This window comes from Nicotiana tabacum, chromosome 22 (assembly GCF_000715075.1).
Source record: "Nicotiana tabacum cultivar K326 chromosome 22, ASM71507v2, whole genome shotgun sequence".
Taxonomy (NCBI): domain Eukaryota; kingdom Viridiplantae; phylum Streptophyta; class Magnoliopsida; order Solanales; family Solanaceae; genus Nicotiana; species Nicotiana tabacum.
In genome coordinates, this window is record NC_134101.1 from 59,181,114 (window position 1) to 59,253,202 (window position 72,089).

At 38.5% G+C, this 72,089-nt stretch overlaps 2 protein-coding genes across 2 annotated transcripts; one reads left to right on the top strand and one right to left on the bottom strand.

Annotated features, from left to right (window-relative positions):
• The first annotated feature begins 15,572 nt into the window (after positions 1–15,572).
• On the top strand, positions 15,573–33,200 carry LOC107823313 (putative enoyl-CoA hydratase 1, peroxisomal). The gene is made up of 3 exons (XM_075244330.1): positions 15,573–16,114; positions 17,131–17,413; positions 32,896–33,200. Exons 1-3 carry the CDS (start codon positions 15,705–15,707, stop codon positions 32,998–33,000), a joined length of 798 nt encoding a protein of 265 aa, XP_075100431.1. The 5' UTR covers positions 15,573–15,704; the 3' UTR covers positions 33,001–33,200.
• Positions 33,201–40,959: 7,759 nt separating this feature from the next.
• Positions 40,960–41,903, bottom strand: LOC142175881 (uncharacterized). Its single transcript, XM_075242887.1, has 2 exons — positions 41,553–41,903; positions 40,960–41,058 (listed from the first exon to the last, which is right to left on the bottom strand). The coding sequence occupies exons 1-2, from the start codon at positions 41,901–41,903 to the stop codon at positions 40,960–40,962; spliced, it is 450 nt and encodes a 149-aa protein (XP_075098988.1).
• Positions 41,904–72,089: the final 30,186 nt, after the last annotated feature.

Consider the following 72,089-nt stretch of genomic DNA (forward strand, 5'->3'; position numbering starts at 1 on the left):
AAATAAGAATTGCTCTTTTAATTTATTTTTGAATATTTCGAAAATCAAACTCGACCACACCCGCGGGTCATAATACATATTACTAAGCTGTTCGAGACCTTAAGTTATAGAACGGGGAATTAATTCTTAAAACGTCAAGTCGGGTTGTTACACAGGGCCACTACGTGTAACCTAAATTATATTTCATTTTAACTATTACTTAAAGTTCCAATTTTAGTTATTTGTTTACATGTTGAGCTTACAGTTTCAGTCTTCAGCCCATTATCAATTGTCAGATCTTAAACTGCTTACATGCTTTATGTCGATATTTTTTCTTCGTGTTGTGTTTATCCCAGAAGGTCCCGCTCCGCCTTCTTAGGGGGTAGCCTATGAGAGTTGTTGGGTATCCCGTCGTGATACTTAGCCCGTGAGGGCCTATTTTTGTTTTTCATGGATGCAGATATTTTTGATCACGTTCTCGGCCCTACTGGATAGGACTAGCTTTCAACTCAGCTACGCCCTATTTCTCTCCTCGGTGGGGACTCAAATTTAGTATTTATTTACATTGTTTTAACATATGGGGTATGCCCCGAGGAGGTAAATGTTAGGTATTCTTAGATGCTAATGACTTAGTCTAGTAGATATTATACAGTTTCTCTCACGACCCCAATTTTTCCTCCGTAGGATATCGTGATGGCACCTAGTCTCTAAGACTAGGTAACCCTAACAATTTGCGGAATAACTGAATGTAAAACTGAACTCAAATCTCAACATATGAAATACATATAAAAACTGCGATTCAGATAATTACAACTCCCAAAACCCGGCACAAATAAATCACAAGCTTCTAAGAGAAGATATTAAGTGTCTCTATACATTAGGGTCTAAAGAGAGTAGGGAAAACAATATAATAAGGATAGAGGGGGACTCCGAGGTCTGCAAACACTGGCAGACGTACCTTGAAGTCTCCACATACGGCCTAGCTCACTAGTACCTGGTTTGGTAAGCAGTACCTGGATCTATACAAAAAGTGTAGTATGAGTACACCACAACGGTACCCAGTAAGTGTCAAGCCTAACCTCGGTAGAGTAGTGACGAGGTCAGGTCAGGGCCCTACTAGAATAAAAGGAAATGAGGCAGAAAATATAATAATACAATGAAATGACTGAGAAATGAACAACGAGAAATTACAGAGAGGTAACATCACAACAAATAGAGGTAAATAATAGGGGCGCTCCCGAGGTACCGCCTCGTAGTCCCAAACATAAATACACAACAGGGGGATCTTCCGAGGTACCGCCTCGTAGTCCCAAATGTAAATATGCAACAGGGGATCTCCCGAGGTACCGCCTCATAGTCCTAAAAGTAAATATGTAGCAGGGGATCTCCTGAGGTACCGCCTCGTAGTTCCAAAAGTAAATACATGACAGGGGGAGCTCCCGAGGTACCGCCTCGTAGTCCCAAAAGTAAATACATAACTCATAACCTATGGAACAATGAATTTACAACAAGGAATCAGACAGTTAAAGACTGAATATAAAATCAAGGAAACAGATAATTCAACTAAGCATGTTGCACAAATTGCAAGTAAGAGTTAAGACATGTAGACATGTGATACTATGCTAAACTTGATAACTATACATGCTAAGGCAATTCAGTTAAGGAATTTAAAAGAAAACTACTCAGCAAGAACTGAAATTTCCATATTTAGCCCATGTACGCACTCGTCGCCTCGCATACACGGCACTTACATATCACGAATTGTTAAAACACTACCAAAACCTAAGGGAATTTCTCCCACACAAGGTTAGACAAGTCACTTATCTCAAATCTCGCTCAATCAATCGATAAGAATGCCTTTACCTTGACTTTTCGACTCTGATCAGCTCGAATCTAGCCACAACAATTACATACTATAAATATAACTACAAGAAACTAATTTAAATAATGAAACTACGACTTTAGCAAAGAATTAAAAATTTGGCCCAAAAGGTCAACCCGGGCCCACAGCTCAAAATCGGGTAAAAGTCACAAAATTCAACACACACATTCAACCACGAGTCCAACCATACCAAGTTTACCAAAATCTGACGTCAACTCGACCTTCAAATCCTCAATCTTATTTTCAAATCCTTAGACTCAAATCCTCGAATTTCACTTCAAAAACATATAATCTAGTCGAAATACTCAATGATAATTCAATATTATTGACTAACAATGATCACAAGTGACTTACCTCAAGTTTTCTCCTGAATTCTCGCTCAAGCATCGCCTCAACCCGTGTTTGAAAGGTCCAAAAATGATAAAATGTCGGACCCCTTATGTTTTTATAGCCTGACCAGCATTTCCGCTTATGCGGAGTACTTAACCATATCTACGGTCTAGAAAATGCGAGGCCTCCCCGCTTTTGCGGACAAGAGGTCCGCTTCTGCGGTCTCGCTTCTGCGGAACCAGCTTTCCCCCTCACTCCGCATCTGCGGCTCCTGGCTCACACCTGCGGGCTCGTAGATGCGGAAAGCTTCACGCACCTACGTCGCAGCCCCAGGCCAAGCCCCAAATCCGCTTCTGCTCCTTGCCAGCCACACCTGCGAGAATAGTTCCGTAGATGCGATTGCACAAGAACGTAGAAAATTCCAGCTTTGTTCTAAGTCCCATTTCGATCTGTTAACCATCTGAAACTCACCCGAGGCCTCCGGGACCTCAACCAAATATACCAACCAGTCCTAAAATATCATACGAATTTAGATGAATATTAAATCACATCAAACAACGCTAAAAACATGAATCGCACTCCAATTCAAGCTTAATGAACTTTAAAACCTCAAACTTCTACATTCGACACTGAAACCTATCAAATCAAGTCCGATTGACCTCAAATTTTGCACACAAGTCATAATTGACATTACGTACCTACTCCTACTTCCGGAGTCGGAATCTGACCCCGATATCAAAAAGTCCACCCCCGGTCAAACTTCCCAAAAAAAGCATCTGATTTTTAACTTTCGCCAATTGACGCCGAAATAACCTACGGGCCTCCAAATCAACATCCGGATATGCCCATAAGACAAAAATTATCATACGAACCTATTGAAACCTTCAAATCCTGATTCCGATGTCGTTTACTCCAAAGTTAAACCTTAGTCAGTTCTTCTAACTCAACGCTTCCGAAATTAAAATTTTCTATCTGAATCAACTCTGAGCTTCCCAAAATTCAATTCCGACCACCAAAATTCAATTCCGACCACACGTATAAGTCATAATACCTTAAGTGAAGCTACTCAAGGCCCCAAACTGCCGAATGACGTGCTAGATCTCAAAATGACCGGTCAGGTCATTACAGTTTCTGTTCTCAACTTGGTATTTCGTTGAGATTTATAACTTAGTTCTTATATTGAATTTAGTTTATAGCTAATAAATATGCCATGACCACATTTTTGGGTTAATTCAGTTATCATGATTCTTAGCACATCTTAGTATGGGTTCACTCGAAGTGTTGCTTAGATCGGGTGCCAATCACGTCCCACCCCAGTATTCGGAGCGTGACATACATTATAAAAAAAATATTTATTACAGTGATGATTTTATGAAAAGAAGATATTTTACAAAAGAGAAAGAAATGCTCAAGTTAAAAATATTTCATAAGGGAAAAATAAAAGATTCAATACTGTCTTTTACTTCAGGAGAGAGTATTAAGATTGCATAGAAGTCTCAAGATCACAAAAGAGTCCAAATTTGTAACGACCCGACCGGTCATTTTGACTATTGCAATCCCGTTCCTCCATTTACTGCTCAAATTATGAATTACAATTGTTATTTGGCTTGCCGGGGTAATTGGTTTGGGTTTGGTGAGGTTTTGAAATAATTTAGAGCGCTTAGTTCCAAGGTTTAGAATTTAAGTTGAAAAGGTTGACCGGATGCTAACTTATGTGTAACGACCTCGGAGAAATTTTGCTAAGGAAATTAAGGTTTGGTGGTGCCGAGGTAGATCAAATAGTACAGAGATTAGCTCGGACCTTTTGGGTTGAACAATGCACCGAAGTGTAAAGGAAATTTTTGTCGGAAAATGGTCATTTCTGCGACCACTATGCAGTCGCAGAATCACTCTGCGGACCGCATAATGGTCGCAAAGTGGAGCAGGAGGAGGGCAAGATTTGAGAAAAATCCACAGTGCACTATGCGACCGCAGACTTGTTTTGCGGGGCATTATGCGACGGCAGAACAAGTATGCGGACCGCATAATGACCGCAGAACAAGTCAGTAACGCCCAGCTTTGGAGGCCAAATTATGCGGCTGGTATGCGAACCGGATACCTGTTATGCAATCGCATATGCGACCGCATAATTGCGTCAGAGCTTCCATTCTTTCTAATTTTTGACCCGACCCAACTTCGATTTATAGCCCTTGAAGCTCATTTTTGAGCCAAAAATCTGATTTTTAGAGAGAGGTGAGAGTATTTTAGAGAGAGAAAGTGAAGACTTGGTCATTTATCGATCAATTCTTGTTCAAGATTTGAAGATTTCACAAGGATCTTGCTAGGGCTTCAAAGAGGTAAGAATTTCCTTCCCCAATTCTTTAATTTCGGGTTTGAAGTAAAGATGGGTGATTAATAATATGATTCTTGGGTGTAAGAGTATTATGTATACATACCAATAAGGTTGTGGAAAGATTATTAATTCAAATGGGTAAGGGTTGGGTTGAAAATTGTAGAAATCTTCATAGGCTTTAATTGAAGATTTGAGGGTTGAGTTGGTGTCGGATTTTGGTAAAATTTATATGGCTGGACTCGTGGTTGGATGGGCGTTCATATACTGTAACTTTTGTCGGGTTCCGAGACGTGGGCCCTACGGTCGATTTTTGAGTTAATTTTGGATTTTATTTTAATTTTGGATTTTATTGGAAAAATTAGTATTTCCTTATGGAATTAATTACAATAATTTGTATTGACTGAATCGAATTAATTGTGGCTAGATACGAGGCTTTCGGAGACCAATTCTCGTGGCAAGGGCATAGCGGAATAAATAATTACACGGGTTGAGGTAAGTAACAGTTATAAATCTGGTCCTGAGGGTATGAAACCCCAGATTTTGTGTCATGTGATTATTTTGGAGGTGACGCACATGCTAGGTGACGGGCGTGTGGGCGTGCACCGAAGGAATTGTGACTTGGTCCGTCCCGTGAAACTGTAAAGTTAAATAACCTGTTGTTAGCTATAAGTTCTCTTTGTGTTGAAGAAATTTGACTGTAAATTATGTTAAAAATCATGCTTAGGTTATGTGATAGTACTGTTGGGACCCACAGAGGTTACGAACTTGTTGAATTATTTGCTAATTGCTATCTTGTGCTCAGTCTTGATTTTACTAGCGAATCATACCTCAATCTTTCTTGATATTTGTTGATGCACTATGTTATCTTTGTTTGGGCTGATCTGTGTGATTTCTGAGAGCCCGAGAGACTAGATAGGTGAAGGACTGAGTAAGGCCGAGGGCCTGTTAGTGAGGTAAGGATATTATGGCACGTGAGTTGTCCGTGCAGGATATTATAGCACGTGAGTTGTCCGTGCAGATTATAGCGCTTGGGTTATAGGAGCCCTCTGGAGTCTGTACACATCCCCAGTGAGCGCGGGTACCCATTGAGTGTGAGTGCTGAGGGCTGAGAGGCGAGTGGTTGAGTTGTTGTGATGAGCTGAGTGATTGTTGCCTGAGAGGCTGTACTTGCTTTGCATTTGTTGTTGCACTTGGTTGCTATCTGTCATTGTTGTGAAATCTCTGAAAGAATTTATATCCGGATTACTTGAAATTGAACTGTATAAAATTTATTTGACTTAAACTGCCGGATTCGAAAGCAGGTCTATTCTTTGCTGGGATTACTGAAAGTGAACTATAACTGTGTAGCTCGTCATTATCTTCAGTTCCTTAGTTATTTTTGTTACTTGCTGAGTTGGTTGTACTCATACTACACCCTGCACTTCGTGTGCAGATCCAGGTATTTTCGGATATAGCGGGTGTTGATCATTTCGCACAGTTGATTTTCAGGAGATTTTGAGGTAGCTGCCGTGTTCCGCAGACCTTGTCTCTCCTTCTCTATATCCTTGTATACTGTATTTGGTCTCAAACTATTATAGACCGTATTTTCCAGACTTGTACTCGTATTAGATTCTCATGTACTCAGTGACACCAGATTTTGGGAGTGTTGTATCGAAAATTGCTAGATTTTTGGTATTGCATTAAATGTTACATTTTAAATTTAAAGGAAATCGTGGGTTATTGATGTTGTCGGCTTGCCTAGTACTGAGATAGATGCCATCACGACAGGTTAGGATTTTTGAGTCGTGACAAAATTAAAAGTTATCAAACTAATCGAGAAAAGGCAATTAAATATATTCGTATCGTAGATACAATAACATTACTAGAGAAAGTTATTTTTTCTACTCTAAGTTTCTTATTATGATCTTTGATTTGATCATTAAGTTTAGTGTTTATATTTTTCAGATTTTTTCAAAGCCATTCATTGAAGCAACAGATGGCCACAATGATGCAGTCTCCTGCATAGTGAAGAATCCACATCATTGAACGAAGTATTTTGAGGTTTTGTTGAGGGTGGTATAATTATGTTCTAAATGCAATTTTGAGATTCCAGAAAAATAAATAATTTTGCTTTTTTCGATAATATATTTTTGTTAAAAATAAAGATTGAACTTCAAGATTGAATTATGAATTGTGGAATTGGTGGCTTATAAAAGTGAATGTGTTCTATTTAGTTTTTGAAGTTGCTAATTTAAATTTTCTTGCAGATATTCATCTCTGAGATTTGGTTAACAGGGGTCTATGTACGAGAATAGAGTCACGACTCAATGTTGTAGTAGTTGATAAGTGAAATATTTTTAATTAAAAGCGCATTTATGGGAGTGCTCATCGCTTTTTTTAAATAGTGTTTTAGGCGTTATTTTATTTGAAATTTTTATTTGTAAAGAAAATGGTGTTGAACATCTAACTATTTGACCTTTTTAGCTTTTCAAAAGTACGAGATGAATACAGTTGGATCTACACGGAACTGGAAACTATGACATCAACTGACAAGCATTCTCTGCAAGAAAAGGTATATTGATACTTTTACAAGAGATTTTTTAAAATTTAAGATTTTAATATCGAAATTGTCATATGCTTACTTTGCTGAAATTTTGCTAATAATTTTTTGCTGAAAGAACTAGCCCCAAAGAGTTGCGAGATAGGTGGATTTGATCCATGAGTGATACTCTACAATTTATATTTAGAATTATAAATTCATGAGGGTGCAATAGATTAGGGTGCTTAGAAACAAATAATTACGAGGGTGCAATACTCCTAGAGCTTACTTATTAATTGGTTTGACCTGAATGTAAGAGACAAGGTAAAAGTTCATGTCGTTCACGTAGATTAGGATAGTAAAGAAAATATTTGTGTGATTTCTCCCTCGGATTTTGGGATTTTTGTGAAACTGCATTTTATGTATTGAAATAAAAGAGAAGAAGAATTGAATTGGTTATGACACATAATATAAAAATAAAAACTATTAGTAGATACTATAATAAAATAACAAATTTGCTTTTAGTTTGGACAAATTCAATATCACAAATTAGTACTAAATATGATATTATTCTGATTATAGGTAAAAACGCTAGATGCGGAAAACTAATTAAAATATCACGGTAGTTTTGAAAAATGTATAAATAGAGAAACAGAGATAATATGAGGACATTTATACTTTGAATTAATTAAAAAATAAAGTAAGTACATAATACACAAAAATATTATTGATTAATTTAGAAAATTGAAAAATAGAATAATAGAGAAGGTACCAAGATATATATATATATATATATATATATATATATATATATATATATATTCGATTAATAGTGGATAATATAATAAAAAAATATTATTCGATTATGATCTGCTTCCTTTAATTTCATATATATATTTTTATGAGATATATTATATTGAAAATCAAAATGGAAGTTGAATTTTTATTTTTCAAAGTAATGTAATCTAATATGCTTAAATATCAGATATCGCAAGTTGAAATAATTAGTATTTTTTAATACGATTCGCGCATCGCGCGGGTTCTAATACTAGTTATTAATTAAGAATAAGAAAAATCTAGTGAATGTTGTTTGACATAAATTGTTGTCCGTACTTAGTCTTTCTCTATTTTTCTTTTATTTTTATTAAAATAATTAAATTATATAAAACTAATTGATTATAATTCTTTGACAAAGAATAATTCAAACCTAGAACAAGTAATATGTTCTTACGTATGCAATTATTCGATGTAAAGAGGGTTATAGTTTTCTAAATCAACAAGAGATGAAAAGGTCGAGCCAGGAATTTAAGTCTCGGAGGTTCGTGTGCCGTTTCAGCGTAAATTGGCGAAAATTGGAAAGTTGAAAGATTTTCGGAAAGTTTGATCGGGAGTGGATTTTTTGATATCGGGGTTGGATTCCGATTCCAAAAGTTGGAATAGGTCTGTAATGTCAATTGTGACTTGTGTGCAAACATTTGGGGTTAATCGGAGTTGTTTTGGTACGAATCGACGTTAGTTTCGGAATTCGGAAGTTCATAAGTCCTTAGGCTTGAATCGATGCGCGATTCGTAATTCTAGTATTGTTTGATGTGATTTGATGCTTCGAACATGTTCGTATAATATTTTAGGACTTGTTGGTATTCTTGGTTGAGGTTCCGAGGGCCTCGGGTGTGATTCGGACCATGTTCGGCGCATTTCGGATTATTAAAGAATAGTTGAAGTTGCTGGTTTTCTCTGGTCTGGTTTCCTTCAATGCGATCGCGAGGTTTGGTCCACGATCGCGAACGGATTTTTTTGGACTGGTGTTTTTGTCACGACCCAAAATCTCACTTGTCGTGGTGGCGCCTATCTCAATACTAGGCAAGCCGAAAATCTCAATAACCACCACTTCTTTTAAATTTGAAAACAAAATAATTAAATTCAGCGGGAGAAATCTCACAATTTCAAATATAACACTCCCAAAACCCGGTATCACTGAGTACATGAGCATCTAATATGAATACAAATTTAGAAAATATAGTCTATAATAGTCTGAGACCAAATACAGTAAACAAAGAGATAGAGAAAGAGAGACAAGGTCTGCGGAACACGACAGCTACCTCAAAATCTCCCGAAAATCAACCGCGCGAAAGGATCAACACCCGCTATGTCCGGGAACAGCTGGATTTGCACACGAAGTGCTAGGTGTAGTATGAGTACAACCAATTCAGCAAGTAAGATTAATAAATAAGGAACTGAAGATAGTAACGAACTACACAGTTATGGTTCATTTCCAGTAATTCCAGCAAAGAATAAACATGCTATCAAATCTGGCAGTTTAATGTCAAATCAATTTTTATACAGTTCCTGTTCATGTAATCCGTATATAAAAATCTTTCAAAGGTTTCACAACAATGACAAATAGCAACTAAGTGTAACAACAAATAGAAATCAAGTACAACCTCTAAGGACAACAATCACTCACTGGGCTCCCAGCCCTCATCACTTACTCTCAATGGGTACCCGTGCTCACTGGGGGTGTACTGATTCTGGAGGGGCTCCTACAGCCCAAGCGCTATAATCTGCACGGATAACTCACGTGCCATAATATAAATATCTGGATCCGCACGGCCAACTCACGTGATATAGTATAATATAAGGATCCGCACGGCCAACTCACGTGTTGCACGGCCAACTCACGTGCTATATATAATATAAGGGTCTGCACGGCCAACTCACGTGCTATAGTATCAATATCTCACAATCAGGCTCTCGGCCTCACTCAGTCATAAATCTCTCCGGTCTCTCGGGCTCTCAATAATCATGAAATCAGCCCAAACAACAATGATATGATGTATCAATAATAATAATAGAGACTGAGATAAAATGTGCAAGTAAAAACTGAGACTGAGTGCATATAGAATTTAGTAGGCAATTCAACAAGTACGCAACCTCTATGGGTCCCAACAGTACTATTACATAACCTAAGCATGATTTGTAACATGATATACAGTCAAATTTTATCAACACATAGAGAGCATATAGCTAACAACAAATTATTCAACTTTACAGTTTTTTCCAAGACAGACCAAGTCACAATCCCCTCGGTGCACGCCCACACGCTCGTTAACTAGCATGTGCGTCACCTCCAAAATAATCATATGATACCAAAATATAGGGTTCCATACCCTCAGGACCAGATTTAAAACTGTTACTTACCTCAGAGCGTGAAATTCTTTACTCTGCTATGCCTTTGCCTAGCAAATCGGTCTCCGAATGCCTCGAATCTAGTCACAAATAATTTATTTCAGTCAATAAAATTTATTGGAATTAACTCCATAAGAAAATACTAATTTTCCATAAAAATCTGAATTTTAGCTCAAAAATCGCCTGTGGGGCACACATCTCGGAATTCGACAAAAGTTACAAAATCCAAAAGCCCATTCAACCTCCAATCTAACCATACCAATTTTATCAAAATTCGATCCCAACTCGACCATCAAATCTTCAATTTAAACTAAGAGTTTTTTCAAACTTTTTCAACTTAATTCACCAATTAAATGATAAAAATAACCATGGATTCGGGTAATTTAACCAATATTGAGTTAAGAATACTTGCCACGTTGTTTTCCTTAAAGAACTCCCGAAAATCGCCTATTCCCGTGCTTAAATCCATCAAAAATTAAAAATAGGACCCATTTTCAGAACTTAAACTCTCTGCCCAGACATTTCCTCTACGCGATCGCGAACATTCCCACGCGATCGCAAAGAACAATATTTCCATCGCCCAGATTTTACTCTACGCGATCGCGGACTTTCCCACGCGATCGCTAAGCACAACATCACAGACCTATGTGATCGCGAACTAGTCCACGCGACCGCGAAGTACAAAACGCGTGACTTCTACTCCGCTCCACTTACTCTACGCGAACGCGACCTTCTTCACGCGTTCGCTAGTCATAAAATCCCAGAGCTACGCGATCGCGTCCCGCTTCACGTGATCGCGAAGTACAAAATTCCATTGCCTCACATTAACCCTACGCGATCGCAGATGCATTCACGCAATCGCGTAGAACAAAAACCCCCCATTGACCAACTAAGCCTAAGCGATCGCAGATGAATTCACGCTATCGCGTAGAAGAAAAACATCATCAGATATCAGAAAATTCCAGCAGTTGTTCAAGTCCAAATTTTTGATCCGTTAACCATCCAAAACTCACCCGAGTCCCACGGGACTTCAACGAAATATACCAGCAAGTCCTAAAATATCATACAGACTTAGTCGAACCCTCAAATCACCTCAAACAATGCTAAAACCATGAATTACACCCCAATTCAAGCCTAATGAACTTTGAAATTTCTAATTTCTACAAATGACTCCGGAACCTATCAAATCACATCTGATTTACCTCAAATTTTGCGCACAAGTCATAAATGACATAACTGAGGTACTCAAATTTTTAGAATCAGATTTTGACCTCGATATCAAAAAGTCAACCCCCTGGTCAAACTTCCCAAAAATTCAACTTTCGGCATTTCAAGCCTAATTCCACTACGGACCTCCAAATAATATTTCGGACACGCTCCTAAACCCAAAATTACCATACGGAACTCTTGGAATCATCAAAATTCAAATCCGAAGTCGTTTACACATAGATCCATATCCAGTCCACTTTTCTAACTTAAATTTTTAATTATGAGACTAAGTCTCTCATTTCACTCCGAATTCCTTCCGGACCCGAACCCACTAACCCGGTAAGTCATAAAATAACTATAAAGCATAAATTGAGCAGTAAATTGGGGAACGAGATTATAATACTCAAAATGACCGGTCGGGTCGTTACAGTTTTTACTCCACGCGTTTACAAAGAGAGGGACGCGATCGCGGAAGGTTGGTTCCCAATGAATCGCGAACGCATGGTGAAGGTTGCGTTCGCGTAGAGGAATTGGGTGTTGCAGGTTCACGCGCTTTTCTTCATCGTGGTCGCGTGATGTGTTTCACGATCGTGAACCTTGTTGGGGGCAGTGTTACGCGTTCGCATGAGGTGTTCCGCGATCGCGGAGTGTTATTTTGGACAGCAACATTTTTGTGCTTCGTGAACGCGAGGCATTTTCCGCGTTCGCGAAGAAGGAATCACTGGGCATCAGAACTTAAGTTTGAAATCGAGGGTTTATTTCATATTTCATAATTTGGACTTAAAGAGCTCGATTTGAGGTGATATTTCAAGGGATTTTCAGAGGGATTGTTGGGTTAAGAGTTCTTAACTCGATTTTGATTAAATTTCACTAATCTATCATTGATTTTATCATGTAATTAGCGATTTGGTCTGGAAAAATTGGGGAAAAGTGATAAAACTTCTTAGGCTAAAGTTTTGAGTTTTGAAAGGCGAAATGAGGTCGGATTTGAATAATTCTTGTATAGTTGGACTCGATATCGAATTGGTGTTCGAATTTTATAATTTTGGTCAGGTTCCAAGACGTAGTCCGGGGTCGACTTTTTGGAGCGATTTTTCAATTCTTTGCTAAATCATAATTTCATTATTTAAAATAGTTTTCTATAGTTATATTTATATTATGAAATAGTTTTGGCTTGATTCGAGCCGTTCAGAGTTAGAAAATCTATGGAAAGGCCTTCAAATTGATTGATTTAGCGTGAATTAAGGTAAGTGACTTGTCTAACATTATGTGTGAGAAATTGCCTTAGGATTTAGTATTGGTATGATAATTGTGACATGTGGAGGCCGTGTATGCAAGGTGACGAGTGCGTTCACGGGCTAAATATTGAGATTCCGATTTTTAGCTACGTAGTTTCCTTTTCATGCTTTAATTGAGTTACTGCAGCATGTTATAGTCACCATGTTTAGTCTAATTTCACATGTCTAGTAGCCCCTTGTTGATCTTTTTTTATTTGCTGTATTTATTTTGGTTGTTGTTTTCTTAACATGTAAAATCCTTATGTTCCTTCGTGTTGTATTAGTTGCCTTACTTCTATGTTGTTAACTTTCCGTAGGTTCTTTATTGTTTCACTTCCTTTGTCATTATCATTATATTGTTATGTCTTATATCTTATTTTTTCTTATTATCTCCAGTAAGGCCTTGGCCTGACCTCGTCACTACTCTACCGAGGTTAAGCTTGACACTTATTGGGTATCATTGTGGTCTACTCATACTAGGCTTCCGCATATGTGTTTTGTAGATACAAGCACATCGTATCAGTCCCGGTACTAGCGCGCTGAGCTTGCTTTTGGAGACTTCAAGTTACACCTACCCGTGTTCGCAAGCTTCAGAGTTCTCTTCTATCATGTTCTTCCTTATTTTCTTATATTTTTACGGACAATGATGTATAGGATTGTCCAGCACTGTATCTAGAGCTTGCGACTTACATTTTACCAGGTTTTGGGGAGTTGTACGCATTGTGTTTATAGATTCTATTTATGAAATTGTTGGAGTTTTGGGATTCTAAGTTTTATTTAATGTTTCCCATATTGTTAGACTTACCTAATCTTAGAGATTAGGTGCCGCCACGACATTCTACGTAGGGAATTTGGGGATCGTGACACGTTAACGTAAAAATAAAATGTAATATTTGTTAAATGATGAAAGTAAATGTTATCACATTGACACAATAGTTGAATTTAATATCTTTTGAATATGCACAAATGATAATTTGTAATTATATATTTCTTATGATATGAGATACAAATATATTAAATTGGGTCTCACCCGTCTATATGAATATATTTTGTCTTCTATTATTTCATCTTTATTCCTTCAAGTTTGCATTTAACCAATTTAATTCTTACTACTCTAGCTAATTTTGTTTTATTTTGTGATTTCTTTCATCGCCTTTATATTTTTATGGAAAATAATTTATGTATTCTGAGATTGTATAAACTTGAAAATTGTTTTTTACCCATATGATGAATTTGAAAAAGAATGATACTTAATTTAATATTTTCCAAAATATAGAAAAATAATTTACTTTTGAGGATTCAAATCTTTAATATTAGCTCATGCTATTTTCAATATTTAATAATGACTATATTTTTATCCAGAAATGTTTTATTCAAATGATAAATATTCGAACTTTTGCACTTTATAATTGTCGAAGCATTAATGTAACTGACATTTATCAATTATTATTATTATTTTTTCTATTATTAAATATTTTTGTAATTATTTATTTTAATTATATTTTAAATCTATAGTAATATTTATATCTAAGCAAATTATTGATCGAAGAATAAAATTAAGCAGTGGACCAATTTCACATAGATTACTCTAGCATTCACAAGTCAATTACCGAATTGGGATAAAGGATCATGCAAAATTTTTCCTCTTTCTTTAATTTTTTCTTTATTTTTTTTTACGTCACAATTTTTCACCTAAAATTTTGCATAATCAAACAATCTCTTTTGACCCAAAAAAACGTTCGATTAGAGACGATTCATATGCATAAAGATCCCAATTTTATTGGGAATCTTACGTAAATGTCACAAATAAGTCATAACTTACCAACATTCAGCCATTAATCATAAATTTACCAAAACTAGTCAAACACATATAAAATTAAAAATCCAAATAAATAAGGTTTTTCTCTTTAAGAATCGCACGCAAAGAACTCCATCCATATTTTCAAATGTGATCAGCAATATTAGATGCAAGACGGAAAGAAAATTTCATGGATGATGTAGCAAACAAGGTGATGACATACCAAAAAAAATATATATACAAGATTCCAAAAACCTATGCAAAAAATGATCTTTTTCAATGAGTATGGTTGAAATTCATTGAAAACATATAGATTAGCCAATATACAAAATTAAAGGAAGATTGGAGGCAATTTGGACTGATTTGTATCAAAATTCGTAGTTAAAATTGAGTTCGAAAAATTCTTCTACGACACATGTATCAAACATGTATCACACATATAGGTATACAAGGATATACATGTGATACCTATGTGATACAAATATGATACATATGTGATACATAGTGTGATACACATATCATTTTTTCATGTTTATCTTCTACTTCGAATTTTCAATTCAAACCACCTCAAGACTCTACCAAATCATACCAAAATTGAAATTCAAACTTAAGTTGTACCCAATCTATTCTAATAACACTCACTCAAAAGAAAGTAAAAATTTAACCTTTTTTGGCTTCAAATAACTAATTGAATAATATTGGTAACATTCAGCTAATTAGTGGCGGAGCCGCCTTATAGGAATGACACCCATTCGTGAGAAAAATATATTGTGTAGTTAGGTAAAAAAAATAAATTATATGTATATATATATAAATTTTATATATATATATATATATATATATATATATATATATATATATATATATATATATATATATATATATATATATATTGTATTGACTCCCCTTAATTTTCTGATATGTTTACTTTTATATATTTTGATACCCCTTAATAAAAATTCTGGCTCCGCCACTGTCTAAAAGTTTTATATAAAAGTCGGTTCCTTTTAGTAAAATCACAATAACATATTGTACTAATTAGTGTGTCTTTCCGATGAACAGGACGAACACTTCAATGACATTATTCCATCAAGTGCACCGCAAATCTTCCCTTTCTTCATATACGGATGTACCCTAGGACGAGTTACTAATTATACAATTCGCACATACACTTTTAGAGTACAATCAAGAATATGGAGAAATCATCACAGGAAAATCTGATACTGGTGAATCGGGAATCCGACGGGGTTGCATGGGTCACATTAAACCGACCCAAGTCCCTAAATTCCCTGACTAAGTCAATGATGGTTGATCTTGCTCGAATTTTCAAGTCCTTGGACGCGGATGATTCGGTTCGGGTCATTATACTCACCGGATCGGGTCGATCGTTCTGCTCGGGCGTTGACCTGACGGCAGCGGAGGACGTGTTTAAGGGTGACGTGAAGGATGTGGAGACTGATCCGGTGGCGCAAATGGAACGCTGTAGGAAGCCCATCATTGGGGCTATTGGGGGATTTGCTGTGACTGCTGGTTTTGAGATTTCTCTTGCTTGTGATTTGTTGGTTGCCTCTAATGATGCTAAATTCTTGGACACTCATGCAAGGTTTGTCTTATTTTTCGGAATTTTTCTTTTGCTTTTGCTATATTGATAGTAGTAGGGAAAAAAGAATGGTTTTTTTCTTCTAAATTTACTTATTTGGGCGGTTCTGTTTATGATGTTACTCTGTTGATGAAGAAACATATGATCAATGTTAGGATATATTTGGATAATGGAACTGTCGAAGCTGGATGGTGGTGATTTTTAAGAAGTGAGCTTTATTACCTTAAGTCATGCTATATTGGAGAAATTGAGACTGGATTTAGCTTGATTCTTAATTAGTAAGTTATGACTAGGCTGAATGAATTATCCCCCATACTGAGCATCTCAATTCTCAGGTTTCAATTCAACTAGTTGAGCCTTCCCATAAAAATTTTGGAAAATAAACTAATTGGCTTTTGATTCATAGCTTGATCAGTTTCTTAAGAAGCTTAGATTACACCACATAGGAGTTGGTTTTCCTGCAAAATTGTGCTTACAATTGTATCTTAACTAGTACTTCTGTATTGACAGTTAGCACCATACCACAAACTATTTAGCTTTACTACTTTTCGTTCTTGAACTTGATTTTTAAAGTATTGACTGTGCTTCAGTTTCATAGTTGATTTTAAGTTTTACTTACATAGTAGTTTAAGTTTTAAGCTTATTGTTTATGTGATCTAAAATGAAATCTCTACATTTGAACGATCATTAGTCACCTGTGGACTTTAGCCCCATGTAAGCCGCTATTAAAATGAGACAAAGTCCTTAGCTGTATAAATTCTAAGCTGAAAATTCTATTGAATACAGAGAGTTCCCGTCAGCGTCTGAGTCACAAGTTAATTGAGGCTATCAACCCCTTGAAAAACCTGATATACCTAAAGTTATAAGTGTTCATGGTATTTTCAGTTGTTCTACTTGAGTTTTAAGCTACTTAAACACTTGAACCCAATCTATATACAAGTTCTGTGATATTAATGTTAAACTTCATATGTGTTTCTAGATGATTTTCTGACAAGAGTGTCGTTGCTTTTGTGATGCAGGTTTGGGATATTTCCTTCTTGGGGTCTATCTCAGAAACTCTCTCGTGTTATTGGACCCAGCCGAGCTCGTGAAGCATCTTTAACTGCAATGCCTCTCAGCGCAGAACAAGCTGAGAGATGGGGTTTGGTAAATTATGTTGTAGACAGAAGTGAACTTTTGAAGAAAGCTAGGCAAATAGCAGAAGCCATCATCAAGAACAACCACGACCTGGTTTTGAAGTACAAGGCAGTAATCAATGATGGGTTCAAACAAGACTTGACCCGAGCCCTTGCTCTTGAGAAGGTAACAAGATCTCCTGTTTTTGTTATGGTTTACAAGCTAATTGTACATCTTGTTTGAAGCAGTGTCCATCATGTCTAATTTTAACTTATTGCCTATTATCTGAATCTAAATCTTTTAAGTATTATATTATTTGGTTACCCGGTTACATGTTGTGTTGGTTTTTGTCACGACCCAAAATTCACTAAAGGTCGTGATGGCGCCTAACATCGCCGTCAGGCAAGCCAACAATGAATGTTTAACTTAATTACTCATTTTAGTATTTTTGAAATCATAATTTTCATCAATTAAATAATAAGAAATAGAATTTACAGGGTTACTGATAATGTTTTCACAACTACAATAAAGGACAACCCATAAGCACCCCAAAATCCGGTGTCACAAGTGCATGAGCATCAACTAGGAAATGAAATAAAATACAACATCTGTCTGAGATACAAATTAGACATGAGAATACAAATAACTCTGATGGAGGCTCTGCAGGCTGCGGATCGTAACATGAAATGCAGCTCATGGTAAGTCCCCGCAATAGCCGCGCCTCTACGTCCAAAAGATCACCAGACATATATGTACCTGCTTAAAAATGTGCAGCAAGTGTAGCATGAGTACGTAAATCAACGCGTACCCAGTAAGTATCTAGCCTAACCCCAGAGAAGTAGTGACGAGGGGTCGACATCGACACTTACTAGTGGTCCAATAAGACAAATATAGTAAGGAGTAAACAGATATGGGGCGGAGTAAATAAACGAAGTTAAACAAGTGTAAATACGTGATACTGTCCTCCTCTCTACAATAGACTCAAGCTCTCAATTAGCAATTACCTCCTCAACTGAAGCATATATATATATAATGGACCTCACCAGATTGGTCGTTATAATTCAAATCAGGAAGACTCATGAATACGACAAGAGTGAGTTGCTCTAGTGGTGAGCACCCTCCACTTCCAACCAAGAGGTTGTGAGTTCGAGTCACCCCAAGAGCAAGGTGGGGAGTTCTTGGAGGGAGGGAGCCGAGGGTCTATCGGAAACAGCCTTTCTACCCCAGGGTAGGGGTAAGGTCTGCGTACACACTACCCTCCTAGACCCCACTAATGAAATTATACTGGGTTGTTGTTGTTGTTGTAAGACTCATGAATACACCGACTTCTTGTCAAATATTACACGATTTCCATTAGAGTATTTTATAGAAATGTCGAGGCGTACGGCCCAATCCCATCATAATCTGTGCACTGCCGAGGGTCGAACGACACGAACCATAGATACATATGTCATACTGCCGAGGCGAACGACCCGCTCCCATGAGAGTGTGGTACATAATCCCGTCGAGGCGAACGGCCCGATCCCATTAGAATAAGAAGCTTTGACGGGTCCTTGATCCCACTCACGAAGGAACATGTGAGTTATAAGGAGCTTTGAGGAAACTTTTCGATGAGAACGCATAACGCAGGAGAAATTCGCAAGAGGAGTACAATTATTCCGCGGCTAATCATGAAACTCGTCAAATCTCTACAATAGCAAGTCTATCACTTTACGTCTGTCTAGTTACAAGTAGTAATGCGAAGTAAAAGAATTTAATAAGCAAGTGATAACCCAAATAGTACAGTTATAGCATGGCGTGAACCTGAGTCTACCCGGACAATAATATGAATGTAGCTACGTACGGACTCTCGTCATCTCGTGCGTACGTAGCCCCCCGCAACAAGTAGCACATATCAATTACAACACCTCGGGGGTAGTTTCCCCCCTCACAGAGTTAGACATGAGACTTACCTCGCTTCGAAGTTCCATAACCGGCTCCAACGCCGCTCTAACACCTCAAACCGGTGCCTGTCGCTCCAAAACTAATCAATCAATGTGCAAATCCATAAATATATACTCTAATACTCATGATAAATCAAATTATAACTATTTTCAACTCCGTTCGAAAAATCGATAAAGCCGACCCTCGGGCCCATGTGCCCGAATTCCGAAAATTTTCGAAGATAAACATTACCCATAACATTACTAACTCAAATATATAATTTATTCCGAATTCCATGTCCTATTTCGTGGTCAAAATTCAAAATTACAAATTTCTAGGTTTTCTTCAAAATCTCACAATTTTCACCAATTTTCATGTTTAAATCCATATATAAACCAAGTATTTAACTTGTAATAGGTGGAAATCACTTACCTTGTGATGGGTGACGAAGAAGCTCCTCCAAAATCGCCCCTAGCTCGGCTCCCATAGAAGATTGAGATAAAATGAGCCAAAACCCGTTTTGGCAAACTTATACACTACCCATGCGACCCTTCTTCGCGTTCGCGAAGGCCAAATGCCACTGCCTCAAAATTCCTCTTTGCGTTCGCGTCACCTATGCCGCGTTCGCTAAGCCTCAGACCCCTGCCCCTTCGCGTTCGCGGTCCAAGAGCTGCGTTCGCGAAGGCCAACCTGCTCCAGGCCCAGCTCCCCCTTTCCTTCTACGCGTTCGCGATAGCCCCTTCGCGTAGGTTCCTCAGGCCCTTCTCTGCGTTCGCTACCCCTGTGTCGCATTCACGATGAACAAAAATCATCCGCACAAAAACCCTTCTTCGCGAACGCGGGACTCCCTTCGCGTTCGCAAAGGACAAAACCAGAACCAGCAACAGCAATAGCTAAAACAGCCAGAATTGGTCCGAAACCACTCCGAATCACACCCGAGGCCCCCGGGACCCCGTCCAATCACACCAACCAGCCCCATAACATAACACAAACTTGCTCAAGGCCTCAAATCACTTCAAACAACGTTGTTAGTTTACAGATATGTATAGTGTAGTCTTGTCCCACATTGGAAGAGGAGTACTATCTCCTTGTAGTGTATAGCTATAAATATGGACCTCTTTTATTGTATTTATCATTCAATATCAATAACATATTTTCTCCTGTGCCTTCTCACATGGTATCAAAACATTAGTGAGAAACCTGTCGATGTGCATCATTCCAACGACTTCCGGGAAGAAAGACCTCTTCGCCGTGCAATTTTCCGGCGACTTAGAAGGCTGTCCGTAAGCAAATCACTTTCTGTTGGTGTTGTGCAAAAACAAACACCACCACAAGACTCCTTGGCTCCGGCGACCAAACCCCAGTCAACCCCACCGGAAAACACACGTCCACGCGCCGGCGCGTGAGCACTGTTCCGGCTTGATTTTGAAAAAGTTCCAGTTGAACAGTAGAATCGCCTGGTAATTCCGATTCTACCCTCACTGGTTTTGTTTCATTCCGACCACTTTGAGTTTTTCAGCAGCTACAGTAGATTCCGGCGAGCTACAGTGTTTTCAGCGTGAATAGTGTTTCCGGCGCAGAACAATGTTCAGTTTTCCTGCTGTAAACAGTGTTTTTCAAGCTACTTCTTCAGTTTTCTCACAGGAGTTACTTATTTCCACTATTTCAAGTTAACCCTACTACTACAAATTGTAGCGACATGGGAACTGATGCTTTGAATAGTCGGATGGTTTCTTTAGCAGATTATATCGAGTTCCTTTACAAAGTATGTAAGCAGACATCTCGTAGCGACATGGGAACCGATGTTTTGAATAGTCGGATGGTTTCTTTAGCATATTATATTGAGTTCCTTCAGTACAAAGCATGTAAGCAGACATCTTCTGATATAGCTTCTGTTGTTCAAACATGTAATAATGTGACTTGTTTCTCACAATCTTCATCCTCTGAGTCTTGGGTCATTGATTCAAGTGCATCAGATCATATTTCTGGTAACAAATCTCTTTTCACTACTATTTCGTATTCTCAATCTCTTCCAAAAGTCACAATGGCCAATGGGTCTCAAACCATGGTAACAACAATAGGTCAAGCAAGTCCAATTCCTTCCTTACCTTTAGATTCAGTCCTTTATGTTCCCAATAGTCCTTTTAATCTCATAGCTGTTAGTCGCTTAGCCAAATCATTTAAATGTGCTGTTTTATTTCTTGATGACCATGTTTTTATACAGGAACGCAGTACGGGGCGGATCATTGATACCGGGCGTGAATCAAACAGACTTTATTACCTTATCCTTGCTAAATCACATGGACTCACATCTTGTCTTCCTTCTACAACTTGTCCTATTACTGATTCACCAGATTTATTACATAAACGGTTGGGACATCCCAGTTTGTCAAAACTTCAGAAAATGGTATCTGGTTTATCTCATTTGTCAGCTCTAGAGTGTGAGTCATGTCAGCTCGGTAAGCATACTCGCTCCCATTTCACTCGGCGTCTTGCGTTTACTTTAGTCCATTCAGATGCTTGGGGTCCTAGTCGGGTCATTTCCACCTTGGGATTCCGCTATATTGTCAGTTTCATTGATGATTATTCCATGTGCACTTGGATATTTTTGATAAAAAATCGATCTGAGCTGTTTTCTATTTTCCAGACCTTCCACGCTGAAATTCAAAATCAATTTGGGGTTTCTATTCGCACATTTCGTAGTGATAATGCCCGAGAGTATTTGACTTCCCATTTCAACATTTTATGAAATCTCATGGGATTATTCATCAAACATGTTGTCCGTACACATCTAAACAAAATGGGGTAGCTGAAGGAAAGAATAGACATCTTATTGAAACTGCTCGTACCCTACTCATACAATCTCATGCTCCGTTGCGTTTTTGGGGGGATACAGTTATTACATCTTGCTATCTTATTAATCGTATGCCATCTTCAGCTATCCAGAACCAAGTTCCATTCTCTGTCATGTTTCACCACTTACCTTTGTTTTCCCTTCCACCTCATATCTTTGGAAGCACTTGTTTTGTCCATAACCTTACTCCAGGAACAAATAAGTTAGCTCCTCGTGCTCTTAAGTGCGTATTTCTGAGTTTCTCGAGAACACAAAAGGGGTATCGATGCTACTCTCCTGACCTCCAGTGGTACCTTATGTCCGCTGATGTTACCTTCTTTGAAACCCAATCATACTTCACAGGTTCAGGTTATCACTTAGATATTTCTGAGGTACTACCAGTTTCATCTTTTGGAGATTCAGTCACTCCAGCTCCACCACCTACAGCTCCTGTTGTAGCTCCACCACCTATAGCTCCAATTCCATCACCTACAGCTCCAGTTGTAGCTCCACCAACTATAGCTCCAGTTCCTCCACATAATCCAGTTCAACTTCTACAGCTCCACCACTCTTGACTTATCATCGTTGTCCACATCCAGCATTAGGCCCGGGTAATTCACGCCCTGTATCAGATTCTGCACCTACTGCGGACTTGTCTCCTCTTAGTCAACCAATTGCACTCCGCAAAGGTGTTCGATCCACACTTAATCTTAATCCCCAATATGTCGGTTTAAGTTATCATCGCCTGTCGTCATCTCATTATGCTTTTATATCTTCTTTGTCCACTGTTTCTATCCCTAAGTCTACAGGTGAGACACTATCTCATCCAGGATGGCGACATGCTATGATTGATGAGATGTCTGCTTTACATGCGAGTGGCACTTGGGAGCTTGTTCCTCTTCCTGTAGGTAAGTCTGTTGTTGGTTGTCGTTGGGTTTATGCAGTCAAAGTCGGTCCGGATGGCCAGGTTGATCGGCTTAAGGCACGTCTTGTTGCAAAAGGATATACTCAGATTTTTGGGCTTGATTATAGTGATACTTTCTTTCCCGTGGCTAAAGTAGCATCTGTTCGTCTCTTTTTGTCCATGACTGATGTACGTCATTGGCCTCTTTATCAGTTAGACATTAAGAATGCTTTTCTCTACGGAGATCTTGAGGAAGAAGTTTATATGGAGCAACCATCTGGTTTTGTTGCTCAGGGAGAGTTTAATGGTTGTGTTTGCAGATTGCGCAGGTCACTATATGGTTTGAAACAGTCCCCTCGAGCTTGGTTTGGTAAGTTCACCACAATTATTCAGGAGTTCGGCATGACTCGTAGTGAGGCTGATCACTCTGTGTTTTATCGGCATTTTGCTCCTAATCTGTGTATTTATCTAGTGGTTTATGTTGATGATATTGTTATTACTGGCAATGATAAGAATGGTATTACTAATCTGAAGCAACATCTCTTTTAGCACTTCCAGACTAAGGATCTGGGCAGATTGAAGTATTTTCTAGGTATTGAGGTCGCTCAGTCTAGCTCAGGTATTGTTATTTCACAGCGGAAGTATGCCTTAGACATTCTTGAGGAGACTGGAATGATGGGTTGCAGACCTATTGACTCTCCTATGGATCCGAATACTAAGCTTCTGCCTGGACAGGGGGAGCCTCTTAGAGACCCTACGAGATATAGGAGGTTGGTTGGCAAATTGAATTACCTCACAGTGACTAGACCTGACATTTCTTTTCCGGTGAGTGTTCTAAGTCAGTTTATGGATTCTCCCTATGATAGTCACTGGGATGCAGTTGTTCGTATTCTTCGGTATATAAAGTCAGCTCCAGGCAAAGGATTACTATTCGAAGATCGATGCCACGAGCAGATTGTTGAGTATACAGATGCTGATTGGGCAGGATCACTTTTTGATAGACGTTCTACGTTTGGATATTGTGTTCTAGCAGGAGCTAATTTGGTCTCGTGGAAGAGCAAGAAACAGAATATAGTTGCTCGATCTAGCGCCGAAGCCGAATATCGGGCCATGGCTATGGCGACGTGTGAGTTAGTTTGGGTCAAACAGTTGCTCAAGGAGTTAAAGTTCGGAGAAATCAGCAAGATGGAACTAGTGTGTGATAACCAAACTGCTCTTTATATTGTGTCAAATCCGGTGTTCCATGAGAGGACTAAACATATTGAGATCGACTGTCACTTTGTCAGAGAAAAAATATTTTCTGGTTCTTGTATTAGCTACATGTGTAACAAGTTCGGTACATATGATGTGTATGCACCGGCTTGAGGGGAGTGTTAGTTTACAGATATGTATAGTGTAGTCTTGTCCCACATTGGAAGAGGAGTAATATCTCCTTGTAGTGTATAGCTATAAATATGGACCTCTTGTATTTTTTTTATCATTCAATATTAATAACATATTTTTTCCCGTGCCTTCTCACAAACGTCAAATCTACAAGTTGCGCATCGATTCAAGCTTAATGAACCACTGAACTCTTAACTTCCACATTCGATGCCAAAACCTATCAAATCACGTCCGATTGACCTCAAATTTTGCACACAAGTCACATTTGACATTACGGGCCTACTCCAACTTCCGGAATCAGAATCCGACCCCGATATCAAAAAGTCCACTCCCGGTCAAACTTCCAAAAAAACCTCAACTTCCAACTTCCGCCAAATGACCCCAAAATGACCTACAGACCTCCTAATCCACACCCGGACACGCTCCCAAGGTCAGAATCACCATACTGAGCTATTCCCAGGCTCAGAATTCCAAACAAACATCGATTACATTAAAATACACTTCAACCCAAATTTATGAAATTTTTCCAAAATGCCAACTTTCCAAAATAGGCGCCAAAACGCTCCCGGGTAATCCAAAACCCGATCCGGACATACGCCCGGGTCCAAAATCATCATACGAACCTATTGGAACCTTCAAATCCCGATTCCGGGGTTGTTTACTCAAAAGTCAAACCTTAGTCAATTCCGATCACGTGTACAAGTCATAATACATAAAGTGAAGTTACGCAAGGCTTCAAACCGCCGAACGACGCACTAGAGCTCAAAATGACCGGTCGGGTCGTTATATTCTCTACCACTTAAACATACGTTCGTCCTCGAACGTGCTAAGAACTGCTCCGGAATTGTCCAAAATCACTTTTTAACACCTCGTGCACCTACCCGTGCCACCATAACCGATTAGAGCACATTAGCTCGAGCCAGACTGAAGATCCTTCCTGCTACCTTAGCTAGCAAACTTTAGAGCCAAATTCCAACATCCGGAGTTTCTCCACGATACCATATTCTGACACACGAACACCGTATAAATCACCAGACACTGAACCCAGCGTGACCATGCTCCTCCGCTGAAATTACACCATGCACCACATAACTCATTTGCCCAAGGCAATCTTCCCCAAGCACAACGGCTGAAATTTCCACTGACCCGAAGCCCGTAGTATACCTCATAACATATATAAGCCCTGCTTCAACTCTCGCAATATTGCCACGACGGAAGAGATTTGTAGAAACTCATAACCATCTACCGAATCACAAATCATAGAGTTCCTAACGAAGATGCATTACTTCATTCTGAACTGAACAACGATATTTGCTCTTTAATATACCTTATATTAATCCGGTCGCACTGATCACATGTCCAATAATCTCGTCTCACCCAGTACAAGCTGCTCAGGTAATAAGCCACCTCAGACACTGCCAAAACTCTCATATGATGCCACAATGTGCCAACAAGCTACAAACTCGAATGTGATACATAAGGAAAATGAACTTCGGAAAGAACTACTCAACCCACGTAACTAATTAAACAACCGAAAAGATGTTATGAACCTTACTCAGAAAATGAGAAACAAAACACACAAGAATAAATATAGGGAACTGTACTCAACATTACACTGTTGCGGCGTGCAACCCGATCCACACATGATACCGTTGCGGCGTGCAACCCGATCCAACCATGATACCCGTGGCGGCGTGCCACCCGATCCAAACATAATAATCTATAAGGAAATACCTATCGAGCCATAATGCTCATACCTACGAAATACCCAAATGTCGACCACAAACATGCCAAGTGTATAATATCATCCCTGGGGAGACAGGTAGCGCTAAGGTGCAATAAATGACCGGCATCTCGAGAGCCATCATGTTCTCACAACACCACAAACTACATGGGATCTCGATACGAGTGCGACTAATCATACCGTCTCACAACCCACATGGCACAATAGAGATTGCACGGAATAGCTGATGACAAAAATAACATCCAAGGTCCGAAGACCCCTCCGTAAGCAATGCTATGCTGACATGAACACATCCGGCCTGATATAGAGCGCACATTCACATCTAGATCCATCCACGAACCTCAAGGCGATTCTGATCGTACCGCACTGGGCTAAGAACCTTCCAAGGATCCACAACAACCCTACTCATGACACATAAGAACAGCCGTCCAATCCGGAACAAACTTCCACAGTTCACAACCAAATGAATAGAGCGCCTCCCAGGCCTAAGCTCTCACATTAGCGATAGTACCATAATCTCCATACTTGGTTTCAATCTTCAATCAATCAAGTGACTACATGTCATACTTATACAATCTTCCCGTGGGATACGCTCTCACGACCTCCCGCACCAGGTAACAAAGTCTGCATATCCATACCACCGGCCATACAATGCTGTAAAGCGAATCGAGAATCCGCAAATCAGTACACAAAGCCTCTTACACAGGACACCGATCTCAGGTGACACTAAAGACAATACCAGCTTACTCTAAACATCTGAATTCTTTCCTGCTTATCCGAGCTCGTAATATTCTTGTCTACACCGAACCGCAACCTTGATCCTCAACTTCCAATTCTCATGCCGCTCACTGCACCTAACATGTCAATACGCGAGAGTACAAGAATTCCATCATAACTCCTGAACCACTAATAGAATAAACACTCCATCATATAGAAACCTTTCACTTAACTCATTTCAGGAGAACCATTGCAACACACGACTAAATTCCCATAACCGTTCCCATAACCGCAGAACACGCGACTAGATTCCCATAACCGTTCCCATAACCGCAGAAAATACAATCCCCAAGTAGTAGTCTAAACCACCATAACTCTTCCAGGATCCATCTACACATAACATGCCATTATAATCGAATACCTCCAAATAAATCAAATTACGGCGGCCGTCAAGCCTCGCACGTACCGCCACAAATCACCTGCATAACTTAACACGCTAAAGAAACTGATCATTGCCACCATCATGCCGATTCAACCATTGCTAATCGAACCAACTTCTTCTAATTTACTCTGGACTTGCCTTAGAAATAATAATAGCTCCATTCAAAATATAACGAACCCAATCCGCACTCATCCTGAGTGACCCTATTTTACGAGACCACGATGCCTTAAAACCCACGAACTAACTCATACCCTCCTTGTGCGCACATTCGCATCTTCAACTGGTACACCCATTCTGATAATTCCTCTACGAATCCGAAGTTATTTTCTCCCATTCCTCCAATGCTACACCGCAGACCGATGATAACATAGAACACTCCAAGCCCCTTTCATAATCCACTGCAGAAGCTCGATACTTAACCATACCACAGACCCGAAATCCGTAGGCACCACACTTTAATTTTTGAACCCACTAGGACCGTTGTTGAGAGTCACCCACTCTGACTTGTCCCCGAATATAATCAAACTCCAAGGACCTGCTAGCACATGAACACCCTCTCAAAGAAGCAACCGGCTGAATTCGTTTCCTTGTACATCACATCCACACAAAGCATAGACTTTGAGTCTTCCCAAAACCTGAACATGAACCGATAAGGCCAAGTATATCACACATTCCTCAAATCCTTTGCTCAAATCATCACTGATGTTTTCTTTCCTTAGTCGTAATAACCCACCAATACACCGATAACCAGAAACCGCACAAGTAGACAACCACGCAATCCAATCATAGACGGTGGAGCTCTCCCACTCAGCTTGAAGCTACAATTACATAACCGTGGGACCCACCGAGATTCCTTCCCCATTGACATCAGCTGAAAGTCCAACAATACATTCCAAACTCGAAGTCATGTTGCATCTGTGGACCTAGTCACTGTCCATCATGAATTCCCAAATGGCTCCAAACTTTCCTCAAGGCGTGTGGCTATCCTACCACAGAACCCATATGCTACTCTGCCACTCTCCCACTTTGGTTAAACCCTCTCCTTTAAGCAACTCCTTGACTTCTGCTTTTCATACTTGACCTTCTAGCAATTCAACCACCGCAAAACACCTCCCACATGTCCTTCCTCGTCCTTCGCTGCCCAATTGTTGCCTCAAATCCGAATCCATCTCTGTAACACTTGAGCTAATAAATTGCCACAAACTCCAAGCCTCCTAGAAGATCATCCTTCTCGAGCCATCAACATTAGAAATACCCATTTGATTCCGAAATCGCTACACTCCGCCATCTCGGACAATCGCTTCTCCAACACCATTTCACACTACCCTGCCCCGAAGGCAAATTGAGAAGACCATAACTCCGGCGAACCTTAACGCGACGATGACACCACATCACAATTGAGAATTCTACCACGCTCGAAAATATCAAGTCTCGTTACTCCATTATCCCAAACTTGAACATTTATAGTCCGATTGACTTTCCTCCGTTGGAAATAAAATGCTGAACCTCCGAATCATGCACTGAGAAAAACCTCCTTTCAAGTCATTCACTGCCCCGACACATAGACAAACACCCTACCTTTACACGAACACAGTGCGATAACAACGTCTGAACATCATAGCAACCTGCGCGTAGCCTTGAAACCATCGAAAATACAGTTACTGAGCTGAAATAATAGAACCTCCTTCCACAAGAAGACAATAATAACCTGCTCGAATGTGCAGGGAGAAACACCTTGCTCCCCGTCTGTAGTACCACTGCAACTCCTCGATGCCCAAATGACACGAGCGCTGAACATCGTATGAGAATGAGTAGGAAGGATATAAAGGCATAAGCCTCAAAGGAATCAAATCGCAGGATGAGGAATCAAGAAGATAAGTGCTCCTAAAAGCCCTGTAGGCTCTCGAAGATAAGTACAGACGTTTCCGTACCGATCCGCGAGCCTCTACTAGACTTTCTCATGACTCGTGAGACCTAAGTGAACCTAATGCTCTGATACCAAGCTGTCACGACCCAAAATCCACTAGAGGCCGCGATGGCGCCTAACATTGCCGTCAGGCAAGCCAACAGTGAATGTTTAATTTAATTACTCATTTTAGTATTTTTGAAATCATAATTTTCATCAATTAAATAATAAGAAATAGAATTTACAGGGTTACTGAGAATGTTTTCACAACTACAATAAAGGACAACCCATAAGCACCCCCAAAACCCGGTGTCACAAGTGCATGAGCATCAACTAGGAAATAAAATAAAATACAACATCTGTCTGAGATACAAATAACTCTGATGGAGACTCTGCAGGCTGCAGATCGTATCATAACATGAAATGCTGCTCACGGTAAGTCCCCGCAATAGTTGCGTCTCTACGCCAATAGATCTCCAGACATATATATACATGCACAAAAATGTGCAGTAAGTGTAGCATGAGGACGTAAATCAACGCGTACCCAGTAAGTATCTAACCTAACCCCAGAAAAATAGTGACGAGGGGTCGACATCGACACTTACTAGTGGTCCAATAAGACAGATACAGTAAGGAGTAAACAGATATGGGGCGGAGTAAATAAACGAATTTAAACAAGTGTAAATACGTGATACTGTCCTCTCTACAATAGACTCAAGCTCTCAATTAGCAATTACCTCCTCAACCGGAGCATATATATATACAATGGACCTCACCAGATATGTCGTCATAATTCAAATCAGGAAGACTCGTGAATACACTGACTTCTTGTCAAATATTACGCACGATTTCCATGAGAGTATTTTATATAAATGTCGAAGCGTATGGCCCGATCCCATCATAATCTGTGCACTGCCGATGGTCGTATGGCATGAACCATAGATACATTTGTCATACTGCCGAGGCGAACGATCCGCTCTCATGAGAGTGGTATATAATCCTGCCGAGGCGAACTGCCCGATCCCATTAGAATAAGAAGCTTTGACGGGTCCTTGACCCCACTCACGAAGGAACATGTGAGTTATAAGGAGCTTTGAGGAAACCTTTCGATGAGAACGCATAACGCGGGAGAAATTCGGAAGAGGAGTAATTATTCCGCGGGTAATCATGAAACTCGTCAAATCTTTACAATAGCAAGTCTGTCACACTAGCAATTATTCCGTATAGTCTCAAGTAGTAATGCGAAGTAAAAGAATTTAATAAGCAAGTGATAACCCAAATAGTACAGTTATAGCATGGCGTGAGCTTGAGTCTACTCGGATAATAACATGAATGTAGCTACGTACGAACTCTCGTCACCTCGTGCGTACGTAGTCCCCCGCAACAAGTAGCACATATCAATTACAACACCTAGGGGATAGCCTCACAGAGTTGGACATGAGACTTACCTCGCTCCGAAGTTCCATAACCGGCTCCAATACCGTTCTAACACCTCAAACTGGTGCCCGTCGCTCCAAAACTAGTCAATCAATGTGCAAATCCATAAATATATACTCTTAACACATTATAAATCAAATTATAACAATTTTCAACTCCGTTCGAAAAATCGATAAAGCCGACCCTCAGGCTCACGTGCCCGGATTCCGAAAATTTTCGAAGATAAACATTACCCATAACATTACTAACTCAAATATGTAATTTATTCCAAATTCCATGTCCTATTTCGTGGTCAAAATCCAAAATTACAAATTTCTAGGTTTTTTTCAAAATCTCACAATTTTCACCAATTTTCATGTTTAAATCCATGTATAAACCAAGTATTTAACTTGTAATAGGTGAGAATCACTTACCTTGTGATGGGTGACGAAGAAGCTCCTCCAAAATTGCCCCTAGCTCGGCTCCCATGGAAGATTGAGATAAAATGAGCAAAAAATCGTTTTGGCAAACTTATACATTGCCCAGGCGACCCGTCTTCGCGTTCGCGTGAAACGCCTCGCGTTCGCGAAGGCCAAATGCCACTGCCTCAAAATTCCTCTTCGCGTTCGCGTCACCTACGCAACGTTCGCGAAGCCTCAGACCCCTGCCCCTTCGCGTTCGCGGTCCAAGAGCTGCGTTCGCGAAGGCCAACCTGCTCCAGGTTCGCGATCGCCCCTTCGCGTTTGCGTAGGTTCCTCAGGCCCTTCTCCGCGTTCGCGACCCCTGTGTCGCGTTCGCGATGAACAAAAATTAACCGCCCAAAAACCCTTCTTTGCTAACGCGGGACTCCCTTCGCGTTCGCGAAGGACAACCAAAACCAGCAACAGCAGCAGCCAAAACAACCAGAATTGGTCCGAAACCACTCCGAATCACACCCGAGGCTCTCGGGACCCCGTCCAATCACACCAACGAGTCCCATAACATAACACAAACTTGCTCGAGGCCTCAAATCATATCAAACAACGTCAAATCTACAAGTCGTGCATCGATTCAAGCTTAATGAACCATTGAACTCCTAACTTCCACATTCGATGCCAAAACCTATCAAATCACGTTCGATTGACCTCAAATTTTGCACATAAGTCACATTTGACATTACAGACCTACTCCAACTTTCGGAATCGGAATCCGACCCCGATATCAAAAAGTCCACTCCTGGTCAAACTTCCAATAGAACCTCAACTGCTAACTTTCGCCAAATGACCCCAGAATGACCTACAGACCTCTAAATCCCCATCCGGACGCGCTCCTTAGACCAGAATTACCATACGGAGCTATTCTCATGCTCAGAATTCCAAACGGACATCGATAACATTAAAATACACTTCAACTCAAATTTATGAAATTCTTCCAAAATGTCAACTTTCCACAATAGGCGCCGAAACGCTCCCGGGTCGTCCAAAACCCTATCCGGACATACGCATGAGTCCAAAATAATCATACGAACCTGTTGGAACCTTTAAATTCCGATTCCGAGGTCGTTTACTCAAAAGTCAAACCTTAATCAATTCCGATCACGTGTACAAGACATAATACCTGAAGTGAAGTTACTCAAGGGCTCAAACCGCCTAACGACGTGCTAAAGCTCAAAACGAATGGTCGAGTCGTTACAAATACCAATTAGAAAGAAAGGGAAGTACTCTGGAAAAACAGTCTATCGCTCCTTCCTAGTACCCATAGCCCCATCCACCCTCCAGTTCTCTCACCGGAAAAAAAAATGACCTCGCGAAATACCAGATAAGAACCCATCCAACAGCCCTTGAAGGAAAAAGATAGCTGAGATTGAAATAGGGGGAAAGGGAGAACCAATTCAGGTGGTTGCACCTTTTTAAAGTTAATCCTAAATCATGCATGAAGAATCTGATATTTGTCTAACATCAAGATCGATGGTTGATTATTAGTCTCTGGTGTAACTATTCCCTACGGTGTTCATACTCTCAAATGTACTAATTCACCTTACATTGTGAAGTTGGCGGTTGCTTCTGTATTACAAGTCCATACAATATCTTGTCGCACTGCTCTCTCTCTCTCTCTCTCTCTGCTTCTTTTTCTTGGTCGTGTTGCTTGTCTTGTGAAATCTTCTAGCTGCAGAGAACTGTTGACGAGATAAAATAAAAAAGGGAAAAATGGATGTCTGAGTATCCAAGTTACTCTCCAACTTAAGTGATCCACTTAATCTTGTTAGTTCACCTCTTCTGGATGCGTTGAGGTTGTTATCGTCAGAGTGCCGTGTCAAAAATTAGAAACTAATGAATACTTGTACAAAATCTTGCAATTACCATGTAGTTGCACTACCTGCAACTTAATATACTGATGTGTGTGCTTTATTGTCATTTCCAGGAGAGGGCACACGAGTATTACGATGGAATGTCCAAGGATCACTTTAAGAAACTGCAAGAGTTCATTGCTGGTCGGAGTTCAAGCAAACCTTCCTCAAAATTATAGATTTTTCATGTTGTTCTGCTTTTGAAATAAACTAGTCTACGCGCACGTTTATTGAGAAATTTCAAGTAAAAGTAAATATTACTTTGTTTGTCTCATTTTACATGGCACTGTATTGATCAAACGCTAAGAAAGATGTTATTCTATTTTCAGTAGAGTGACGATCTTGTCAACAAGGCACAACCATGGTCAACCATTTTACACACTCCGTCTTCTTTGTGACATGACATTGTTAAGGTTTTGTATTACGCCCTATAATTTCTTCCACGGTTTACTGATTTTGATAATTTTTTGCTCACTTTAGTCTTAAATAGGATAAGCGGTCGTTGTAAATATAATCCGGTCTAAAAGTCTGGAATCGAATATCCGGTCTAAAAGTCCGGAATCGAATCCTACATAGAACTAAGATTTAGCAATAACTGTTCACTATCAAGAATGTGATTCTTATTTTAAACTAATTAACTAGCAACTATTAAAAGCAGTAAAAAATATTAATTAGGAAGAGACAAGATTAAGAAGGCCTAGAGTTATGAATTTTTCAATTGTCAGAATCTTTCTCGCTATGTTTCCTACAATTTCGCCTTAAGTATTCTCTACTGATCGTGAGCATTTCAGGTGTGGTAATTTTCTCTCGAGCAACTAAAATAATTTACTAGACATATTTTCCCAAACTACGCTAGCTGATACTATCTTACCGCTCATTATGACGTCAAGGCTTTGTTATTCCTAAACTCACCTTTAAACCAGTCGTATTGATTCCTCACATACGTTAGGAGTAACGTTTAACAACCACCTAAATGTATCCTTTTCCAAGTAATACATAATAAATAGGAACAATCACTCGATGGCCATTCAATCAACTAATATAAGCACGTAGTTAACCAAATAGAGAAATCCAAAGGCTAAGTTACATAAAAACGTAACAAAAATTTATCCTACAAAAGATTCCATCAAAACCTTAGATAAGAAATTAGTTATTCATAATAGTACGTAAAACTACAATACTAAAATTCATAACCATGGAAAATAGGAAGAAAGAGGGAAAATGTGAAGTTGAATCCTTCTCCTTGTTCCAAGCGTGTTCTTGCCTCTCGAAAGTCTTCATCTTCCTCCAAAGTAGCGTCTCCCCTCAAAAGGACATTTTAGGATGTATTTATATCCATTAGGGTTTGTATGTGCGGGTTTAACACTTCTACTTCGAATTGGAAACGCTGGGGGTGCGTCTGGATGCGCGACCCAGACCGCTCTCAGTTGTTGTATTCTTCTGCTCCGGTCCCGGTCTTGTATGTCCGAAACTTTTTTCTTTAACTATTTTTTCACCAATTTTGCTCCTATTTGATCCTTTTTTCGCGCAAGTTTATTTCTACACATAAGAAACACGTAATGAGCATATTTTCACTTTAAAAACCATGTGATCTCCCATAACTCACATAAGAAATAATATACAAACATACTAAAAAACATGCACTTTTCATCATTTATTATTCTCCTCAAAATAAGAGGATTTAGCTAGCATTTAGACATAGAATTGATTAAAACTTGAAAAAAGAGTTTTTGAAATTGTGTTGAAAACTAATTTTTGAATATTGAAGTTGTATTTGGACATATATTTTATTTGAAGAAAAGTTGAAGTTTTGTGAGTGGAAGAAAAATTTTCACCCAAAAACTATCATAAATCAGTTTTTGGGAACTTGAAAATTTTTGAATTATTTTTCCCAAAATAATTCAAACAATGTTTCAATTTTTTTTTTGAACAAATGAAGCAAAAATCTATGGCCAAACGGGAGTGAAAAGCCTGAATTGAAATTCCAACAATTTTATTCTTAACTACAATCTTAAGCAGTAGCAATTAGAGAGTAAAGCAGAAGTTGATTGAGGTACTTATATCCATTATTATAAAATTAACATACAATCTTAAGCATTAGCAATTAAGGAGCAAAGCATAAGTTGATTGAGGTACTTATATCCATGATTATAATATTTACGGACAATAGTTGATGGTTTGGATCAACTATGGTACAAATATTCCTCTTGATAATAATATTTGAGAAAATTGTATTTAAAATATGGTTAATTTTTCTTACACTTTATTTGGGATTGAAGAGTTTGTTTTTGCTGTAAGGAAGAGTTTAAGTTTTTTTTTTGTTCTTTGCCTTTGATTTACAAACATTTTTAAACATCTCTAATTATGATTATTGGGACATTTTTAGTCTTTGAATATGTCAAAGACTGTATTAAAATGTATAAGGAATTGATGCCCAAACTAAGACCAAAATATAAATCAATTCATATTCAAACTTTGAATCGATCATTGAAGGAAGTATTATTTTGATACGTTAAGGTTGAGGATGTAGGAAACAATGTTTCCATCTTGTTTTCCCATGCTTATTTTTACTTTTAATTATTTTGGAGGTTTAGAAGAAGCTTAATTAGGAGAATGACAAGTGAAACCGAACTTTTATCTGTAGGGTTACCATTCAATCTTGCGAAAATTACCTAAATTGTCACTCTATAAACTTTCCCAACCAAAAATAGCCCAAAATAAAATATCTACTAGAAAAGGCCCAAATGTCATTTTGGGCCCAAATTGATTCAATTAATGTTGTATCCATTATTTTTGTAATACAGACACCGAGTTTTCACTCTCTCTCTCTCTCTCTCTCTCTCTCTCTCTCTCTCTCTCTCTCTCTCTCTCTCTCTCTCTCTCTCTCTCTCTCTCTCTCTCTCTCTCTCTCTCTCTCTCTCTCTCTCTCTCTCTCTCTCTCTGCAAGTGCAAGCCAAAATTGCTGAAATTGACGACAAAACAAGAAACATTTGCGGTTATTTTCTTCTGATTCCAGGTAATTTGGAGTAGAAAATCTCTTGTTTTGTATATTTTTTCGGATTGCGTGTGCTTTTGGAGAAGTGATTTTTTTTTTAGGCTTTTGCGACTGAATTGTTTAGTTAGAGTTCATCGTATGTATATGTTATAAACGATTTTGTTAGTTTTGGTCGAGTTTTGTATCAATTTCTTCACAAAATTTTGTAACCGTTTGTTCGTATAATATTTTTAAAATTTTTTCTCATTGAACCTAGTTTCAATTGTGAAACAGAGCAATATGACAAGACAAACTCCTTCGATGAGTTCATTACCTTATTCAAAGTCGGTTTCGAATGAGAAATCGAGCAACCTGAGAAGAGAAACTAGGTCGATGAGTTTATCTCCTCATTCAACCTCGGTTTTAGTTGAGAAATCGATTGACGAACGAAATATGGGAAGACAAAATCGTTCTGACAGTGTTAAAGTGTTAGAATCTCGAAAGGATGTTGTTGGGCAATCAGAGAAAAAGAAGAGCAAAAGGGTTAGAGTGGATGGTGTTGAAGGTAAGAGAAAACGTGTCGTGGAGGACGAAGTGAATATGGGTGTCAAACCAAAAAAAAGTAAGATTCAGAAGGCAGAAAAAGTAAAAATTCCTGACAAAGTTTGTAAGGTACATACAATTTCAGTTATATTTTTTCTATTGTTGAATCTTCTTTTAAAATTGGATTTAGTTTGTATTTGTTTGTTTTTAATTCGTGTCATTTATTTGTAGCCTTGGAAGCTTTATATTCTAGTTGGTGAGCCTTTTTCTGTTACTCATTGGACATCATACACTAATGTGGACATCGTATCAGTTTTACAGTCAAAGTTGACTGATGTCCAGCTTCGAATATTTAGAGAAAGCTATTTTGGCTATTTCCTTGATTTACCTCAAGTTGCTATCCAGGCACAACTTATTCGTTCTTTAATGTTTAGGGAGTTGGTTCAAGATAAGTGTGATCAATTTTATGTGAAATTGAATGATGAATGTGTTTTATGTTTTGGTCTTCGAAAATTTGGTGTTGTAAGTGGTTTAAACTGTTGTGGCAATGAACATGTTGAGGGTAACTTCAGTAGACCCAATAGGTTGGTGGATACTTATTTTCCTGATTTTGAAGCGGTGTCAAAGAAGTCGCTTATTGATTGTTTTGAGAAGAAGAAATGACAGTCAGATGAAGACGCAGTTAAGATTGCAACCATTTATTTCATAAACACATTTCTAATGTCCACTCAGGCTCAGAAGACATTTATAAGTAAACATAATTTCCATCTTGTCGAGAGTGGTGAGTATGTGTTCTTTCCCTGGGGTAAGATTGCGTTTCAAACTTTAATGAAGTCGGTGAGGGACATGTTGAGGGGAAAGTCTGAGTTCTATAGGATTGGTGGATTTCTGCACTACAGGTGTGGTTCTATGAATGTTGCACTATAGTTTATCAAAAGTTTGTTGTTCGCATTGGAGATCATATAACACACATATTGAATTGGAAAATGACAGACATGCCAACACGTGAGAACTTCTCTACTGGTTTCTTCAACAACACAAGGAATAAAGTACCATCTTTTATGTATTGATGGGTTATACATATGATACACTGTAATTCATTGTGATACATCAAATATACAATTTTTATATATCTTTGATACATTTAGTACTGAAGCACTTTTTGTTACATTTGCAGAAACATAAGCAGTTACAAAAGACTTCCATAAGCAGTTAAAGTCCTTCATAGAATATGTTTCTGATAAATTCAAGGAAGTCTTTGAGTTGATAAATTTCAAGGTATGTGTTTCTTTTCCACTGTACATTTTTTTTTATTTTTTTTAGTTAACTTACTATATTCTTTTTTTAAAAATAGTTTGGTGCAAGCGGAGACAAATATGGTGCACATCCAGAGGAAGACACCAGTGGTTGTTAAGACAATAATGATTTTGTGAGCAATATGGAGTTTGATGGCAATGAAGATGTTGACATGGATGGTTGTAAGGTGTGTTTAGTTGTGCATTATGCACTTTTCCTTTTTCTTTTCTTTCTTGTTTTTGATAATTTGATTCTTTTAAAAAAAATAGGTCGGTAAAAGTGAAGGCAAAAATGTTTCACATTCTCAAGGAGATACCAGTGTGCATCATTGTAACAACATTGTTCTCGATGCATCAGATCAGTTAGGTGTCAATATCATGGAAGAACCTTCTGGTGTGAAAGTTAACATGTTCATTACTGAAGTAACTTTCACACCAGATGTAGCACATGCTGCCGCTATTGGTAAGACTGCAGATGAGGCGGCAGGGGAGATGGAGGCAGAATATGAGAAAGAAAAGGTTCCTGAATCTCAGACTGGTGCTGTTTGTGTGACTGCAAGTGTTGATGAGACGGCAGGGGAGATAAAGGAACAATCTTAGAAATAGGTTCCTGAATCTCAGATTGTTCTATACCAGCCTGAATTACTTCCTGAAGTTTCGCCGCAAATGGAAAAAAGAAAGATATGTCTTGCAAAGGTCGTGCAGTCTCCGTTCATTACTGTATTTGATTCAGGATCCAGTACTGGTGTTGTTGTAGCGAAAGAAAAAAAAGCAAATTTATGCTGTTAAGCATTCTTTTCAAAGCAAAATCGGAACTGGCATTAACAACTCTTTGTTGAATGTATTTGCTGCGTGGGTCAAAGAAGGGAAGTCCAGAAAGAAGTATGTTTCCAGCTTCTGAGTTTTGTTCAGTTTTATATTTTAATATAGTCATTTGTAGAATTATTTTATATCAAATCACTATATCTCTTTTGTGTATATCTGTTACTAGGAATAAAAATACCCGAACCATGTTAGTGAACTCAATCCTGCTTATGATCTTGGGGTATATCATGTTGAAGACAAAAAGTGGTTTTACACTTTGGCATATAATGGTCAGCCTTTGGATGACTCGGTATGTAAGAAGTTACTTTTACAGTTTTTTTTTTAATTTTAGCCAGTGTACACGTGATCAGGACTCTTAAGTTAGAACAGATTATTAATTGCTATCTTGCCTGGCACAAGAGAAGTAGTGAGCATTCATTTTTCTTTGTTTTCTGTGAATTTGGTTTGAAAAAGCGTAGCCGCTTAAAGCTTACAAGCCTTCAATGATTAATTATTTGTTATGTTTTGTTTTAGCACATTGATGTTTTGTTATATTATTTGAGTAAGAAGAGGAAATATGACAAAAACCTACCTGTAACATTCACCACCACGGATTGGTACTTCGACGAGAAAATTAATGAGTTGTGGCAGGCGTTTATTGATACAAATGGAGATAGTGAAGTGTGCAATCCGAAACATATCATTGCAGAGTATATTCAGGGGTATGTCTTGGATGCCAATGTTCCATGGCACACTGTCGAGAAGGTCTTAATGCCAATTAATGTTGCGGAACAATGACATTGGATAATGGTTGTGATGTCCTTCAAGGATAGGTGTATTTAAGTGTATGACTCTATGCGCGGTGGAGCTGCTCATCAAGCCAAAGTTCATAACACAATGCGCAAGTATTCTGTGTTGCTGCCTCATTTTTTAGTGCACACACATTTCTATTTAAACAAAAAAGATATCAATTGGCGCATTGGTGTCTACAAAAAAAAGGACTTGATTACCCCTTTTGACTAAAACTGGTTGAAGGACTGCCTCAACAAGTCGAAGCGTATGAATTTCTTTCAACACAATCTGTTTTGTTTTTAGATTCTGCAGTTTGATAATTGTTAATATTTTTATTTTCTGTAGTGATTGCGGTGTATTTGCGGCATCATTTGTCGAGTATTTATTGAGGGAAAGACGCCTCCTAAAAATTTCAATGCCGATGCACACCAGCGCAGATTTGGTGCTCTCTTGTGGGATTATGCTAGAAAGAAGATGGAACTGAACGCGCAAAGTGATGATGAGATTATTGGTCGACAGAATAAGTCGCGAAAGTGGAAGAAGTAGTTACCTTTGTCATTATTGTAGGATGAACTCAATAATTTCGTTTTGTATTGTGTTCTGTTATGTTGTCATTGTTGTAAGATGGATCGAATTTGTTTGTGTTTGAATTTTATGAATACTTTTAAGATTTGTACGGCAAATGAGATGTCTGCTCTATTATAAAGGTTTAATGAGTTTTAGTGCAACGTTGGAGTGTTGTAGTTTAGTTTATTTTGGTGTTTCCTCCCTTGATTTTGTGTTGTGAATTCAAGATATGAAAAATATATGGTAGTTTGTGATAAACTGTCTCTTTCTGATACACGCATGATACAGATATGATACCCACATGATACATAGATGATACATTCGTTTTGGATTGCTGCACAGTTAGTTTCTACACAACGAGTTCTGCAGTTTGTTTGGTTTCGAAATATGTATTGATGAAGCCACTTATTTGCAAATTTCTAAAACTATTTGCACAGTTTTCTAGATGCTACGTCGGTTTTGCTTTAGTTAGCTTTGTTATTACACAAATACAGACATGAGTAAGAGCCGATACACAAAGATACATAGGTGATACACAAGAGATACATAGAGGATATAAATATGATACACAACTGATACACAGGTGATACACAAGAGATACAAATATGAAGCATAGCTGATACAACTTTTTTTTTTAATCAAACAAATGTATAATTTAAAAAATACACTTGCAACACGATTTTAAATGATAGATCAAATATTTATTTATATCTAAAATTCAAATGACATTCTGCATTGATACAGTTCTTGATATATTGGATTCTTCTAAATCTCTATGATATCCAGTAAAGTAAAATAACAAGTAATTCTAAGTTTGACATATTTCATCTTCTCTTTGGATTATTTCTACAAGTTTTCCTGTTGTGACCTTGTTCTTCGCACTGTCCACATGAAATCGACCTTTTTCGTTTCCTTTCAGATATTGGCTTGCACCTCCCCTTCCTTGGCCTTCTTATTGATTTAGTCACGTCTAGTGGCAAGACTTTTTCATCTAGAACTTTTACAGGAATTTTTCATGTGCTTTCATCAGGAACCGGATAAATTGAAATTTCAAAGGTCTTCAATAGGTAATTTCTGGTGTAGTACACAGAGCAATACTCAATGTGATCAATGTATTTGTATTTTAATACTGCCCATGCATGTGCATATGGCAGCTCATCCAACTAAAACCTTCCACATTTGTAAGTTCTGTCTTTTAGGAACACCATTCTCTGCTTACCCTTGTCAAGTACTGAATATAAGTAACTCGTCGAAGAGGTCACCTACAAAATTTATCAACTATCATTAGTGGTGACAAAGCATATGCCCTCAAAACACATATACTGAAGAGCCTACAAGATTCAAAACTAACCAATATTTCAGTAGTGGGTAGGCATAGATGCTACAATAAATTGAAAGCATTATATACATGCTGGTGGTCGCCTAAAAGTTGAACAATTTGCTTACAAAATGACTAATTTCTTCCATGCCCTAGAAGAAACAGAGAATGGAGGTAGACCAACCAGCTTTGAAAAGAAACAAAAAACCTGAAGCATCGGGTAACAGAGATAAAAACCTCCATTACTTGAACACGATAATATTTTCTTTGTGCAAACAATGAATATTAGAAAACACTAGCTTTAATCAATTTGGTCTCCCTATGCCGTGCAGGTGGATACTAGTTTAACAGAATCACATAAAGGGTTCAAGATATAACAGATCTGTGAATTCGGCATTACATATTATATGCACAAGTATCTACATATTCTATTCATACCTTCATCCGATATGACAATTCGAGATTGTCCATCAACATTGTATCATATTTTCCCCCAAGATCAGTAAATGACTCTATTGCACTCTTTTGGTTTGTAACGTTCCATCGTCCAATCAATTGCCTTATGTACTCTAGCAATGGCAGTACTGGGAGTTCCCTAGCAGCCTTGAGCACCGCATTGATCGACTCCATAATATTTGAAGTCATTGTCAATGTTCTGTTGGTAGTGCAATGTGCTCTGGACCATCTTTCATACCCAATGTTGATTAAGTAATCTTTGACCCTCTTATCAATTCTCTCTACCTCTGCCATGTGGTAATCAAACTTCTCAACTGTGTATGCTTTGGCCATAGCAAAGAATATGTCTTTGAGCTGCAAATGCTTCTTCTTGTAAGTTGTTTTTACATTATTCCATAGAAGCCATATGCAGACACAATGAGGTACTTGTGGATACAATATTGCCTCTGCATTTTCAATGCCTTCATGCCTGTCCGAGTGTCACGACCCGAAATTTTCCACCGACGGGACCGTGATGGCGCCTAATATTTCATTTGCTAGGCAAGCCAACGTTAGAGAATCATTAAACCAATTCCTTATTTCCATTCAGTAATTAACAATAATTAACTAAGATGAAATATAATAAGTACAGAATATCATAAAACTGTATTAATTACTACCACCCGGATCTGGAGTCACAATTCACGAGCATTCTAGAATTTACTACAAATAATAGTCTGAAAGAAATACAACTATCTGAATGAAAGAAACAGTAGAACAGAAAAGATAGACGGGGACTTCAAGGTTTGTGAATGCCGATAGATCTACCTTGAGTCTCCGGACAGCGGACCAATAACAAAATCTCGATCAACCCGAACCGATATCAAAATCTGCACAGAAAGTGCAGAGTGCAGTATCAGTACAACCGACCCCATGTACTGATAAGTGTCGAGCCTAACCTCGATGAAGTAGTGACGAGGCTAAGGCAAGGCACCTATAAATCAATTTGTACAATTTAACAATGTATATACAAATAACAGAAATGAAGAACTAAATAGGAAATGTCAGGAGGGGAACATACTGAGGGGAATACAAGATAAAGAACTACAACAGAATGATCACCGGAGCATTCAATATACCATGAATCAGCAGGAATAGTGAATATAGCAAGAAAGAATGCACGACATCATCCTTCGTGCTTTTACTCTCAATCTCACCATAAAATTAATAGAAACGGCACGACATCACTCTTCGTGCATTAAGTCTCATATCATGGCACGATATCACCCTTCGTGCATTAACACTCACAATATGGCACGACATCACCCTTCGTGCATTAACACTCATAATATGGCACGGCATCACTCTTCGTGCATTAACACTCACAATATGGAATGACATCACCCTTCGTGCATTAATACTCCCGCTTACCATAACGCAATGCATAAATAATAACAGGGAGATAGAATAACAAGTACAAACCTTACTTCAACTTGGTTCCATAATACCAATCTCAACCTTGAAATAAAAACTCAATTATCACCAGAAAATCCGTAAACATGATAAGAACGATAAATTGAACAACATTAGTATAATACGTAGCAATTAGGCATATGAATGAGACAATACAAGAAAAACAGAGAAACATGGAAAACAGGTAAATTGGCGGCGCATAAGTACTCGTCACCTCACTTATACACCGCTCACATGAATTTCACTTAGCAAGTAATCTAAGGTTCCTAATTCCCTCAAGTCAGGATTAGACACAACACTTACCTCGCTCCGAAGGCCACTTAATTCTCAATCACAGCTTTTCCTTTGGAATTCACCTCCAAACCACTCTTATCTATTCAAAAATGACTCAATAATATCAAATATTGCTTAAGAAATCAATTATATTGTATAAATTAAATTCCCCAAAAGTTTCTACAAAAAAGTTGAAAAATCGACCCCGGGCCCGCTTGGTCAAAACTCGATGTTCGGACCAAAATCTATTTACCCATTCACCCCCGAGTTCGAATATGTAATTCCTTTTGGAATCCGACCTCAAATTGAGGTCTAAATCCTCAAATTTCGAAATTTCTAATTCTACCCAAAAATCCTAATTTCACCATAAAAATTCTAGATTCTAGGTTGAAATCTTGTTATAAGATGTAAAAGATTGAAAGAAAAGAATTAGGAATCACTTATATAATTTTGGGAAACTTTGGTCTTTGGAAAATCACCTCTTACGGTTTAGGGTTCGAAAAATTGAAGAATGAATGAAAAATCTCGTCTAAGCCCAAAGTTATCAGCTGCGGATGTCGCATTTGCGACCTGAGCTTCGCAATTGCGAAGCTCCCAAATGCGAAGGGGTCATCGCAAATGCGAGATCCTTCACATTTCCGCTGCCTTCGCATTTGCGAAGAATATGTCGCATTTGCGACAATTGGCCTATCGCATTTGCGGGCAGAAATTCGCATTTGCGAATATACCTTTCCCCAGACCCCCATCGCAACTGCGAATACAATCTCGCAATTGCGAGAACATGCTGGCCCAGGCCTTCTTCGCAATTGCGATAGATACCTCGCAATTGCCAGGCCTGCTTATTTCGCATTTGCGAAGCGTGATCTCACAATTGCGAGATCAGAGGCCTGCTACAGACACCAGTTACACCAACAATTCTCTAAGTTCTAAAATCACTCCATAGCCTATCCGAAACTCATCCGAGCCCTCGGGGCTCCAAACCAAACATGCACGCAAGTGTAAAAACATCATACGAACTTGCTCGTGCGATCAAATCACAATAATAACACCTAAAACTATGGATTTAGCACCAAAACCCATGAATTCCTCAAGAACATTTCAAAACTACTATCTTCTCAACCGGATGTCCGAATCATGTCAAATCAACTCCGATTTCTACCAAATTTCACACATATGACTTATATATTATATTAAACCTGTAACGGACTCTGGAACCAAAATACGGGCCCGATATCAATGAGATCAAACATTAATCAATTTCTTTAAATCCATAGAATTTCAGTCTTACAATTTTCATCAAAAATTCATTTCTCGAGCTAGGGACATCAGAATTCGATTCCGGGCATACGCCCAAGTCCCATATTTTACCATGGACCTTCCGGGAATGTCGGAACACGGATCCGGGTTCGTTTACTCAAAAAATTGACCAAAGTCAACTAAAATTTATTTTAATTCCCAAAAATTATTACTTCATAAATTTCCACATAAAGGCTTTCCAGATTTACGCCCTGACTGCGCACGCAAATCGAGGTGAGTAAAAATAAGGTTTTTATGGCTAACGGGCCGGAATAAAGTCTTAATTCACAAAATAACCCTTTGGGTCATCACAATCTCCACCTCTAAAACAAACGTTCGTCCTCGAACGGACATAGAAAAGTACCTGAACTGGCCAACAAATGGGGATATCTACTCCGCATGTCCGACTCAGACTCCCAAGTAGCTGCCTTAATAGGCTGACCTCTCCACTGCACTCGAACTGAAGGCTGACTGTTTGACCTCAACTGACAAACCTGCCGGTCTAGAATGGTTACCGGCTCCTCCTCATAAGTCAAATCCTTGTCCAATTGGACAGAGCTGAAATCTAACACGTGGGACGGGTCACCATGATATTTCTGGAGCATAGACACATGGAATACCAGATGAACCGAGGATAACCCTAGAGGCAACGCAAGTCTATAAGCTACCTCCCCACTCTCTCGAGGATCTCGAATGGCCCGATGTAACTAGGGCTCAACTTGCCCTTCTTCCCAAATCTCATAACACCCTTCATGGGTGATAACCGGAGTAATACCCTCTCCCCGACCATGAATGACACATCACGAACTCTACGGTCGGCATAACTCTTTTTCCTGGACTGAGCTGTACGAAGTCGATCCTGTATAATCTTGACCTTGTCCAAGGCCTCTTGAACTAAATCTGTACCCAATAGCCGAGCCCCCACCGGCTCAAACCACCCAATTGGTGACCTGCAACATCTACCATATAAGGCCTCATAGGGAGCCATCTGAATGCTCGACTGGTAGCTGTTATTGTAGGCGAACTCTGCGAGGGGCAAGAACTGATCCCACGATCCTCCGAAATCTATAACACAAGCATGAAGCATATCTTCTAAGATCTGAATGGTATGCACAGACTGCCCATCCGTCTGAGGATGGAATGTTGTGCTCAACTCAACCCGCGTACCCAACTCACGCTGAACTGCCCTCCAGAAGTGCGAGGTAAACTACGTACCTCGATTAGAAAAGATAGACACGGGCACACCGTGAAGACGGATGATCTCCCGAATATAAATCTCTGCTAACCGCTCCGAGGAATAGGTAACTGCCACAGGAATGAAGTGCGCTGACTTAGTCAGCCTATCCACAATGACCCAAACTGCATCGAACTTCTTCTGAGTCCGTGGGAGTCCAACAACAAAATCCATAGCGATATGTCCCACTTCCACTCATGAATTTCTAACCTTTGAAGTAAACCACCAGGTCTCTGATGCTCACACTTCACCTGCTGGAAATTTAGGCACCGAGCTATATAGGCAACTATGTCCTTCTTCATTCACCTCCACCAATAATGCTGCCTCAAGTCCTGGTACATCTTGGCAGCGCCCGGGTGAATAGAATACTGAGAACTGTGAGCCTCCTCAAGGATCAACTCACGAAGTCCATCCACATTAGGCAGACAAATACGACCCTGCATCCTCAAAACTCTGTCATCTACAACAGTAACCTGCTTGGCACCACCGTGCCGCACTATGTCTCTAAGGACAAGTAAATGAGGATCGTCATCCTGCCGATCTCTGATGCGCTCAAATAAAGAAGACCGAGCAACTGTACAAGCTATAACATGGCTGGGCTCGGAAACATCTAACCTCACGAGCTGGTTGGCCAATTCTTGAACATCCAATGCAAGCGGTCTCTCACCAACTGGAATATATGCAAGGCTACCCATACTGACTGACTTTCTACTCAAAGCATCGGCCACCATATTGGCCTTCCCGGGATGATACAATATGGTGATATCATAGTCTTTCAATAGCTCCAACCACCTCCTCTACCTCACATTGAGTTCCTTTTGCTTGAACAAATACTGCATGCTCCGATGATCAGTGAATACCTTACATGGCACGCCGTAAGGATAGTGCTTCCAAATCTTCAGCGCGTGAACAATGGATGCCAGCTCTAGATCATGAACAGGGTAATTCTTCTCCTGAACCTTCAGCTGCCACGAAGCATATGCAATAACCTTTCCACCCTGCATCAATACCGCACCCAGACCAATACGGGATGCGTCACAATATACTGTATAAGATCCTGAACCTGTGGGTAACACCAATACCGATGCTATAGTCAAAGCAGTCTTGAGCTTCTGAAAGCTCGCTTCACACTCGTCTGACCACCTGAACGAGGCACCCTTCTGGGTCAATCTGGTCAATGGGGCTGCTATGGATGAAAACCCCTCCACAAATCGACGGTAATAGCCCGCCAAACCCAAGAAACTACGGATCTCTATAGCTGATGTGGGTCTAGGCCAGTTCTGGACTGCCTCAATCTTCTTAGGATCCACCTGAATACTCTTTGCTGATACAACATGACCCAAGAAAGCAACTGAACTCAACCAAAACTCGCATTTTGAGAACTTAGCATATAACTGGCTGTCTTTCAGAGTCTGAAGAACGATCCGAAGGTGCTGCTCATGCTCCTTTCAACTGTGGGAATAGATCAAGATATCATGAATAAACACAGCCACAAAGGAATCCAAGTAGGGTTTGGACACCCGGTTCATCAAATTCATGAATACTGCTGGAGCATTTGTCAGCCCAAATGACATCACTAGAAACTCATAATGCCCATACCGAGTATGAAAAGTTGTCTTAGGGACATCAGATTCCCTAATCTTCAACTGATGGTAACCAAACCTCAAATCGATCTTTGAAAATACCTTGGCACCCTGAAGCTGATCAAATAAGTCATCAATTCTTGGCAGCGGATATTTGTTCTTAATAGTTGTTCATAATCAATTACCGAATTGCCAATTAACCTAATGTTAATAAAAACTCTCGTTGCAAACCTTCAAAATACTGATAACGAGATGCGAGGCATGAAGACCTCACAATTATTTATCCGAATTAACGAGTAACATTTAACGCCACCTCGGCGAGCACCTACCTCATAGGTTAAAACTCAATAATTACAAAATTCAATATTTTGGCAAATGTGCACAGAGAATTTCATACAAGAATTCTCAAATAAGCCTAATAGGCATGATTCCCTATTAGTACTATAGTACAAATTTAATTTCACAAGGGAGAACTTAAACATAAGAATTTTTCCTTATAAGGATCTCATCCTTATATAACTTTTACCGCAGCTCGTAGCACGGTTTAAACATATTGATTTATATTAAAAATGCGAGGATCTCGTCCTCAGTTCTGGATCATAAGTAATATGCATATCGTGCCAATAGAAAATTTCCATTTTCTCCTTTTACATAATTTCGGTTACAAAAAATCACAACACGCAATGAACCTCACACCGGTAGGGAATATAATTCATAATTTGTAATTAATTATCCGTAAATTACATCAAAACTTACCGAAATGAGTAACAGAAAGCCACATTTGGCCTCACAGCTCTTATTAGAGACCAACATGGAATAATAGGCGTAGTTATCTCCATAGAATCTCTCAATAGGAGTAAACACATAAGTAAATTATAGAATTATGAAGCTTTCTCATACGTGGGGCACAATAGGAGGACTCATCTTGATACTCAGAACCGAATCGATTTAAGGAAATTATTCCTTTATTTTAAATCGAGGTCGTACCCATAACGACACCATTTGATGTAACGACCTCTGCCATACCATAAAACAAATATAATAACGGCTGGGTCTCCACCTCTAGGACACCTTCTACCGTCCTGTCCTCCACCTCTAATGGTCTGACCTCCACCTCTAGGTACCTGACCCCTGACATAAGTACCCTTGCCTCCAGACGAGGCACCACCGAAACCATCGAACTGGCGAGGCCTCTTATCAGACCTCTACCCTCTCTCCTATGCAAAAACCATCTCGATCCTCCTCGCGACATTAACAGCTACCTGAAAAGAAATCTCACTTCCGGTCTCCTTGTCCATCTGAAGCCTGATAGGGTGAGTGAGTCCCTCCATAAACCTCCTCAGTCTCTCCCCCTCAGTAGGTAGTAAAAGGAGAGCCTGACAGGCTAAATCCACAAAATGGGACTCATACTGAGTAACAATCATACTGCCCTCTTCATAGGCTTGCCACAGACACCTGTGGAGAATTATCTCTCCCAAGGCCAATTTCTTCTTTTGTTATGCTGACTCAACACTGTTGAGCTGACCCATTTCTTAACATATTCTTCAAATCTTCTTTGGGGTAACCCTTACCCCTATTTATACACAACGATCACAATAGTAGAGCTCCATACAGGTAAATCTTGGCATGAACCACATAGTCCAGAATCTCGTCAACCACTGTACTTCCTCCGAAGCACTCCAAAATCCACAACCATGACGTCCACGCTGAGTAGACATTCTATAGATTTAAAGTTGTTTCTCTAACTCCTTTGGTACTGAAGTATAAGATTATTAAGTAGGCGGACATACCGCAAGTCCTAACCTTATCCTCTACAAAATCTCAGGACTTAAACATGTGTAAATTTTTGGGGAACCTTTCAGTACCACATATATATATTTCAGGCCAAAACTGATATAACACATGACCCCACAATCCATCCATTGATAGTAGACTCCCCCCACTCGGTGCGAAGTCATAGCCCACCACGTCCGATGATCTAAAATATTAACCTTCACCGCTCGTATAAATCAACCAGATGCCAAGGTCCGTTGCACCCCTCACATGATTCACTGGTTGATCTCTCAATACGTCCGCATCTTCAGTTGGAACCACATGTTGAGGCAATGTTGAGCATCTCTGGCTCTCTCGTAGTCCACCTACGGCATCACGAACCATCAACGCATAACTGATATCGAGTGCACAATGTCATACACGAGTAGATACAAAGGAATATGAGATATATCTTTCAAGATAAATCAATGCCGCACGATAAGGAAGGAAAGAAGTAGAATTATTCCTAAACTCTGTAGCCTCTAGAAGATAAGTACAGACGTCTCCGTACCGATCCTTCAGACTCTACTAAGCTTGCTCATGACTCGTGAGACCTATGTAACCTAGTGCTCTGATACCAACTGTCACGACCCGAAATTTTCCACCGACGGGACTGTGATGGCGCCTAACATTTCACTTGCTAGGCAAGCCAACGTTAGAGAATCATTAAACCAATTCCTTATTTCCATTCCATAATTAACAATAATTAACTAAGATAAAATATAATAAGTGCGGAATATCATAAAACTGTATTAATTACTACCACCCCGATCTGGAATCACAATTCACGAGCATTCTAGAATTTACTACAAATAATAGTTTGAAATAAATACAACTATCTGAATGAAAGAAACAGTAGAACAGAAAAGATAGACGGGGACTTCAAGGTTTGTGAATGCCGATAGATCTACCTTGAGTCTCCGGACAGCGGACCAATAACAAAATCTCGATCAACCCGAACCGATACCAAAATCTGCACAGAAAGTGCAGAGTGCAGTATCAGTACAAACGACCCCATATACTGGTAAGTGTCGAGCCTAACCTCGACAAAGTAGTGACGAGGCTAAGGCAAGGCACCTACAACCGACCCCATGTACTAGTAAGTGTCGTGCATTAACTCTCATATCATGGCATGACATCATCCTTCGTGCATTAACACTCACAATATGGCACGACATCACCCTTCATGCATTAACACTCACAATATGGCACGACATCACCCTTCGTGAATTAACACTCACAATATGGCACGACATCACCCTTCGTGCATTAACACTCTCCCTTACCATAATGCAATGCATAAATAACAACAGGGATATAGAATAGCAAGTACAAACCTTACTTCAACATTTGGTTCCATAATACCAATCTCAACCTTGAAATAAAAACTCAATTATCACCAGAAAATCTGTAAACATGATAAGAACGATAAATTGAACAACACTAGTATAACACGTAGCAATTAGGCATAGGAATGAGACAATATAAGAAAAACAGAGAAATATGAAAAACAGGTAAATTGGCGGCGCATAAGTACTCGTCACCTCACTTATACGCCCCTCACATGAATTTCACTTAGCAAGTAATCTAAGGTTCCTAATTCCCTCAAGTCAGGGTTAGACACAACACTTACCTCGCTCCGAAAGTCACTTAATTTTCAATCACAACTTTTTCTTTGGAATTCGCCTCCAAACCACTCTTATCTATTCAAAAATGACTCAATAATATCAAATATTGCTTAAGAAATCAATTATATTGCATAAATTAAATTCTCCAAATTTTCCTCCACAAAGTGGAAAAATCGACCCCAAGCCCGCTTGGTCAAAACCCGAGGTTTGGACCAAAATCCTTTTTCCCATTCACCCCCGAGCCTGAATATGTAATTAGTTTTGGAATCCGACCTCAAATTTAGGTCTAAATCATCAAATTTCGAAATTCCAAAGTTCTACCCAAAAATCCGAATTTCACCATAAAAATTCTAGATTCTATGTTGAAGTCTTGTTATAAGATATAAAAAATTGAAAGAAAAGGATTAGGAATCACTTACCTATGATTTGGGGAAGATTTGATTTTTGGAAAATCGCCTCTTAAGTTTAGGGTTCGAAAAATTGAAGAATGAATGAAAAATCCCGTCTAAGTCCAAAGTTATCAGCTGCGGACGTCGCATTTGCGACCTGAGCTTCGCAATTGTGAAGGGGTCATCGCAAATGCGAGATCCTTCACATTTCCGCTGCCTTCGCATTTGCGAAGAATATGTTGCATTTGCGACAACTGGCCCATCGCATTTTTCGGGCAGAAATTCGCATTTGCGAACATACCCTTCCTCAGACCCCCATCGCAATTGCGAATAAAATCTCGCAATTGCGAGAACATGCTGGCCCAGGCCTTCTTCGCAATTGCGATAGATACCTCGCAATTGCCAGGCCTGCTTATTTCGCATTTGCGAAGCCTGATCTCACAATTGCGAGATCAGAGGCCTGCTACACATACCAGTTACACCAGCAATTCTCTAAGTTCTAATATCACTCCGTAGCCTATCCGAAACTCACTCGAGCCCTCGGGATTCCAAACCAAATATGCACGCAAGTCTAAAAATATCATACGGACTTGCTCGTATAATCAAATCACAAAAATAATACCTAAAACTATGAATTTAGCACCAAAACTCATGAATTCCTCAAGAATATTTCAAAACTACTATCTTCTCAACCGGACGTCCGAATCACGTCAAATCAACTCCGATTTCTACCAAATTCCACAGACATGACTTATATATTATATTAAACCTGTACTGAAATCCGGAACCAACATACGGGCCCGATATCAACGAGATCAAACATTAATCAATTTCTTTAAATTCATAGAATTTCAGTCTTACAATTTTCATCAAAAAAATTATTTTTCGAGTTTGGGACCTCAGAATTCGATTCCAGACATACGCCCAAGTCCTATATTTTACTACGGACCTTCCGGGAATATCGGAACACGGATCCGGGTTCGTTTACTCAAAATATTGACCAAAGTCAACTAAAATTCTCAAAAATTATTACTTCATAAATTTCCACATAAATGCTTTTCGGATTTACGCCCAAACTACGCACGTAAATCGAGGTGAGTAAAAATAAGATTTTTAAGGCTAACGGGCCCGGAATAGAGTCTTAATTCACAAGATGACCCTTTGGGTCATCACACCGAGACTATGCACATTCCCTCCCTTTCCCCAAATGCATACTTGAACCTCGCAAAAAACCACTCCTAGGAAGCATTATTCTCTGAATCTACTATGGCATATGCGAATGGTAGGATACTACCTAATAAATTGAATCATATAAACACATTTGAGTATATACATGAATAATATATATATATATATATATATATATATATATATATATATATATATATATATGTGTGTGTGTGTGTGTGTGTGTGTGTGTGTGTGTGTGTGTGTGTGTGTGTGTGTGTGTGTGTGTGTGTGTGTGTGTGTGGATGCTATCAATAATGTTCCTCACTATGTTGATTTAAGAAAGGTTCCATCTACAACAACAACCGATTTGCAATACTGCCATCCTTTTATAGACGAATATAGAGATGACTTATATATTACAAGTCCCATATTTTACTACGGACCTTTCGGGAATGTCGGAAAACGGATCCGGGTCCGTTTACTCAAAACATTGACCAAAGTCAACTAAAATTCCCAAAAATTATTAATTCATAAATTTCCACATAAATACTTTTCGGATTTACGCCCAAACTAGACACGTAAATCGAGGTGAGTAAAAATAAGGTTTTTAAGGCTATCGGGCCCGGAATAGAGTCTTAATTCTCAAGATGACCCTTTGGGTCATCACACCGAGACTATGCACATTCCCTCCCTTTCCCCAAATACATACTTGAACCTCGCGAAAAACCACTCCTAGGAAGCATTATTCTCTGAATCTACTATGGCATATGCGAGTGGTATGATACTACCTAATAAATTGAATCATATAAATACATTTGAGTATATACATGAATAATATATATATTCTTATTCTTATTTTTATCTGCTGGATCTTGTGTGGATGCTATCAATAATGTTCCTCAGTATGTCGATTTAAGAAAGGTTCCATCTACAACAACAACCGATTTGCAATACTGCCATCCTTTTATAGACGAATATAGTGCAATGAAAGCATACATGAACATGTCTTCCTCTGTTTTTTTCAAACTTACCACCGACATAGGATTTGTAAGAACCAGCATATAAAAGTAGCTTGGCAGCTTTTCATATGATTCGCTCGGGTTCCCTCTCAGTACTTGAACTGCATATTCTTTCGATCTCCATGCTTGCATATATGTCATTTGAAGACCATACTACTTGTTCATGTCTCCAATTATGTCATTAGGAGTCTTGTGTGGATGCTATCAATAATGTTCCTCTGTATGTAAATTTAAGAAAGGTTCCATCTGCAACAACAACCGATTTGCAATACTGCCATCCTTTTATAGACGAATATAGTGCAACGAAAGTATACATGAACAAGTCTTCGTCTATGTTTTTCAAACTTACCACCGGCATAAGATTTGTAAGAACCAACATATAAAAGTAGCTTGGCAGCTTTTCATATTATTCGCTCGGATTCTCTCTCAATAGTTGAACTGCATATTCCTTCGATCTCCATTCTTGCATATATGTCATTTGAAGACCATACTGCTTGTTCATATCTCCAATTATGTCATTAGGAGTATATATTGCTTTTGGGTCTTTATACTTGTCTATCAGAAGACTGTCGATGAGTTTTGCAGTAGCTTGACGGTGTGCGTAAGATCTGTCTTTCAGCGGGCATGAGTGTAGTTTGCTAAAATTTCTGACCTTGAAAAGTGTTGCGTTTTCAGGCTCGAAGACTTAAAACACCAATTGCAGTTGTTGTTGATGCACACTAGGCAGTACCTACGATAAGGATATAAACTTTTTCATCAATAAACAGAGCGACATGAAATACAATGATATATAGTGATATACACTGCTATCAATAATACTAGATGAAAAAATGCAACGACTATACAGTACTACACGGTGACAACCATAACTTAAAAGTGTATAACCATAGACTTACAAGCAATAACTTATTTTCTGCATAATTATGCTTCTAACATCAACTACGATATACATTGAGATACATAATTATAAAGCAAATATTCTGATACCTGCTTTTACTTGATCTATGCACATTAAACTGGAATATTTCCTTTACTGCCAAGTGCTTCATGACTTTGACTATCGTAACCTTGACTTTATAAATTTGACCTTCTTCTACATCTATGTGTTGAGGGTCAGTTATTATTGTATTTTCATCAGATTCTATATCCTGCCGGTCTTCTCCATCCCCAAACTCAATCATATTAATTGTATCGCCATTGTATCTCTCCTGTATAATCGAGCTTTGTGCACACTCTAAGGAAATCACAACAGAATTTGAATTGCAGCAGATCATATCCATATCCTTTTCACTCGATGTTATACAAAGGGGATACATTGTAAATTCTGAGCTTTTTTCAGCTCAAGATATACACATACACCCATATTATTATGTATCACTATTGGTGGAGAACCGTTTTGGATAGTGTATTTGATTTCAATAACATTCAATAAAGTATCTATCATAAGTTATTTCGAAATCACGTCTATAAAATCTTAAAAACTTATATTTGGAGTAACTATTATAGTATCGGCATTGTAATCTACAAAACTGTTGTCAATATTCCATCGGCTACCATACAGAATAAAAATTGGTAAATTTGCCATTGAAGTAGCTGAAATTAGGTCAAAACTCACTAATTCCTTCATTGATTTTGATTGTAGTTCGTAGTTCCTTTATCAAAGTTGTATCTACATAGAAATCGCGAAAGAAAACTGTTGCTTCTACAGTAAAATTGATCGATTTTTGAGTAAAATTTGGAGCTCCTTTTAAGAATTTTTTGGGAGATAATGCCGTGATTTACAGAATGTATGTCTCTGTGAAATTGATACGCTTGAAAATAGGGGAGGAAGGAAGATCTTTAGCGTGATTCTCGAATGGAAGAATCCTTCCTTGGGTGTATCTCTAATTTTCGGCTAATTTTGGTATGTGTCTAATTTTGGGCTAGAGATTGGTAAGTTTGAGTTTAAATTGGCTACTATATTGACGATATTGTGATTATGTGTAATTTGAATGTCAAAAGCTAACAATAAGACCATCCATTTAAAAGAATTTGAGAGCGGAGGGGAAGATTGAAGGAAAACTACCAGCTATGTCCATTTATAAATAGCTTATTACAAAAATTAGCCAATTCATGAAATATTACTAATATTAGCCGAATGTTACCAATATTAGTCAATTATTAGTCACACTTTAATTCTGAGATTTATATAAGTTAAAACATTAATTGTTTTAAGGTCCTAAATATAGGGACTTCTTACTTAATTCAAACAAGGAAAGATTAAATAAGTAAAATTTAATTTAGTTTCAAACTCCTAAATATTAGCTAGGAGAATAATCAAATAACTATTTTGTCTTGTGTGAACTCTATTCTAAAAGGGTAAAAAAGGCGAACGACATTTCGCCAGGGGTCTTCGTGCTTTTAATATAGTATACTAGTCTTTATATACTTGCCTCGCACGTAATGCTTTAGGATTGAAAAAAATATGACAAATAAAAAAGGTAACGAAAGATAATAGATATTAAAACTGTATAACAATTGAAGCTCAAAATAATTAGAAATATTTAAAAACTTGCCATAATAATTGAACTTTTTTTCAAAATAATTGAAAAGGATTCACCTGCTTTACATTGATAAAATTTGTTGTTTCAGAATCTCTAAAAATAAAAACAGATAATTTAGACCACTTCTAATTTTAAAAATAGGAGCACAAGAATGTCATAGGAAAAATTAATAAATATTGACATACCTAAGTGTGATGATCCAAAATGTCATCTTTAAATTTAATAAGTAATTCTGTGTTCTACGACCTCGAAAAATACCATTTATCATTCCTCGACTTACGTGCACAGTCCGTAAAATTTTCTGAAAAGTTTTTATGTGAAAAATGGATTAAAATGAGAAATAGAGCTTTAAAACTCAGCTGAGTTGACTTTGGTCAATATTTTAAGCAAACGAACCAGGATCAGTGTTTTGACAGTTTCGGTAACTCCGTATCGTGATTTGGGACATGGTCGTATGCCGAGAATTTAATTTGGAGGTCCCTAACTCAAGTTATGACCATTTAATGGAAACTAGTAATTTAAAGGCTAAAGATTTCCAAGTTTGACAACGGGGCTGACTTTTTTATATCGGAGCCGAAATCCGATTCTGGAAATTTGAACAGCTTCGTTATGTCATTTATGACTTGTGTGCCAAATTTGAAGTCATTCCGTATTCATTTAATATGTTTTGGCACAAGATTTGCAAATTGAAAAGTTTAAAACTCAAAGTTCGAATTGGGGTGTGAATTATAATTCCAGCGTTGTTTGACGTGATATGAGACCCCGAGTAAGTCCGTATTACCTTATTGAACTTGTCGGTATATTCGTACGGGGTCCCGAGTACCCCGAGAGTGATACGGATTGAAAGCGGATCAAGAATTGGACTTAAGCAAAATCTGTATTTTTCCTTCTTCTGTAATCGCACCAGCGGATTTTTCTCGCAAGTGCGAGCTCACAGAAGCGAGCCTTTGATCGCAGATGCGCCCGGGCGTGACTGGGCAAAAGTCCGCAGGTGCGGAAACCTGCACGCACCCGCGCGTCCGCAGAAACGGACCAAATGATCGTAGAAGCGAAGGTAGCGCAGGTGGGCATTTTTCCTCCGCAGGTGCGAGGCCTCGCCTGGCAGCCCCATTTCACAGATGCGAGCTTGCATGTTCGAGCCCAGGCACCGCAGGTGCGGAAATGCCTGGGCAGTGTATATATCGAAGAGTCCGATATTTTTACTCATTTTGGTCATTTTGAGCTCGGTTAAGGCGAATTTTATGCGATTTTCACGGGAAATATTGGGGTAAGTGTTCCTAATCCTATATTGATTATATTTCAGGATTTCATACTCGTTTATATCATGAATCCGTGAATTTATGGAAGAAAAATCAGATTTTTCTAAAATCTTCTAAAAACGAGAAATTTAGATTTGAAGGTCCATTTGATATCGGAATTGGACAATTTTTGTTTGGTTGAACTCGTATTGGAGCGAATTTTCGGATTTTGCGAGTTTTTCTGGGATTTGAGACATGGTTCCCACTATCGAATATTTTAATGCATTTTGGATTTTTATCCGAAAAATTAGTAAATTCATATGGAATTAATTCCTATGATTAGTATTGAATATATCGAATTGTTTGTGAATAGATTTTATGCTTTCAGAGTCAAATTTAAAAGGAAAACCTGTGGTTGAATAATTGATTGAAATTTACAAAGCGAGATAAGTGTCGTGATTAACCTTGACTTGAGGGAATAGAACCCTTAAATTATTTGTTATGTGAATTGCATTTGAACGGCGTATAGGCGAGGTGAGCAGTGTCTATACGTCATCAAATTAATTGTTTGCCTGCTTACTTGAAAAATCATAAATTATTTTAAATCATAAAATAATTATTATAATAATTATTTTTATACTATTCTTTGTCAAATATTAATTCTTGAATTCCTACATTAATTGTTACATGCTATTTGAATTATGTGTTTTAATTGTTATTTAACATTTAGCATATTAAATATTAAACTGCCTATTTTATCCCTGATTTTTATAATAATTTGCTAGTTGTCATTGTTTGTTTCATAATTAAATCATAATTTTTGTATGCTTGTTGTCTTATAATTTTATATTAATTGTTGCATTTATTGGAGAAATTTCTTCTATAAGAATTGATTGAAATGGATATATTGGAGGATCGGGTTTCACGTCGCAACAAACTTATTAAAAGTCAATATTTGAGGATCGGGTTGCGCGCCGCAACAGACTTATTAAAAAGTCCATATTGGAGGATCGGGTTGCACGCCGCAACAGACTTATTAAAAAGTCCATATTGGGGGATCGGGTTGCACGCCGCAAAAGACTTATTAAAAGTCAATATTGGGGGATCGGATTGCACGCCGCAACAGACTTATTTAAAAGTTTATATATATACTTGATTGAAATAAATATATGACAGACTTGATTAAAAGGAAAATATTGGGAGAGCGGGTTGCACGCTGCAACAGAATTGAATGTGAATATATTGTGAGAGCGGGTTGCACGCTGCAACAAAATTGGGTGAAATAATAATGGATTATGACTGCTGAGTTAGCTTCAATTATTATAAATGAGTTACCCGATTTATTTTTATTATTTATTGATATTATTAATATTGCGTATAGGTTAATGTAAGTGAACCGCCTTAGCCTCGTCACTACTTCGTCGAGGTTAGGCTCAACACTTACCAGTACATGGGGTCGGTTATACTGATACTACACTCTGCACTTTCTTGTGCAGATTTTGGAGTTGGTCCCAGCGGCGTACCATAGACTTGCTCGAATTTCAGCTACCAGAGGAGACTTGAGGTATAACTGCATGGCGTCCGCAGTTCTGAAGTCCCCGTCTATTTTACTTTAGATGTGTGTTTATTTCCAGACAACTTTATTTATTCAGACCTTTATTTGTATTTATTCTAGAAGCTCGTGCATTTGTGATACCAATTCTGGGATGGTATTTAGACACCGTTATTTTTATGGATTATTTCACTATATTTCAAACTTTGCTTCCGATTTTGTTTCCTTGATTATTAATAATTTAAAAATGGTTTAAAAATTGGTTAATATTATTCTAACGTTGGCTTGCTTAGCAAGTGAAATGTTAGGCGCCATCACGGTCCGAAGGAGAAAATTTCGGGTCATGACGCTAAGATTTATAAAAAATCTTGAGGCCTAATATTGCTATTTCGCTAATAGAATTGACACCGAAATCAATAACCTTTCTCTACATTTTGATTCATTAATAAAAATGTCATGATAACACATTGCTATAACCTTAGTATGAAAACATATAAAACTCTGATGAAATTTTTTAATGAAGCAATAACACCTAACAATTAAACATGTCATGAAAAAGATCATATACCACTAAAATAATTATTAACTAATAGGGTTTGTCTAGTGGTATAAGGAATCCTTTTGAAAATGCTTGAGATCCTTGTACGAATTCAATGCCCAAATAGAAAGCTCCAGTAGTCTATTGACCATCTATATCAAATAAACTTATTTCTGGTAAAAATAATGTTTTCACATTCTTTGTTCAAATTCTTCTGAAAAACATCTCCTTGAGTAAAAAATTCTTGCTGATCTTAAAAAGAGTTATAATGCGTAGGTCTCTTTAGTTTTTATCTAATACCTTGAATTGAGCTTCATAATCAATATTTTATAACATTGCATATTTTATATATACAATTTCAAATTGGAATTCAATCAATATTTTATCGTGATACAACCACCGTAATACCAATCAAATGGTGGAAAACTCGTTTATTTAAAGTGGTAGTATTATTTTTTTTAAAATAAATTGAAACTTTGTCAATATTGTGGGTAGATTACAAAAATAACTTTAGCTTTTCGTTCATGTTGAATTTTAGTACTTAAAATTGATTAGTACACGAAGAATTGCTTGAAGTTGAGCCTAAAGTGTCACGACCCAAAAACCCACTATAAGTCGTGATGGCGCCCAACATCGCCATTGGGCAAGCCAACGGTGAACTACCAATTTTTTTAACTATGCATTTTTTACTTTCAAAATCGTAAATCTTATTAGATAAAGAAATCAACGCTTTAGAATCACGGGAACTTACAATTTAAATAGAATAAATAATAAAGGTGTGTCAATGCTACGCAAAACCAAAAAAAATAATTTACATAATATCCCAAAATTCGGTGTCACAAGAGCATGAACATTTACTAAGGAATACAATAATAATACAACATCTGTCTGGAATGTATATAAGATAGGATAAAGTAAGAAATACGATGGAGACTGTGGGCTGCGATACATAGTATGGAATTTGAAGCTCACCATAAAGTCCCCTTAGTAGCTGCGCCTGTCACGACCAAAATTCACTATTGGCCGTGATGGCGCCTAACGCCGCCGTCAGGCAAGCCAACAGTGATTTACCAATTAAATTACTCATTTTATTACTTTCGAAAACATATATTTTAATAAGGAAGGAGATTTGCACTTCTAAATACACGGAAACGTACAACATTTGAAGTTTATAAAAGAAATGGAAATCGATAATAGTATACGAAACTGTAAGCATCAACTAGTATAACCTCAAAACCCGGTATCACAAGTGCATGAGTATTTTCTAAAGAGTTCAACAATAATAATACAACATCTGTCCAGAATGTAAATAGATAGGATAAAATACATAGTACGATGGAGACTCGGTGGACTGCGATGCGTAGCATGGAATGCAGCTCACATAAAATTTCCTCAACAGATGCGTCTACGCGTCAAGATGATCGCCGAATAAACCTGCCAGATCTTGCACGTTTAGTGCAGAAGTGCAACATAAGTACGTAAATTAACGCGTACCCAGTAAGTATCTGACTTAACCCCGGAGAAGTAGTGACGAGGAGTCGACATCGACACTTACTAGAGGTCCAATAAAATAATATAATAATCCATAACAGAAATGAAGTGCACATCGATAGTGGGGAAAATCTATAAGTAACATAAACTTCCAAATATTTCTTTAAAAGTATGAATTTCTCAATCTTGTATTCTACCTTAACAACTCAGAAAAGGTCAAGTGCCAATATCAAATACATAAGGAATACCATAAAAAAATATCGGGCATAAAGATTATCTCGTGAATATTCGGACTACTAGCGATATAACGCATGATTATGCCGAGGTCGTTCGGCCCGGTACAGAAAAATGTGTACACTGCCGAAGGTCGAGCGGCACGAATCATAGATGCATCTATCATACTGCCGAGGCATTCGGTCCGCTCCACAAGAAAGAAAAAAGTTACCGAATTACGAGACAGGTGCTTACGATACAGTACATGAGCACAAAGGGAATATAGTCTTTATCGTTTCTCAAATTACTAGCCAATAACTCAAAGTGATAAGGCTCAGCCTAGTATACATATATTTATTTCTAAATCAATTTCAATTGTAAATTCAATTAATTATGCCATAAAAAATGAGTCGAAACAATTCAAATATTACATGATAAGGTCCTAAGTCTACCCAAGACATAAACATGCTTTAGCTACGTACGGACTCTCGTTACCTTGTGCGTACCTAGCACCCACAACTAGTTGCACATAAAAATAATTATTACCTAAGGGGTAGTTTCTCCCTCACAAGGTTAGACATGAGACTTACCTCGCTCCGAAGTTCCATGACCGACTCTAACACCTCTCAAACACCTCAAACCGATGCCCGTCTCTCCAAAACTAGTCAAACAATTATGCAAATTCATAAATATATACTCTATTATCCATAATTAATCAATTCATAACAATCCCCAACTCTGCTCAAAAAGTCAATAAAGTCGACCCTCGGGCCTATGTGCCCGGATTCTAAAATTTCTCGAAGGTAATCTTTACCCATAATATTACGAACACAAATATATAATTTATTCCAATTTCCATGTCCAATTTCGTGGTCAAATTCCAAAAATACTAAATTCTACATTTTCTACCAAAATCCCACAATTTCTAAATATTTCCATGTTTATATCTTTATAGAATCCATGTATTTAACATACTATAGGTGGGAATAACTTACCTTGCCATAGATGATGAAAATTTCCCCTCCAAGAGCTCCAAAAATCGCCCAACCAAATAAAAATATGAGAGAAATGGGCTAAGTCTCAGATTTAAAATAGCTCACTGCCCAGCGACGGTTGCACCTGCGGTCCATTATCCGCTTCTGCGGCTCCGCACCTGCGGAAATTTCCATCGCAGGTGCGGTTCCCACTAAGCCCAGCCAAGTCCGCTTCTGCGAACAAAAATCCGCTCATGCGGTTTCGCTTCTGTGGAGCCCTGATCGCTCTTACGGTCTCGCTTATACGGAGCCCTGACGGCTCCTGCGGTCTAGCAAGAAACGCCCAACCCCCGCTTCTGTGGTGCCTCCTCCGCCTCTGCGCGCCCAAACTTCGCAGCTGCGACCCTTCGTCTAGCTGGCCTCTTTCGTTTCTATGGAACATTCGTCGCATCTGCAAGCTCGTAGATGCGGAAATAACTTCGCATATGCGGCCATCCTAACTCAGTTCAAATGCTTCCTCTGCGATCACGACGCCGCTTCTGCGGACTCACACCTGCGGCCCTTTCCACGCAGGTGCAATTGCACCAGATCCCAGCTGCCTCAACACACCTCCCATGCCCAAACTCGATATGTTTTCAATCCGATCCGCACCCGGGGACCACAGGAACCCGTTCAAACATACGAACACATCCTAAAACACGACATGGACTTAGTCGAGGTCTCATATCACACCAAACAACATCGAAACTACGAATCGACGATCGAAATCCTTCTTTAAACTTTTAGACTTTCAAACTTTGACGAACGCGTCCGATTCATATCAAAATATTTCGGAATGACGCCAAAATTTGTGCACAAGTCATAAATCGCAATACGAACCTATTCCAAGGCTCGGGATCTCAAACGGAAATCAACTACACCAAATTTCACCTCAAACCAAGTTTAGGAAGTTCTAAAGCCTTCCAAATGCTAACTTTTCACAATAAGCTCTGAAATGCTCCCGTTGATTCGATACTCAACCCGAATATACGCCCAAGTCCGAAATCATCATACGAACCTATTGAAACCTTCAAATCCCGATTCCGAAGTCGTTTACTCAAAAGTCAAACCTTAGTCAATTCTTCCAACTTAAAGCTTCCGAAATTAGAAGTTTCTTTCCAAATCAACTCCGAACATCCGAAAATTCAACTTCGACCACACGTATATGTCATAATACCTGAAGTGAAGCTACTCAAGGCCTCAATCCACTAAACGATGCACTGGATCTCAAAATGGTCGGATCATTACATTCTTCCCCACTTAAACATACGTTCGTCCTCGAACGTGCTAAGAATTACTCCGGAGTTGCCCCAAAATCACTGTTCAACACCTTGTGCACCTACCGGTGCCACCACAACCCAGTTGATCCCATTAGTTCGAGCCAGACTGAATATCCTCCCTTTTATTTAGTCAATAAGCCTTAGGGCCAAATTCCAACCTTCGTATTTCTCTACAAAACATGATTCTAACATGTGAACACCGTATCAATCACTACGCACTGTACCAAAACATGATTATACACCTTTGCTGAATTCACACCATGCACCACATAATTCACATACCCATAATATATCTTCCAACTACAATAGCTGAAATTTCCTGAATCTGATGCCTGCAATATGCCTCATAACACATGTGATCCCTGTTCCAAATTCTCCCGACACTGCCATGATGAAAGAGAGGTGTAAAAACTCATAACCACCCGCCGAATCAATAAATCATGGAGTCTCCCCTTCTGACTAGACCATTACCTCGTTCTGAACCGAATACCGATATTTGCTCTTTAATATACCTTACATAACTCTGATCGCACTGATCCCAGGTCCAATAACCTCGTCTCATCCAGTACAAGCTGCTCAGGCAATGAGCCATCTCAAACACTGCCAAAAATATCATATGATGCCCAGAATGCACCGACAAGCTACAAACTCGAATATAACTAATAAGGAAGAACAAACTCTGACAGGGAATTACCCAGCCTGCGCAATGAATAAAATGGCAGAATAGATTCTATGAACCTACCTCAGGGATGAAAAACAAGGCACACAAAATAAGCATAAGGAACTATGCTCAACATCTCGCTGTTGCAGCATGCAACCCGATCCAATATCTGTTACGGCGTGCAATCCGATCCACACAACATGCACATGGAGGCATGCCACCCGATCCAAACAATATACTCGTGGCGGCGTGCCACCCGATCCGCACATAACAATCAAGAAGAAAACACACACATCAAGTCGTAACGATTATACTTATGAAATACTCGAATATCGACCACAAGTACGCCAAGTGCATAATACAAATCCTGGGTAGACAGATAGCACCATACGCTATGAACCCAAGCACAACTAAGGTGCAATAAATGACCTGCATCTCGAGATCCATCCTGCTCATGTAACACCATAAACTACACGGGATCACAACACATGTGCTAATAATCAAGTCGTCTCATAACCTACATGGCACAACAGAGTATTACATGGATTAGCTAATGACAGGAATAACATCCAACGCCCGAAGACTCCTCCTCAAGCAATGTTATGCCGAACGAACACATCCAACCTGATGTAGAGCACACATTCACATTAGAACCACCAATGGACCCCAAGCCAATTTCGTGCATCCCATACTCGGCCAATAACCTTCGAATGATCCACAATGGCCCCATTTATGACACGCACGAGCAGCCGTCCACTCCGGACCAATCTCCCACAGTTCACAACCAAAGGAATAGAGCGCCTTCCAGGCAAAAACTCTCACATTAACGATAGTACCATTATCTCCATGCTTCGTTTCAATCTTTAACAATCAAGTGACTAACATGTCACACTTATACAGATTTCCCCGTGGGATACTCTCCCACGACCTTTCGCACCAGGTAGCAAAGTGTGCACCTCCACACCACCAACCGCATTAATTATGAAAAGCCAACCAAGAGTCCGTAATTCAATACACAAAGCCTCTTACACAGGACACCGTTCTCAGGTGACACTAAAGAAAATACCTGCTTACTCCGAACCGCAACCTTGATCCTCAACTTCAAATTCCCATGCCGATCACTGCACCTATCATGCCGCTACACAAGGGTGCAAGAATTCATCATAACACCTGAACTACTAGTAGAATAAATACTTCATTGGTTATATTCATTTCACTTAACTTACTCTAGAAGGACCATTGCAACACGCAACCAAATTCCCAAACCGCAGAAAATACAAACCTCGAGTCGTGGTCTAAACCGTCATAACTCTTCTGGGACCCATTTACACATAACGAGGCCATTAGAATCAAATACCTCCCCAAATCAAATAAATTACGCCGATTGTTAAGCCTGCATGTATCGCCACAAATCATATGTATAACACTAATATGTCGAAGAAACTTATCATTGTCATAATCCTGTTGATTCAACCATTAGAAACCGAACCAACTTCTTCCAATTCACTCTTAACTTGCCTTAGAAATAATAGCAGCTCCATCCAAAAATCATAACAAAACTCACAACACTCCTCCCGAGTGGCCCACTTCACGAGACCACATCGTCTTAATACCCATGAACCATCTCATACTTTCCTTATGCGCACAATAGCTTCTCCAACCGGTATACCTATTCTGAAATACCTTCCGCAAATCTGAAATTGTTTCTCCCATTTTTCAAAAATTGCCCCGTAGACCCAATGATAACATAGAAAATTCCACATATATTCTTCACACTCTGCTGCAAAATCCCGGTCTCCATCCACATAACGAACCCCTTAGAACCATTGTTGAGTGTCACCCACACTACTTGGTCCCGAATATAAGCCAAACTTTAGTGCGCTGTCAACACATGAATACTCCCCAAAGAAGCAACCAAATGAATTATTTCCCTTGTACATCACATCTACCATAAGCATAAACTCCGAGCCTCCCCAAAATCTGCACATGAATTGATGAGGCGAAATATAGCACACATTTATAATATCCTTTCCTGAATTACCCCTGATGTTTACTTTTCTTAGTCATAAATAATCCACCAATGCACCGATAACCAAAAGCTGCACAAGCAGACAACCACGTGATCTAATCGTAGACGGTGGGCTCCCCCACTTAGCTTTAAGCTACAATTACATAAACCTAGAACCCACCAAGATTCCTCCTTCTCAATTACCATGATCTCACACCATCAACTCATCAAATTTATTGTAGTCTCTTGTTAAACTTTTCATGAACATTCCGAATTATCAACCACAATCGTAGATTCGACCTTCTGTCGGGTAGTAAGTAGAACTCTTCGTAGAAACTTCATCAAAATCATGCAACTGCTAACCTGTTCACAAGAGATAGCCCACCTGTGGAATTCTATACCAACATCTCCCAACGACGCTGCACTGGGTACAACTACCACGAGATCAGTAAAATCTTCTAAGCCCGTGCTTATCCACAACAGTACAAGTACATTCATTCCCCATTAACATCAACTAAAAGAGCGACAATACATCCCAAACTCGAAGACATGTTGCATCCCAACGATAATCAAGTTTTCACACCCCTCTTCATTTCAAGCAAACTCTTTTTTGCCATATCCAATCTTCCTCGATACAGTCGCCACCATCCTAAATAAAACCCTTAGACCAAATCACCTTCCATCACGATTCCCAAACTGCCCTAAGCGTTCTCAAGGCACGCGACTATCCTTCTACGGAATCCATATCCTAATCAACCACTCTTAATCGGTTAAACTATCTTTTTAAGCAATTTCTCCACCTCTGTTTTTCATACTTGACCTGCTAGTAATTCAACCGTCGCGAGACACCTCCCGCCATGCCTTTCTCATACCTTGCTGCCCAAATGTTGCCCCAAATCAATCCATATCTGTAGCACCTGAACTAATGAATTACTACCAACTCTAAACCTCTTATAAGATCATTTTTCTTGAGCCATCAGCTTCCGACGCACCGATTTGATTCTGAAATCGCTACATATCGCCATTCTCTGACAACCGCTTCTTAGACACTATTCCACCACACTCTGCCCCGAAGGCAAATCAAAGAAGATCATAACACCGACGAACCTTAATGCGTTCAAAAAAGGATGACGACACCCCATCATAAATGAGAACTCCATCACGCTCAAAATATCAAGTCTCATTACTTCATCAACCAAACCTGGACATCTATAGTCCGATTGCCTTTGTTCTGCTAGAATTAAATGACGAACCCCTAAATCATGCACTGAGAAATCATCCTTTCAAGTCATTCACTGCCTCAACACATAAACGAGCACCCAAGCATTACACCAACATCATGCGATAACAATGCGTGAACATCATAGCAATCTGTGTATAGCCTCAAAACTATCGAAAATACAACTACTGAGTTGAAATGACAGAACATCCTTCCGCAAGGCGACGATAATAGCCCGTCGGAACACGCAGGGAAAAAAATCCTGCACCACGTCTGCAGTACCACCACAACTACTCGATGCCCATTTGATAACAAATGCTTCACGTCGCATAAGATTGAGTGGGAAGGAAATAACGGCATAAGCCTCGAAAGAATCAACCGCACGAGGAGGAATCAAGAAGGGAAGCGCTCCTAACAGCCTTGTAGCTTCTCTAAGATAAAGTACAAAAGTCTCTGTACTGATCCGCAAGACTCTACTAGACTTGCTCATGACTCTTGAGACATAAGTGAACCCAATGCTCTAATACCAGCTGTCATGACCCAAAATCCACTATAGGTCGTGATGGCGCCTAACGTCGCTATCAGACAAGCCAAGAGTGGTTTACCAATTTAATTACTCATTTTATTACTTTCGAAAACATAGATTTTAATAAGGAGATTTGCACTTCTAAATCCACGGAAATGTACAATATTTATAGTTTATAAAAGAAATGGAAATCGATAATAATATACGAAACCGTAAGCATCAACTAGTATAATACCAAAACTTAGTGTCACAACTGCATGGGCATTTTCTAAGGAGTTCAATAATAATAATACAATAGCTGTCCAGAATGTAAATAGACAGGATACAATACATAGTACGATGGAGACCCGGTGGACTGCGATGCGTAGCCTGAAATGCAGCTCACATAAAGTCCCCTCAACAGGTACGCCTACGCGCCAAGATGATCGCCAAATGAACCTGTCAAATCCTGCACATTTAGTGCAGAAGTGCATCATGAGTATGTAAATCAACGTGTACCCAGTAAGTTTCTAGACTAACCCCGGAGAAGTAGTGACAAGGGTTTGACATCGACACTTACTAGAGGTCCAATAAAATAATATAATAATCCATAACAGATATAAAGTGCACAACAATAGTGGGGCAAATCTGTAAGTTACATAATCTTACAAATATTTCTTTTAAAGTATGAATTTCTCGATCTTGTAACAAATCAGAAAAGGTCAAGTGCCAATATAAAATACATAAGGAATACCATAAAAAATGCCGGGCATCAGTGGAAAGATTATCTCGTGAATATTCGGACTACTAGCGATATAACACACGATTCTGCCGAGGTCGTTCGGCCCGATCCAGATTAATGTGTACATTGCCGAGGGTCGAGCGACACGAACCATAAATGTATCTATTATACTGCCGAGGCGTTCAACCCGCTCCACAAGAAAGGAAAGAAGTTACCGAATTACGAGACACGTGCTTGAGATACAATACATGAGCACAAAGGGAATATAATCTTTATCATTTCTCAAATTACTAGCCAACAAATCAGAGTGATAAGGCTCGACCTAGTATACATATATTTATTTCTAAATCAATTTCAATTGTAAATTCAATTAATTAGGCCAGCAAAAATGAGTCCAAACAATTTAAATATTACATGATAAGGTCCTAAGTATACCCAGACATAAACATGCTTTAGCTACGTACGGACTCTCGTCACCTCGTGTGTACGTGCTGAACTTTTGTTTTATATTTGCTGAACTTCAGCATGTTTTAGCTGAAGCTTTGTTATGTTTGTGATGAACTTCAGGGTTGAAGTTTGTTTTGTATTTGCTGAACTTCAGCATTCTAGGAGCTGAAATTTTTGTTTATATTTGCTGAACTTCAGCATTCTTAGAGCTGAAGTTCTAAAACAACAATGACAAGTTGTCATTAAGATCTAGTTGCTATAATGGAATTGTATATTTTAGCCTTAGAGTAATGAAATTATCAGGAAATTTGAAAAGCAATACTCATATAAAACAAGACCATTAGTAAAAGCACAGGGAATCAACTCGTGCTTTCGTGTTTCAGTAGCAATTAAAATTAGAATTTTTCAGCATTCAGAAAATGAAGGAGGAGCTGAAGTTGTTTAGACATTGGGTATAAATTAAAACTTTTTAAAAAATGGGTATAAGTTAAATGGGGGCGACCAAATAAGGCGCCCCGTACAATTTCTACCACAAAGTTTATGAGTGTGGGTCGACATGTGTACAACCCAAATTCGCCAATTTACAATCATGGGCCCATTTCGAAAATCTATATATGTAGCCTAAATTGACTCACAACAAAACTTATCACTAAACATAAAAGATACTAGTAATACTTTTTGTTTGGTTGGTAGATATAGTGATGATAAATTTATAACAAATTTGTTAGTTAGCTTGGTTTGCTTATTAAACAAATTATAAAAGAACAAACATATGAAAATGATGTTGGACTAGGAGATTTGGGCTATGATTAGCTCATTGTCTAGTTCAAATTGACTAGCTCATCTTACCCAAGTAAATTTTGATAAAGTGTGACCTAACTCGGTCAGTTAACTTAATTCATTTCTATTCGCTCAAAAATTTAACCCTTCACACCCGTTTGACATCCGCTATTGAGAGCATCTGACCATTTTAAGCGTACAATGGGCGAGAATATTTCAACATGCGAGAAGTCATATACTACAAGGATGTCCAAGGAAAAAAAGGATTTGGTACGAGGAATCACGATGACGTTTTTTTTTTATTATCTTGGCTCAAATGGTGGAGCATAAATTTTTCATTGTGTGGTTTGGAAGGAGTAGGAGTTATTATATATCTTGGGAAGAATTCAGTTAGTGTAACTTACATGGTTTCGTTCCTTCATTTAGGAAAGATTCTTGATTGAGTCTACTCCATGGGTTTCTTTAGGTCTAACCCTATTGGTTATTACTATATCTAACTTGTCACTAAATTTCTAGTCTAGTGCAACAATTAATGGTAGAAATGAACATATAAAAAATCAAATACTTTTTAATGGGATAGTGATTCGTAGAATATAAAATATGCCTATTATTATTTCTAGGCGAGAACCTTAGCTACTTGCTTATGTGGTGGAAGATTGGACACCATTACGATTTACGAGTATTAATTACTTGTCAAAAGCTCTAGCAAGTCTTCTTGATCAATTTTTCTTAGTTTCAACCCTTGCCCAAAACAAAAAAGCAAAAAATGAAGTAAAGAATAATGTATCCTTACATCAGAAGTGAATTCTGAAAAATAAAGAAAAGAATGCAAAATACACACATATCAAGCGACCGTGCAAATTTAATTTCAACTACCTTGGTTGTTTCATTCATGTATGCATAAAATAGATGCAACAGATTCCTGAACTTAGAGGGCGTTAGGACATAAGAATTGTAAAATTCAGGAAAAAAGTAAAAAAAAATTAAGTAAAAATACTATTTGAAAATTATATTTGTGTTTGGGCATGAATACAATTTGGAGTTGTTTTTGAATTTTTGTGAGTGATTTGAAGTGAAAATTTTGAAACAAAGCTTTTTGAAATTTTTCAAATTTTTCAAAAAATTCCAAAATTCAACTTCAAGTGATATTTAAAATTTTCACGGACAAACACTTATTCCGAAAAAAGCGAACATTTGTTGAAAAAAAATAAAAAAACTTTCTTATGGCCAAACGGCCCCTTAATTAAGTTCTGTGACGGTGATTAATTTTGTGTGTGTAATTATAGGTTAATTTCAGTAATAAATATTACTTAATGAAAGGGTAAAAATAGTACTAACTAATATGGTATCACGAATTAACATCCACTTATTACATATTATAGTATAAGAAAAAAATTACATTGTCTGTGAATACAATTTATATCTCAGTTCCCAACAGCCACATTTTTGCATAGAGGGCCTTTATATGCATCAAAAGAACTCTTTGTCTCAATTGCAGTTTCTACGCTGCGCTTTTTGTAATTATTGAATTCCCCAGTATATCTGGGGGTGTTGGATTTATCTTCACTGAAAGAAAGGGGGGGGGGGGGGGATTACAACACAGGGAAGCTATCCTAAGTTCCTAACCAAAATACACAGACAGGTGATTATAAAATCAAACCTCTGTGTGAACTACAAAGCATTCCTTAATGGCAAAAAAGTTTTGCTTTGTCATATTTAGTTCTAATACTAGAAATTTGAAATTTATCCAAAATGAAAGGTCAGTGTTGATATTCATCTATATTGGCAAGTAATAAGAAGAACAGTACGACACAGTTGGTTCCATATACTTTTTTCGGTATAACCTTTTTGTATTGGATAAAATATGTTATGGCACATGACCGTCCGAGAAAGGGATACGTGAAACCCAAGACGGGAATGACTGAAGACAACTATTTCGTTTGTCACAGAAAAGAATAATGCTCATAAGTATGTGATAAATGCTCTTTTCCCGGTAGCATTAAATAGGAAATATTCATGGCATTAAGAGCAGTTACCCGTTACAAGGAATTTGACATTTATGTTCACTGTTACATCTTTATCAATACTACTCATAATTGACATTAAAGAAGGGCACGACCCTAAGACCTTCTTCATAGCTATAAATAATAAGCTCAGGTGTCATTGTAAAGGGGACGACTATTCTAGCAAACTTATACTATATTTTATACAAAACTCAATCCAATCTTAACTTCTGATTTCTCGATTCTTTTTGTTTTTGTGCCCGGAAACCTTATTTCTGGAAATATTGCTCTGCTGTTTCGTCCATATCTTAAGCCTAAGTGTTGCATAATTCTTCAATTATTTATTTATTTTAGGATCAAATTAATTTACTTATCTAGAAACCACGTATAAATTCAATTGTACCATTTTACGGGTGAACAGTTTGGCGCC

Coding starts and splice junctions, on each gene's coding strand:
- LOC107823313 (XM_075244330.1), top strand. CDS start 15,705: ATGGAGAAATCATCACAGGAAAATCTGATACTGGTGAATCGGGAATCC. Junction 16,115..17,130: donor TTCTTGGACACTCATGCAAG/GTTTGTCTTATT, acceptor TTTGTGATGCAG/GTTTGGGATATTTCCTTCTT. Junction 17,414..32,895: donor GAGCCCTTGCTCTTGAGAAG/GTAACAAGATCT, acceptor TGTCATTTCCAG/GAGAGGGCACACGAGTATTA.
- LOC142175881 (XM_075242887.1), bottom strand. CDS start 41,903: ATGGCCAAAGCATACACAGTTGAGAAGTTTGATTACCACATGGCAGAG. Junction 41,059..41,552: donor AATTGTCATATCGGATGAAG/GTATGAATAGAA, acceptor TAAATTTTGTAG/GTGACCTCTTCGACGAGTTA.